The sequence below is a fragment of the Ursus maritimus genome, unplaced genomic scaffold (genome assembly GCF_017311325.1).
Source record: "Ursus maritimus isolate PB19 unplaced genomic scaffold, ASM1731132v1 scaffold_35, whole genome shotgun sequence".
Taxonomy (NCBI): domain Eukaryota; kingdom Metazoa; phylum Chordata; class Mammalia; order Carnivora; family Ursidae; genus Ursus; species Ursus maritimus.
The window spans coordinates 22,585,109-22,646,056 of record NW_024426119.1 but is presented as its reverse complement, the minus strand read 5'-3'; the positions used below and the strand labels follow the sequence as shown (position 1 = coordinate 22,646,056).

At 47.5% G+C, this 60,948-nt stretch overlaps 1 protein-coding gene across 1 annotated transcript; it reads right to left on the bottom strand.

The window, feature by feature from the left end:
• Positions 1 to 8,965: 8,965 nt before the first annotated feature.
• On the bottom strand, positions 8,966 to 43,257 carry TNFAIP8L3 (TNF alpha induced protein 8 like 3). Its single transcript, XM_040620641.1, has 2 exons — positions 43,106 to 43,257; positions 8,966 to 10,447 (listed from the first exon to the last, which is right to left on the bottom strand). The coding sequence occupies exons 1-2, from the start codon at positions 43,155 to 43,157 to the stop codon at positions 9,885 to 9,887; spliced, it is 615 nt and encodes a 204-aa protein (XP_040476575.1). The 5' UTR covers positions 43,158 to 43,257; the 3' UTR covers positions 8,966 to 9,884.
• Positions 43,258 to 60,948: the final 17,691 nt, after the last annotated feature.

The following is a 60,948-nucleotide window of genomic DNA, read 5'->3' as shown; positions in this document are numbered from 1 at the left end:
AACAATCTGAAAAGGAAATTAGGGAAATAATTCCACTTACAGTAGCATCAAAAATAGGAACTAACAAGGTGAAAGACCATACAATGAAAACTACAATAAAGTGCTAATAAAATTAACTTCAAATGGCTCAAAGATCTAAATGTAAGACCTAAAACTATAAAATTCTTGGAAGAAACATAGGGCCATAACTTCATGACATTGGATTTGGCAGTGATATCTTGCATATGACCCCAAAGGCACAGGCAGCAAAAGAAGAACTGGATCTCCTGAAAATTACAAAAAAAAAAATTTGTGCATCAGAAAACAGGGTATAAAGGCAACCCACAGAACAGGAGAAAATATTTGCAAATCATATGTCTGGGAAGAGATTAATATCCAGAATATATAGAGAATTCCTTTTTTTTTTTTTAAGAGTTTTTATTTATTTGACAGAGATGGAGACAGCTAGCGAGAGAGGGAACACAAGCAGAGGGAGTGGGAGAGGAAGAAGCAGGCTCCCAGCGGAGGAGCCTGATGTGGGGCTCGATCCCAGAACGCCGGGATCACGCCCTGAGCCAAAGGCAGACGCTTAACGACTGAGCCACCCAGGCGCCCCCCAGAATATATAGAGAATTCTTAAAACTCAGCAACAGCAACATCAACCCAATTCAAAAATGGGCAAAGGACTTGAATGGACATTTCTTTAAAGATACAAATGGCCAATAAGCACGTGAAAGATGCAGAACGTCATTAATCAGTAAGAAAATGCAAGTCAAAACCACTGTGAGATACCATCTCACACCCATTCAAATGGCTACTATCAAAAAAGCCCCAGAAAATAACACATGTTGGTAAGGATGTGGAGAAATTGGAACCCTTGTGCACTGTCAGTGGGAATGTAAAATGGTACAGCTGCTGTGGAAAACAGAAGAGTGGCTCCTCAAAACATTAAAAACAGAATTACCATATGATCCAACAATACCACTTTAGGGTGGAATGATTAAAAGCATGTCTCAAAGAGGCATTTGTACACCCATGTTCATAGCAGCATTATTGACAATAGCTGACATGTGGAAACAACCCAAGTGCACATGGATGAATGAACAGATAAGCATGCCGCGGTACAAACACAATGAACAGAATCTTCAGCCTTAAAGGGGAAGAACATTCTAATACACGCTACAACAGGGGTGAATCTTGAGGACACTATGCTAAGTGAAATAAGCCACAAATAGACAAATACTATGTGATTCCACTTAGAGGAGGTGCTCAGAGTAATCGACATCATAGAGACAGAAAGAATGGTGGTTTGCAAGGGCCAGAGGGAGGGGGAATGGGGAGCTATTGTTCAATGGTACAGAGTTTCAGTTTTACAAGATGAAAAGGGTTCCGGAGATGGTTGGTGGTGATGGTTGTACAACAGTGTGAGTAGACTGAATGCCCCTGAGCTGTACACTCAAAAATGGTAAAGACGTTAAATTTTATGCTCTGTGTATTTTACTACAGTAAAAAAAAAAATTGCGGGAAAAAAGTGAATATGGCTGCCATGGTGTGGAGAAGCAAGATGGAAACACTTGAAATTCCCTGCCCCTGACAAATAAATGATGAGCAAAGGGGCCTCCATCGACATAGAATGGAGGGAAGCAGCCCATTGATTTCAATGAAATCAATTTCATTGATTGAATTTGGGGAATCATCAGGATATGGCTTCATAATCTGAACCATCACTTGGTTGGTTTCTCCAGAAACAAGCTGCCATTGTCTGATCAGAGGCAAGAGGTGTTGGGTAAGCCCTCACTTTTGTGGGGTTTTAGCCCTGGCCAGGAGGGGCCTGGTACACCAGCACCTTAGTCCTTCCCTGTGCTAGTGGACCCAGAGTGGGGTGTACTTGGCTCTTCGGGGAGGCCTGTGAGCACTCACCCCTACAACATGGCTGGAGCTCCCTCATCCCTTTTTTGCTTCATCGGCTACAAGATCCCTTTCTGAAAGGTAGCCTCCAGCTTTCTTCCTCTGGCAGAAAGCCAGCTCCCCTTTGCTGCAAGAGAGCTTGGATAGGGACCACCGAAGGGGGTGGGTAGCCCTGATCAACTTGCAACCGTGTGGGACTAAACGTCCATGTGCCTGGGAGCCTTTCCCTGTGTCTCTGTGTGCCCTGGCTCCTTTCTTCCTTCCTGTCTGGGAGTCCTGTGGATGACTGGTCTGAGCCCACATTGGACTTTAAGATCATTTCTCCATGAGCTGAAAGAAAGGCAGGTCTTTCTGCTCCTTTTACCTCTAGGTTCCAGAAGAACTCTGCCCCTCACTGGCATTTCCAGAGGGGACCTTGGAAAGAAAAGGGCCCAAGAGGGGCCTAGCAGAGGATGCCATCTTTAACGTGCCCCTGAGGGACTCTTAGTCTTCTTGGAGCAACTGGATCAAATCACATTTCCAGATCAGCATCCTAGGTCATTTTCCTTAGAAGAAAATTTTCAGAGAGCCACCTTAGAGGGTAATTCATTAATTGAGAGACAAGAAATAGAAAAAAAAAAAAAAACCATGGCAAATGTGAAACTCACAGCATGGCCAGGACTGCATGGGTCACCTCCTGCCACCTTCCCCGTAGTTCCCATGGCTCTCGGCACTGGAGCAAACAGATGGTGTCCACTGCAGCGAAGACTGCTCTCCTTCAGGCCCTTGCAGCCGGTGAGGACAGGGCTTGTGATAGCCCCGGGGGAAGGCGTACATGAGAACAGCAAGTATCCAGGGGGCCTCGTGGACACAAAGGGAGAATGAGGGACTCAGTCTCAAAGCTGAAAGAGGCAGGAGGGAAAAACACCTCCTCTGAGAAGCATAGAGATGGAAAGGATGGCAAGTCGAGCCCCCTATACCGGGGTCAGCGAGCTCTGTGTCTAAAAACCACCAGGGAGTCTGATCATAATGCAGAGATTTGGCTCAAGTGGTTTTGGCGGTGGACCGTGCATTTTTCAAGGAACCACTCCCTGTCCCCGGAAATTCTGATGCAGGTGGTTCAGGGTCCACACTCTGAGGCCCTCTGCCTCACGATGCCCGAGCTGCTTCTGTGCCCCCCTCGGCACATGGCCATCGACTCAGCGTCCCGTGCTGGGGCAGCAAAAGGACGAGGGAGCTGCCAGCTGCAGGCGTCTCGTGAGCCTGCCGTCCTCACGCTTAGCCGGACCCACCTCCCCACGGAGGCCGCCCGTCAGGAGGCTGCTGAGGCTTGTTCTCACGGGACAACACAGATGATGCTTGAGCCTCCACCCCGTGCAGCCCGACGGGTCTCCGTCGCGCAGGCCACTGGGATGTGCTTGCTCCGAATCTATGACCCAGGGCACTGCCGATGGTGAGAAAGTATTACTGTGCTGTTGGGCAGGGCCAGGGCAAGTTCGCTACTGCTCCTGGGCCCGCGCGGGGGAGGAAGGCGACGGCTGGAGGGCCAGGTGTCCTTCTGAGGGGGTGAAAATGTTCTAAGTTGTGTACTTGTGCGGGCACACGTCTGTGAATACACACCGACCCACTGAACTGGGCACTCTAAGTGGGCGAATAGTATGTTTTACGGATTCTACCTCAATAAAGCTGTTTAAAGAAAAAGTTCATCACATCAGGTGCGGGAAATACACTCTGTACAGACACGTGTTAAAGATGTTTCAAAGGATACTATTTGTACATACGAATATAGTGTTATCTCAGTGACACGGTGTGTTTACCGCATAGAGGGAAATCGAGTTTTACTAGTTGAGGGAAAAAACAATCTGAGAACCCCATACAAATCTCGTTTGTTGAGGGAATGGCTATATTAATGTACTTTAAAATAATTCTGATAATTTCCTATGATATTTGCCTCAAATCAGTAATGACTTATTTATAACTTTGCTTATCACCCTGTTATCTCTACAGAGATACGTTACTGAGTCCGACGCATCTCAGTTTGAAATGTATGTCTCAGGAGATGGTTGGTCCTGCCGTTGAATCCCAGTGGGCCCCAGCTAAGCTGTTGACTGACTGGCTTTCTACCTTGGCTCACATTGTTCCCTTCTCTGGTCCTTATGGAATCCTTTTTTTTTTTTTTTTAATTTTATTTATTTGAGAGACAGAGTACAAGCAGCAAGAGCAGAGGGAGAGGGAGAGAGAGAATCTCAAACAGACTCCACACTGAGTGCAGAACTCAGTGCAGGCCTGATCCCAGGACCCTGAGATCATGACCTGAGCCAAAACCAAAGGTCAGACACCTAGCCCACTGTGCCACCCAGGTGCCCCTGGGGTCCTAATTTTACCTTGCGTTTTCTAGCTTAAAGGTTTTCCCCTCTAAAACCGTGAACTTATATCTCTGATCAAAAGTCCTGAAGCGGATCATTGAGGAGTCATTTCTCAGTCTGTTTGGAAGCTATTGGTTCATTTAACTAATGAATTGTTTCCCTTCTAAGAACCATACAAGGAAAAATTGCCCAGAGCTTCTCTCCTACGATCCTCAGAACACAGAACTATGGAAGAAGAAGGGTTCTTAGAGATCTTGGGGAGCTCTGTCTGTGTTCATGACCCGAGGGAGATGAAGTGCAGGAAAGTCACCAGGTAGCAGGTGAGCTGAGGCTAAACCTTCTGACTCGTCCCATGTTCTACACTTTGCACTGCCTATGAAAGCCACAAAGAAACCCCCAGATACCTGTCTCCCCCAAACCAAACCCACCATCTACTTCTAAAATCAAGTCGCTGTTTCTGAACCACAAAAGGGGCTGCCCCATCCCACCACTGAAGGAGTAAGACCTTCTCCCCAGGAAAACGCAGCTCTGGGAGGCGGAAGGAGCCCAGTCACACAGGGGGAAGCAGCCCACAGGCTCCTCCTTTCCCAGTGACAGAGCCTGGAAGAGTGCTTTTCTCCCTCCACAACATAACGAGTTGCCGCTCCCCGGCTAGCCTCCAGCATTCGCTCCGTGCCAAGCTCTGGCTTCCATCCAGCCCCTCCTTGGGAGCCAAACCCCAGACTCTCTTGTCCTAGGAACTGGTCCAGAAGGGCTTTGGCAGTCGGCAAGGAGGAGCTTTATACCACGGCCTGGGGGGCCCAGCTGCCCAAGCTCTGGCTGCCTGGCTGGGTGGCCAGGACCCCTACTCTGCAGAGCCCTGCCCCAGCACTGCAAAAGAAGGACAAGGAAGGGAAATGGCAGGTTAGTAGCAGCACTGAGGGGCTGTTTGGGGTGGGGAGGCAGAGATCGCTTATTCTGGCTGGTTCTTCCTTCTTCTGGGTGTGGAGGAATTCGATGACACCAGTACCTGAGTGCCATGTGCCTTCTTCTTAAGTTCAGCCAAGGAAATAGCTCCTGGGATCCCAGAACCACACACACTCTTCACGCCTGGGATTCTGCACTCTAGTAAAGCTGGCACTGGGATAGAATGTGAGTGGGTGCAGGCAACTTCTCTTCCCTGCAAGGTTTTTCCTCTGTTCCCTTCCTTGGAGGGAACAGGGCCTGCAGTCTCTAGTGATGGCCTCTCTTGTTATTTTGAGTTTCATTATTCGGATTGCCAGGATGGGTTGGTCAATTCTTTGGTTTATATGTGGTAGATTTTCCTGGCCAGTTTCAAAGGGCAGGCAGGACATGTGGGAGTCCGCCTCTTTCTCCAGCAGGCCTACATGTCCCTCAACCGTTGTAAGTCACCATCAAGCACAAGGTGACATTTGTTCTCTGCAAGCTTACACGTTCATATGTTAACATTTCTCAAAATTGAAAACCCATGGACCCTGAAGACCTACAGACCCACCTAGCTGCAAAAATACATTCAGTTAAATTCTTTTACTTGAGTTGATCATTCGGCAAGAATGACACTGTAAACACAAAGAGAAACTCAGACCCTGAGGCTAGGTGGAATCCTCCAGCTATAAAGTCTCACCCCCATAAGATTCAGAAGGTACTTATATTGATGTTATTTGGGAAAAAAAAAAGTTGCCAGAATGAAACAAAAGTCCCCAACTCCCTTTACAACTCATGGCCTCTTTCCTCTCCCCTGCTACCACACCTTCTTTCCCCCAAGCCCTTGCCAGAACTCTCGGGGACTCCTGGATGACATTTTGAGGAATGGGTTGTAGAAGAGTCTTCCCCCCAACACAAAAAACCTCCCCTCTAAGGAAGGAGCAGGAGGTGGGTCTGGTCTGTGGCCCCCACAGCACAGACTAATTAAGGGAAACTGGCCACACAATTCTGGGTTGGGAGGGCCTTGGGGACCTCTCAGACTTCAAGGCCATCTGATTCATGACTGTTGTCTACGTCCCTTTCCATTATTGGACAGCTCCTGCTAATGCAGTGTCCTCACAGCCAAAGTTAGCTGACTTAGAATTTTCACTGATTGGTTTTGTTCTTGACACCTGAGACCCTGTTGAATTAAAAAACAAAACCACCCCCAAAGATGATGGGGCAAAGGGTATGCAAGCCTGATTTGAGCTTTCTTTCTCTCTTTCTTTCTTTTTCTTTCTTTCTTCCTTTCTTTGTTTTTTTTTAAGATTTTATTTATTTATTTGAGAGAGAGAGAACACAAGAAAGGGGGAGGGGAGGGCAGAGGGAGAAGCAGACTCCCCACTGAGCAAGGAGCCCAACACAGGGCTCTATCCCAGGACCCTGAGATCATGACCCAAGCTGAAAGCAGACGCTCAACCGACTGAGCCACCCAGGCACCCTGAGCTCTCTTTTTTTAAAAAAATATAAATGGATGTAAGAAGTTCATTGAGTAGCCAGGGAATGTACTGATTTGCTTCTGAAGAATGTACAGATGGGGAGATGGGAGTTTGGAGGAGAAGCACAGATGGAGAAGTCTTTTCATTTTGATTTGTCACTGAGCAGAGACCTGGATTGCTGAGGGTGTCAAGACTCAACAGATGCAAAGCCAGGGAGGAAGGGCGCCACAGACACGGCAGGCCCAGCCGGCAGGAAACGGGGTCCTGCAGGGCTCGGATGCCTGAGGAAGGACACGCACCCCGGGATGGGAGGGCGGGGATTTCAGCCCAAGTCCTCTGTCCTCCCAGCGGACAGACCTGGGTGCTCACAGATGGCTGAAGACCGAGGGATGTTTCCCAACGACGGGGGCAGACTGCTCCTGCCTCCCCCACTCTGAAAGAGCAGGCGCTGTCTGCACGCTTGCCCCAGAGCCAGGCACTGCTCTGACGCGCCCGCGGGGCCTGCTCAGCGGGGTGGTTTTGTCCTGCTGCTTCTCGTGAAATCGGCGTTCTTTTGGGTGCCACCTGAACGCAGATATTCCAACTTTGCTGTTGCGGGTTCTCATTATTGAAAATTTTGTACAGTTCTGAGCACAAATGCCATCTACAGAGCACTGTTTTGGAAAGCATCAAGCATTTTTTTTTTCAGCCAAAACAGCCTTTTAGGGCCACAGAGTGATGTGGGTAGAGTCCTTAGGATAAACCAATAATGCGATTCTTTTTTTTTGGTTCACTAGATTGTTATGTAAAGTGTTTGAAATATGTAAGCTTCTTAGCTGGCTGATGAAACTTGATAATCACTGGAGTTTAGATGCCAATGGTTATGTTTAAAATGTACACATGGGGTTGGGCTGGGCTATTTTTATAGGCGTATGGGTTACTTGTGCCCGGGTAGCCCAGCCCTTCCCTCCCCCCCCCACCCCAGCTACTGTTCAGAAGCTTGAGATGCATCCAACTGGCCATTCACCAGGGAGCCCCGTGGCTGCCTCAGTGGGGAGGTTTAAGGCAGCCGAACATATTTTGGTCTACCCTCTGCTTTTGCACTTGCTGAGACATGCTGGTGGAAGTGCTGGTCCTTCTCTGCCGAGAACAAGGAGGACCCAGTTTCCTTAGGACTCACAGGCTGTCAGGCACTGATGTGTGCGACCTGCGGAGTGGGGAGAACATGGGGATCCCGCCTTCTTCCCTGCTGTGTCGCAGATGGACGGAAGATAGTTCCATCCATTCCTGGTAGGTCTGAATTCTCCAGGTAGCTATTAGTGAAAAAAGGACCTGCTGCTTCTAGAACCATCTCTCAAACTAGAAAGGAGTCCTTAATCCAACGAGTACACCGAGGCAGGCATTGAAGACTCTATGTGAAAACTCAGCTATTGCTGGGCTGCTTGCTGCCTGGTGGGCGACCTGGAAGGAAGGAGCCTGTCACCTGCAGCTTCCGTTGCCAGAACGACCTCCCCAGGCCACAAGGGCACAGGGCATCAGTGTTCAGTCCTCAGGTCTTCGAGGAGGGGCTGGAGGCTGACCTACCTGTTCCTTATTCTCTCCCGGACATCCTTCCTATGAACTAATTTTTATTTTGTTTTTAAAAATGTGTCTCTTTGAGAGAGAGAGCGAAAGTGAGCATGAGCTGGGGGAAGGAGCAGATGGAGAAGCAGACACCCCACTGAGCAGGGAGCCCGACGTGGGGCTCGATCCCAGGACCCTGAGATCATGACCTGAGCTGAAGGCAGATGCTTAACAGACTGAGCCACCCAGGCGCCCCTCCTATGAACTACTTTTGAGTGTGGTAGCTGGAGAACTTAACTGTGGTTTGCACTGATGTTGACGTGAGGCTGTGTGGCCACTGGAGGCTCACAGGATGTCGTTTCACACCCTCCCACAAACCATCTTCTGAGGGGCTGAGCCATGGGCTGAGCTAATGTGGAATTTTGACATTATCCTCAGGTATAGAAGCAGAGTGGGATGGGAGGCGATGCAGGAAGAGCAAGTCTCCTAACAAGGTGCCTGCAGACAACATGAGAAGGCGGCAAATGCCCTGTCTTGATGTTTGTTGAGTTGGTAAGAATCTGTCAGAAGCCACAGCGTGAAAGCGAGGCTGGGAGCCGGTCAGAGGAGGCAGCCGTGTGTCCGGGAGCGAGCTGCCCATGCCCCCACCTCGTGTCCCCCCCACTACCCCCCGGGGGTCTGCATGCACAGCTCCTGATATCCCTGTCTGCCTTTCAGTCCCGTTGTTCCTAACGCCGTATCGAACTCCCAGGTGTTTTATTTTGGAATCACAACTCCAAAACCTCTTGTTTGACGGGTACTTTCAATTTATTGACAAACCAAAGAAACTAGCACAATGGGACTGTGAACGGCCAGGAGGGATGGATGGGGTTCGTTCTGCCCGCTCTCCCGCGCTGCTGGGATGAGCCCTCCCGCAGCTCATGGGCGGCGCCCCTCGGAGGGGGAGGCCGGGCCTGCAGGGGGCACCGTTCTCTGCCCCCCGTGTCGGGAGTGGGAAACTCCCCACCCCACCCCGCTGGGAAGACTCCCTCTGCAGGATCATAAACCTGCACCTGGCACCTAAAAAACACAACTCTCGGAAAACAGTTTTCTAATCTGCAGCTATGCTTCTTCATACCTTTGTATTCATTCTGAAACAGCACATGTAGAGACAGACCGTAAACCCGGCCCAGCAGACACTATTACTCGTTTCTTCTCTGCTACTGCAGTAGTCTGGATCCAGGTCGATCCCTCTCACACTCCAGAGAGAAAATATAAGACCTTACGTTAGAGTTTCAAAAGCGTGAACGTACGCGGCCTCATCTGAACCTCACAGCAGCCCTGGGAGGTAGGCAGGCGGGCATCGTGGTCCCAGGATCCCGAGGATGGCCGTACTGGTGAAGCTGGGAACCATGTCCTCCAACTCCTGGTCCAGGGCTCCGTCACGCCACGAGATGAAGCGAGCTCACCGCGATGGGCCCAGCAGACTTCCGCTGAGAAGAGATGAAATGTCCTTCGGGCTGGCAGACCAAGGTGACTGGAAGTGCAGAGCTCGTCAGTGGGCTCAGGGGGAAAACACACCTGAGTGAAATCCGGCCTCAACAGCAGACAGGTAACGAGGGCAGGACACGGGCATCTGGGACAAGGGTTTCCTGGTTTCTGGGCTCTAACCTGGACCACACCGGGCGCTGTGACTGGAGTCGGCAAAGTCCAGGAGGAGAGAAGGCATTCAGAGGACTTTCTCATCTAGCAATTTGTTGATTCCTTCGCACATTCTCTTGAGGTTGGGCCGACAGTCTCCATCCAGACTGTAAAGGGTGGCGAGGAACTCCACGTCGGCAAAGTGGTTGAAGACGTGGTTGATGCGCCCGTGGGTCCGGGGCGTCAGGTGTCGCTGCACCAGTTCATGCACCAGGTCCTTGCACTCGTGCAGGAGCTTGGAGAGCACGTTCCTGTCAAAGGTGTATTCCACCTCGTAGAAGCTGACGATGGTCATGGCGGTCTGGTTCAGCTTCTTCCTGAGCTTCTCCACGGTAACCACCTCCTCCTGGCTGAACTGGTTGTGCCGGTAGAGGATTCCGATTTTGATTGCCACCTTGATCAAGTCTTTCATGATCTTGTGGGCCTCCTTCTTGTTGTGGGTGTGCTCTTTGGTGACTTTGTAGAGCTCATCGAAGATCTCGCTGCTGGTGTCATCAATCAACATGTTCGCCACGGTTTTGCTGGCTATTTTGCTCAGGATCTTCTTCTGGGCTTGAAGGGCAAGGCTCTTGGAACTAAAAACATCAGGACCTATCGTGAGGCAAGACAGAAAAGTTATAGAAATAGAACCATTTATTACGTTTCTACAAGTGAAACACACTAATTTGAGCTTACGTTCCTAGAGCAACAATTCACGCCTTTCTAGCCCACAGCTCCCTCACCAGATGCCACCAAAACCTGGGACTGCTCCAGCGTCCTCTCCACATACCAGGCTTATGTACCCTCTTGGATCTTCTAAACTGCACTCTTCCTTCTCTGGAAGTGGCCGCCTCTTCTCCGGGCCACATCTCACCTTTATAGACCTCTTCCTGCATAAGGCTTTCCTGACCCTAGTAGCTCACAGGGAGCTCCACCATTCAGTTGTGCAAATTACTGCTTAATGACAAGCACGTAGCACGAACGCCAATGCCATTCCCAGGTGGACATGGGTAGCTGATCATGGCAGTCTTTTTGACTGAGCCTCAGAATCCATATTTTGAATCTAAGGTGTATTTTTCTTACGTTTCCTACCTTGGAAATTGATACGTGTCTTACAGTCACTGTTGCCGGGGGGCACTTGTGCTGTGGTTGTCATTATCTACACGCATGGGGATTTGCACAACAGGAGCTGGAGATTTGGGAGAAAAGTCAAGAGCACCCGAAGAAATACTGCCTCACCAAAGCTCTCAGTTGGCATAGAGAACAAAAGGGCACTGTGTGCGAAACACACGCATCGACAACTCCAAGTCAAAGATGCTTCAGACGAGTAGTACTCCAAATGTGAAGAAGTTCAGAACAACCAAAGTCAATTAATTTCTCTTATTTCCCACTTTATGAATGAACAAGAGTAATAGATGTTAAAAAAAAAACCACTACGTCTAAGTAAGTCCAAAAGGATCTTTCAATAAGTATAAAATTTCTAAGTAAAAAGAAAGCAGTCACTCATAATTTAATTGGCAGCACATGTTTCTTTCTTAAGAGCACATAAAATAGCATCTTACAATCGACGATGTCTTAGATTTGATGAAATAGTCCATGAAGTCGCCAATTAGCTAGAGCTGGCATTAGAAACCTACTGGCTGTCACTCTACAGTATGTATGTGTATTATTCTTCCAGAAGAGAGGCAGGTTGCCCGAGGACGGAGACAGTGTCTCCCACAGCCCCCAGCTCAGTTCTGGGCACAGGATGAAATGGTGTCTGCTAGGTAAAATACCAGAGAAACATTGCAGAAGAACAAAAAAGTAGTGAAATACAGTGCAAATTCATATTTAAAGAAATAGTTTTCCTTTGAGAACTGAAGACCCTTCTAGGATCCATAGAGACTATATCCAGTGCTCTGTGGCCACAGGGAAGTGACAGATGGGACAGGCAGAGTGGACACGTGGCCATACACACCAGGTTCTAGAGGCCTCGCCTGGCTGCCCCACCTCATGTTCCACGCAACCTGCCCACCCTGGACTCATTCGCCCAATGGACAGTGATTAACACCCGATGCTCAGGTCTCACCGACAGGCTCCATAAACACTCCCACACAATTCAAACAGGGCTCATAGGCACTTCCTCCGCCCACCTGCCTCCTCACGACGGGCCCCGCCTCGCTCCCTCAGCCCTAGGCCCTTCCAAGACAGTGGCTTCTGCTCTCAGGCTTCCAGCTACAGGCCCCGAGGGGCGCGGCCCGGACTGGGGCTGGTGTGGCAGGATCAGCAGCGGTAAAGCAGTCGGGGCCACGGGCGTCCTACAGCCCAGGGAGCGCGCTCTCTCTCAAGTCTGAAACCACGGAATCTTCAAGCAACTTCCCAGGCAAGTGACCCAGACTTGGGTGGGACGTTCCCTTCAGTCGAGGTGCAGAGGGAATCAACAGCATCTCTTGACTCTTCTTTACCATGAGCAGGCCCAGGCCGCCCGATTTATGCCCTCCCAGAGTTTGTAGCAAAACATGTTTCTGCCCCGTCTGACCATCTAGTATGGTCACCAGACTTCTGTGTGAATGACTTTTGTTCCCAAAACAACAACTTCGTTTTCCAAAGACAAATATTTGCACGTATGGGGATGCTCAGACGGCTGTGCCGTGGGCTTAGAAGGCAACCCCACGGAAGACTTTTGAGTAGGGGCCCTGCACTAGGATAGCTGTTTGCCTACTCAGGTATTCTGCTGACGGAACAATGGAATCGAGATGGATCCTTTCTAGAATATAAACAAAGGAGTCATTTCTTTGTAGATACAGCTCCTAAAAGCTGCCTGAGAATGAAGTACATTCAGAGGCGCTCTAGGAATGCAGCAAGCACGTGCCGACACAGAGGCAGCAGATCAGATACGCACGTGCCCACGGAATGTACGTTCTGTGAGAGTGGGGACCTGTGTCTAAGCCCTGCCGTGTGCCCGGTGCCTCACGCACTGGTGGCGCAGGGCAGGTGCTGGGGGGAGGAAGGGAGTGCTGGCTGGCTCTGCGCCAGGCGCTTCATGGTTTTTCACTCTGTTGGGTGAAGCTGGCATTTTTAATCAAGGCTTCCTTGCTAGTCTTTTCCCCTCCAGCAATCCCAACATTCTTGTCTCGACCAGTAGCTGTCACACCTTTTGCTCATATATTCCCATAAGAATTTTGAAGAACTACGCACCTCCCTGCACCCTTAACTTGACAGCAAGGGTAAATAGTTATAATTTGTGAATAGATATAATTTCTAGATATTATAAAGGGAGTATTTAAAAATTAGCCTGTTAAATCATTCTTTTAAATATGTCCAATATAACATAGCACTACAGTGATATAACACACCATTATTGTCCATTTTAAAATGATAGGAGCAAGCTCTTCTTTAACAATTAGAAATGTTAGGAATGCCTGGGTGGCTCAGTTGGTTAAACCTCTGCCGTTGGCTCGGGTCATGATCCCAGGGTTCTGGGGTCGAGTCCTGCGTCAGACTCCCTGCTCAGAGGGGAGTCTGCTTCTCCCTCTCCCTCTACCCACCCCCCACTTGTGTTCCCTCTCCCTCTTTCTCTCTCTCTCAAATAAATAAATCTTCAAAAAAATAAAAATCTTCAAAAAAAATTAGAAGAAATTGTTCTTTTCCCCCCTTGAAATTGTATCATGTATGATGACATCAGAGAATTTTAACTTAATATATTTTTATGCTTGAAAATGTTTTATTTGATCAATTCATCATAATTCTCTATAGCCAAAGGATGCATACAAATTGAAATTTAAATTAAAAGACGATTCCAGTGATCATAAATCTCCAAGCCTTAAAACATTTCTTCTAGAGTGAGTTATTTTATTTTGGGGTAGAATATAAAATACTAAAATGTTGATAAATACTAAACATAAAAAGTAAATTTTTACTGGAAATGCACCTCCAAATGAGATGTGTAGGGCTGGATTATGGCACCTTGATCAAAGAGGCACCACCAACACTGGGGCCTCGTTTCCTCCCTGTGTCTCATCAGGGAGGTTCTGCCCTGCAGGGTGATATATTTGTCCCAGTACGAGTCTTCAGGGTGAGAACTCTGACTTGTAAAACAGTGGCAAGGAGAGAGGTCCACCACGCTTTGACCTCACGTTGTTTCTCAGGCAGGAAAGCATAGAAAGAGTAGGTATTGAGGTGAGAGAGAAAGAGGAATTGGATCTATAAATCAATTCCCTCAAAATTGTCCTTGTCTGCACATCACATGGGAAGCCTCTGGACTCTCGGCGGTGTGCACACTGCATGGAATTCTCCTCCAGTGAGAGCAGCATGTTCCAAGAGATGACAAGAAGAGCTCCTTGAGGGTAAAGAGTTTCTTGACCAAATAAGTTGGGAAATCCTGGGTTAAGCAATTAGATTCTTTTCCTGTGAGACTTTAAAATACCCCTTTAATACATTAAGGTGTTTTGTCGACTCTCTGAGAGGGCTGGGTGTGGTAGGCAGAATAATCCCCCACCCCACCCCATAACCAAAGATGTCCGCATCTTAGTCCCGGGAACCTGTGAGTGTGACCCGGCAAAAGAGACTTTGCAGATGTGACTGAGTTAAGGATTTGGGGATGGAGAAATTACCCTGGATCATCCGGTGAGCCTGATACAATCACAAGGGTCTTTCAAAGTGAAGGAGGGGAGGCAGGAGAGAGTGGGCCGGATGTGATGGTGGAAGTAAAGGGTCAGAGTGATGTGATCGCTGGCTGTGAAGACGGAGGAGGGAGCCACCAGCCAAGGATGTGGCTGGCTTCTAGAAGCTGCAAAAGGGAAGGAAACACAACGTCCCCTAGGGCCTCCAGGAAAAATGCAGCCCTGGGGACACACTGAGTTGTTCGCCCTGTAAAACCCACTTAGGATTTCTGATCTCTAGAGCTGTAAGAGGATACATTTATGTTGTATTTGTGTTGTTTGAAGCCCCGATTTGCTTTGTTACGGTAGCAATAACTCAGGTGGACGGAAGTGATGTAGCATTTCCCAAGTTTGTCTGGTGAAGGAATCCTTTTTGTCTGTTGAGCAGAGCGATCAACTGCCCTGGTTTGCCAGGATTGAGGGGTTTCCCATATAGCTGACTTTCAGTGCCGGAACTAGATAAGCGACAGGCACGTTGGGACAAGTCGGTCACCCTATTCTCTGAAACCACCAGTGAGGCATACATCATTGAGTTAAAAATTGAAGAACAGAGAAGTGATACAAGTTCCAGAGGGCGGCCGAAAATCATACATACCCGCCTGTCATCTCAGCAGGTAAGCTGTACACTCACGTTGCCACATTTACCGATTTACCACCCCTCTCTATTTGCTTTCTGTAGTCAGCGTGACCCTTTTTTGTTCATTTTGGGCAAAGTTTTGTCCTTTGGTTGCTCTGCAGTTACTGAGCACTTCCTGTGAGTCTGGCTCTATATGAAGTGCTACGGGGGAAATCACCCAAAGTATCCATTTGGGTCCCACTCTGAATATGGTCCTGCAGGGACAGGAGACACAGACAAATGGAACAACATGCAGAAACATGCGAAATAGCCCCAAACGGCCTGAGTGAGAACAGCTGGGGACAGCTAATGGCAGACTTGAATGTGGATAGATGGGGATGGCCACCATGTTACAAAGTGGTTTCTACAGTCAAAGATACAGGCCAGTAATTTCCCCCTGATCGCAAAGGCTTCGGGTGATTTTCCTGCTAAGTTTTCAGCCATGTCTACTGTATAAGAATGTGTTATTTACCTATAAGGGGATTTAGGGTACAGGCTTCCAGGGTGACGGCTCAGGAGGGTCACGGGTATAGCGTCTCTGAAGCCTGAAATATGAAGAGCCTACAGCAGAGGAGCCCATGTGCTATGAATCATCAAAATCACCAAGAAAGCTTTAAGAAAAATAGCAACAAACAAGTAGATTCTCCCAGTCTACCCCAGACTGCCAGGATGAAAATCTGCAGGAAAGGGCTGGTAATCCCAAACTCCCTAGGTGGCTCTGACATGCTGCCTGTAAGACCCACCGATCAGGACATGCCCCAGCATGGACCCGACCGAACACTAGTCCCGCTGGGTGCCCTGGGAGAGAAGGGTCTGTGGTCACTTACAACGAGCTTGTGGATGACCACAGATTATGGTTGGCTCTTGGGGATTTGCCAAAGCTTATTAAAGGCTTTGAGAAGTCCCACAGTAAAGATACCTGTGTAGTTTTGTTTAGTCTACCCACTTCTCAAACTTACTGAACCTTACAAAATTTGTACACACACACAATCACCTTGTGGTAAATATTACGAGAAATGCTGGGATAGGATTGGGAGAAATAAAATCAAGATACTCTGGTCAACTTTGACAACTCCCAGGGATTTGCTGGGCAGGGGTGAGGAGAACCAATGTCTCCAACATGTGTGCATGATTAAAGGGAGGGCGTGTATCATGAGGGAGAGCCAGAGGGGCGGTCCTATTCAGAAGACTTCTGCACAGAGAAATCTTGGGCCTGCTTCCTTTCATCCATTCTTCTCTCTCACCCTTCTGCAGGGGCCTATGTGGGTGATATTTCAGGGAACAACACTGCTGGCTGAAAGGAAGAACACGAGTCTTGGGAGCCAAGATCAGGAGTGGACTTAGATATTTGGGGAAACAGGCCTAACCGGTAGACACATATTTGTTTTGGGAAAACACCAAGAGATCCAGGTTGGGTCTTGGCGAAAACCGTCCCCTTATTGCTGTGGACAAGCCTTCGGAAGGTTGTTCTGGCCAGGGATAATTCTCTTAACCGTCTTTGTACAAAAGTTCCCGTTCCCCAGCCACGAAAGCTAAAGAGTTGTTTACGGCACCTCAGAATATCTGAGAATGGAGACAAAAATGTGATTATGCAGCTACCATAGAGCTCCCCTGGCCAGTACCATGAGACAAGATGGAGGACGCTGTGAAATTGATCACTGTAGCATAAACAGGGGCTTCCTTGCACCAAGATTGATGGAGAAGCTCAAGTGAGAGCCATGTGGGGTCAGTGCTCTGAGAATAAGCCCTCTTAGAATATGTACAAGGAAAAGAAAAGTACCAGAGTTACGCTGGGAGATTGGCGTGACAATGGTAGCCAACTAGTTTGGAGAAAGCAAAAAATAATTTAAGTGGGTCCCTCGTTAAATGGGAAAGGGCTGGGGCTGGCCTGAGTTGATGCTTCTATAAATGTTCAGCTGTAGCACGAGTGACGTTTCCACATCTCTAGACAACACTAAGCTCTCCCAGGCGGTGAAAGGCCAAACTGGTGGCGATACACAGCAGGAAGATCTTACGGAGCCGGGTGAGCGGGCAGAAACGAGGCAGACGCGCTCCAGTGCGGTAAGAGCAGGTCGTTCACTTGGGGCAGAATAAAGCATATGCTGGTTATGAGGGGCGAAGAGCATTGAGCATCCGCCCAGGATGTGCTGAGGTCCAGAGGGGCTGGGGGACAGACTGCACCCTTCTCTTCATACTCTCGGGACTTCTCTGCTGCCAGTTAAGGGGTGCGTGGGAAACGTGAACACGAGTGTGGATAGCTGCGTCAAAATGATATAATCGGAAATGATCTGTTTAATCACAGCCAGTGCTACACACAGGCTCGCGTCACTTCTGTAAACAGCCTAAGATGATGATGGCAAGGGAGAGAGTCAGCTGAAAGTGGGAAGTAGAAGTTAGGAGTGGAGACGGAACCCGGAGCAAAACAATGTGTGCAGCTTAAATAAGCACCATCTGTCAAAGCAGGAGACCCAGCGTCCGAGGAACGTGGGAGGGGCAAGACCCCGAGCAGAGGGCGGTTAGTGGCAGTCCAAATTTCTGGCCCTCAATCACTTACATGTAACTGTTGGGGAAAAAGTGCAAGCAAGCCTCCTTCAGATGCAGCAGCCTCAGAAACTACTGGAATTTTTATGATGAGCACCTGTCTCTCTGTTCACCTGCACATGCACCTAGAAAAGCTGAGGGACTGGTCATGTCCCTCAGGCTCCCTCCTTCACTACTGATAAGGGGCCAGGAGCCAGTGGGGAGAGCGACACCCTCTCCCCTCCCTGCCTGCTTCCTTGTCTGTTCTCTGTGTGAACGATGAGGAAGGGGTTGGCTTTGGGGGCCAGTGGTCTGCAGGATGGGATATCCATGACAATGACAAAACACCTTCTAGAGAAGACACGGCCTCTGCTTCAGTTCTTGGTTGTCCCTATGTAGCTATGGGGACAGACTATTAAGCAACCTTAAGTAGTGTTTTGAAATGCGAACCCAACAGAGTTATGGTTTCCAGGAAGACTACTAACTGAGTTGTTGCATCTCCAGTGGAGTCAAACTAGAAACACCGTCCTTCCCTTGTAGAAAGCTGTGGCTTGTATAATCCTGGAATATTAAAAACATGGCACTGGAGGAGGTACAATGAAAGGGGACCGTTGAGGGATGGTGGGGTCTTTGAGTTAGGGACAAGCAAACACCTGGATCCTCCCCTCTCTCCACAGAGAAATGATCAAAGCTTAGAAGCCCATGGAAAAAAGGCTTTGTTGGGCTAGTCCCTTTCATACTTGAATGAGATGGCATTTTTGAGGCTTAGAAAAGATATTTTTGGAAATTTTAAAAGGCATCACAGTAGAACTTGGATGGCCTGGGAGGGTTAGGAATGCACTTTTCTGACTGTAGGTCAGTCCAGCACACCCTTAAGCCTTCTTCCAGGCTGGGCCTCCCCTACCCTTTCCAAGAGAGCCACTGCCTTGAGTGCTTATCCCCTGGGCTCACCTCTGCAGCTGAGACCTGAGGTCCCCTTAATTTCCACTTCTGCAGTAAGAAGCAAGCAACTTGTGGGTCCTACAGGTGGGGTCGCCATGACGTGCTGGGCAGCAGCCTCTGCTGGGTAACACTCCACGGTGTGCAAAATGAAAATACTAGAACCTTTGTTCCTGTCTCCTTGTTTTCTTAGGAGAGAAGTTAAGCTTTCCTAACACTGAACATGCAGGCTGACCGGGGGACCCACTGGTGTGTAGCATTCTAGGGGAAGTGCGGAAAGTCCCCCACTCAGGGTTTGGGGGTATGTAGTGTATCCCTCACTTGTTTATCCCCTTTCAAAAGTTTTGATTTATTTCAGCATTTGTTTATGTGTGCTTGGTTAGACAGACTCAGTGATTACATTACTTAGTTTTAACTAAACCCTCACAAAACGCACCAATGATTTCAGAAGATTCCTGCAAGCAACAAAACTGAGGACTGAAGACAATGCACTCGTCATGCCAGCATAAGTGGACAGCAAGGACACGCAGAGCTGGCGCTCCTCCTCCTCATCCTAAGAGCTTTTCCGCAGCCAAATTATAAGGTAAAAGTAATGATCTAATCAGATCTGACAAGAAATGGGCCATAAAATTTTCAGAAATTCTAATAAGAGGATTTGAAACACTTTTACGTGCCTTGAGATATTCCCCCAAGGTAGCAGGAAGCCACGGCGATTAGTGAGACAGTAAAATGCGCTGTGATTTTGATTTCAGCTTGTCCTATGGGGAGGGGCACTCAGGAACAGCACTGATGACTTGCGGTGGGGGGGGCAGGGATGAGTCCAGGATGACGATGAGTGCTTCGGTTAAGTGGAAGGAGGAAGGACCGAGTTGCCAGACAAGCAAATGCAGAGGAGGGGGTGTCGCACTGATCAGTCGTTCCCCCTCCAGCTCGGGCTTGGTTGGAAATCTTGCCTTTGGCCCAGACCTGGAAGCAGGCACAGAGTTTGGGCGTTGCCCTTGGTGGCTTAACCGACTGAGCCAGCCAGGCGCCCCCAGCATTTGATCATCTTTAAGGAGAAGACCAAGTATTTTTTTCATTTCAAAAAATTCCTGGGCCTTAAACTAACTTATTGTTCCAAGTAAGGTGAAGAGAGACTGGCAGGGTCACCTGTAAGGAAGACCTACCAGCTCATTATCTCATTTTGTCTGAGACCCCTCCAATCAACCCACCCAACAGCACTGAGCAGCTAGGTTAATTAATAATCATGTCACAGATACTATTAACTACTGAGCACAGATTATGTTCCTGGGGTGGTGGACAGTATGTATTTGATCTTTGCAAGAGTCTTCAGAAGAGGGCTGGGGAGTCTCATTTTACAGATGAGGAATCCGAGCCACAGCAGATTTAAGTAATTCACCCAAAGCTATGGGGCTGGTAAGCAGCAGAACTGCAGTTGGGCCCAAGCTCAGATCAACTCCAGACAAAGCCTGCAATCTTTGCCTTCTGGCATCTGCTTTCAGAAAACCATCCTGGGCTCCCTAATGTCTGTGATTTCTCACTTATTTGAGACATTAAATAGGCTTCAGTTTAAATCCCCATCTAGCAAGGAGATTTACATGTCATCATTTTTTTTTAAATACAAAAAAAGCCATTCTTATTATGTGAGAGAACAATACCACATATTCATCGAAACCTGAAGATAGATGCCGCTTTCATTTTTAGAGGGAATTCTCTATGTTTCCACAGAGTTCCATGTTGATTTTGTTTCTCCTATTGATTTATCGCCAGCTCTGAAAAGTGAATGAGTGACGATTTCACTTACCAGAGCTAACTGAGGCAGAGACGTGTGAAGTCACTGGGGGCTGAATCATCTCCAACCCCACAGGTTAATTTTGGAGAGCTGAGAGATATTTTTGTCTTACTGCAGTAGAAGACCAACCATCACCACACGCAACGTCTACTTGCACGAGTTCTTGAAACCAAGCTTAGTCATCCCCTCCCCCACTCTCCCTCGCATCTAATAAGTAAGTGGTGTCACGTTCAGGCACAGTGATAGAGTCCACTTCCCTAGTGCTTTACGCACACAACTCGTCACACCCTTGTGACCACTCTGTGAGCACGCACTAATCTGCATCATCCTCACCAGCATCAACGGCAGCAGCCGTGGCATTTTACGTCTTAGGTCCGAGGAACCCAGGGCAGAGAGATTAAACAGCTCGTGGGAAGCCCCCATTCAGGAAGCAGCCGGGCTGGGTTCGCACCTGGAAGACGGCCCGAGCTTCAACCCACCGTACTAAACTGCCATTCGTGCGTGGCCAACAGCAATCAGTTCAAATGTTTTTTGAATTACTGCCGACTTGGAAAGGGACATTTTTTTTTATCTCAGAAAAATTAATTTTTAAAAACCATGACACATTTCAAGTATGTAGATAGAACAGAAGTTAATCTAACAAACTCTACTCGTTTAGCCACTGCCCAGATGCGATAAATCTCAATATTTCATCCTCGGAGACCGAGCGAGGTAAAAAGCCCTCTTCGTTTTCTGCTCCCTCTTTCCCCCTTTTATCTCCCCAGAGCTCATCGCACTCCAGAAGCTGATGCGTCCTTGTCTCCTCCACGTTTTTATAGTTTTGCCTCACAAGTAAGCATGCATCACCGGTATATTGTTTAGAGTGTTTTTAAACTTCAGATAAGGGTGCCGTACTACACATTTTTCTGCAACTCTTCATTCAATATCATGCTTTCAAGATTTATCGAATTTCATCATGTGGTTGCTTATGTGAATTACGCTGTCCCCGTGTTTCCTGATGATGGACACCAAGTTCTTTCCCCTTTCTGCAAGCAGTCAAGTCCACAGACCTGTCTCTCTGTGCGCACACACAACAGTCTCCTGGGTTCTGCGTCTAGAACGTGACTGCCGGCGCCTGTGCCGGAGGCTGCCGGTGGCTTCCCAGCAAGACAGCGCTCATTTTCACTCTCAGCAGCAGCCCATGAGCCTGCAGTTCCATTCGCTCATCAACACTTCACATAGCCCACCTTCTAATTTTCTTACAATCTGATAGGTACAAAATAGTATCTTGTTTTAATATATCTTTCTTGCTAGGGAAATTTAATGTATTTTTGTATATTTTGAGCATTCGGGTCTTTCCTCTGTGAATTATTCATAGAATTTACAAATCCCCCACCCCGCACTGGATTGTACGTCTTTTTCTGGCTAATTTCTAGGGGCTTTTTTTTTTTTTTAAGATTTATTTATTTGAGAGAGACAGAGAGAGCGAGCTAGCACAAGCAGGGGGAGAAGCAGAGGGAGAGAGACAAGCAGCAGACTCCCTGCTGAGCAGGGAGCCCAACAGGGGGCTCCATCCCAGGACCCTCAGATCATGATCTAAACTGAAGGCAGATGCTCAACTGACTGAGCCACCCAGGCGCCCCTGCAGGCGCTCTTGATACGCTATGGATTCTAGTCCTCTGCTGATCACACGAGTTGCAACTATCTCCTTCCAGTCTGTAGCATTACCTTTTCACTTTATTTGTGGTGTCTTTAGTCATAGAGAAGTAAAAATTTTTAACACAAATTTATCAATATTTTCCTTTATTAGTGGGTTTTGTATCTAAATTTTAAGAAAACCTTTCCTGCCATGAGGTGAGTCTCATATATTTTCCAGAAGTTTTAAGGTTTTGCTTCCCACATGTAGGTCATTAATCCATTTGGGATTTATTTGTGCATATTGCATGAGGTACTTTTTGTCCTCACAATTTATTCAATGTATTGACTAGTTCAACCCTGTCCCACTGACCTGTTAGGCCACCTTTTTCTTATCAAATTTCCAAATCGCACAGGTCCGCATCTTTTACTCTGTTCTACTGAACTATTTCAGTACTGGCACCACACTGTATTAACTATAGGCCATAGGGAAGGTCCCCCCCCACCACCATTTTATTCTTTCTAGAAATTGTCTTGACTGGGGCACCTGCATAGCTCAGTCGGTTAAGCGTCTGCCTTCGGCTCAGGTCATGATATCAGGGTCCTGGGATCAAGCCCCGCATGGGCTCCCTGCTCAGCGGACAGCCTGCTTCTCCCTTTCCCATTCCCCCGGCTTGTGCTCTATCTCTGTTGCTATCTCTGTCTCCCTCTCTCTCAAATAAATAAATAAATAAATAAATAAATAAATAAATAAAATCTTTAAAAAAAAATATCTTGGGGCACCTGGGCGGCACAGTCGTTAAGCCTCTGCCTTCGGCTCAGGGTGTGATCCCGGCATTCTGGGATCGAGCCCCACATCAGGCTTCTCCACTAGGAGCCTGCTTCTTCCTCTCTCACTCCCCCTGCTTGTGTTCCCTCTCTTGCTGGCTGTCTCTGTCAAAAATAAATAAAATCTTAAAAAAAAAATATCCTGACAGTTCTTGCCTTTACCCTTCCATATGAATTTTAGGATCTTTTGACCAAATGCCACGAACACCCTGTATGAATCTATAGAGCAAACAGATATCTTTATGATATCAAGCCTCTCATCCACTAACATGATGTATGTCTCCACTTAGTCAGATCTTCTGTGTCCTTCGGTGATGCTTTAAGAGTTATTTGCATGAAACTCTTCCATATCTTTCATTAGATTTACTTCTAGGTACCATATAGTTTCGGTTGCTACTGCAAGTATAATTTTTTTCTATTACAGTTTCTAAATGGTTATTAGTGATATATAGGAACCCAACTGATTCCTGTATATTTATCTCCAATTGAGAAATTTTGCTGAGTTCTGTAATTAGTTCTAATTGATTTTATGTAGCATCTCTCAGATTTTTTTATATGGACAACTACATTGCCTGCACAAAATGATTTTCTTCTACCTCCCATTTCTTTTTCTTGCCTTGCTGCACTGGTGGGAGCCTCCAGGGCAATGCTGAATCATAAGGGGTGCTATTTGGCATCCCTGTCTTGTTCCCAACTAACAGAATTGCCTCTAAAATCCTCCCTGCCACTCCCCCCACCCCCTGCCTTGGCCACATATGATCTCTGCTGTGGGTTTTTGCTGGATACCACTTATCAAGTTAAACAATATTCCGTCTGTTCTTGTTTTGCTAATAAGGCTTTGTTTGAAGGTAGAAATATGTATCTAATTTTATCAGACACCTTCTTTGTACCTGTTGAGATCACCATATGGTTTATCCCTTTTAATATGTGAATTTAACCAATTATCAAATGACTTTCTGATTTAGATCATCATTGCTTTCCCACAATAAGCCCCACTTCATCATCATGTATATTACATATGTAGATTGTATATATTATAGTGTATAAGTATGTATGCAATATACATGCCTATAATATACTGAGGGATTCCATAGTATCGTATTTAGCATTTTGCAACTATGCTCAAAGGTGAGATTGGCCTTTAACGTTTTCCTAGTACATTCCCTGTCTGATTTTCATGTTCGAGTAACCTAGCCTCATGAAATGGATTGTGTAGCCTTCTTGTTTTTTAAAGGTTTAGTAAAACTCACCCATAAAGCCACTTGTGACAAGTGTTGTGTTTTGAGACTGGGGATGAGCGGAGAATCAATTTCTTTAATGTTTATTCATGTGTAGAAGAGCAATAATCCCCTAAAATCAACACATACTTATGATTTTTTTGACAACTGTTTTAAGCTCTCTAGATTTTTCTTTTTTTTCCCTAGAGCACCCACAAAGTAGGTAGCCACTGTGAATGATAGATCACTCTCGAATAAAGAGGTAAGCACCATCCACTGGTGTAATTTTCAATGCTATTCTCCGTGTTTTATCTTAAGAGGGGAAACCAAGTATCTATTTCTCAAAATATTTTCTTTAACAATTTCATTACAAAAAAATGATTAAGGAGTACTGAGAAAAGTCAGAAAAGATGCATAAAGGAAGAAAATGAGTCCCCCACAAGCCCACCAAGCATCACAGTTACCATGTATGTATTCTACCAAACACTCTCCCAGGCATATGCACTTCCACATTCACAGACACATGAGCGAAGAACACCATATTCTAATCTACGGAAAGTAACAAATAAGCCAGCAGCAGGCTGCGTGATGGGGGAAAGGGTGTCCAAAGTTGTCTACTGGCACATAGCAGGATTCCCTTCTACTGCCCCTTCCTAAGCCAGGAGGTGGCAGGAGACACTGAGGAGGAGCCCCATACGCAGACCCCCTGGCTCTGTCCACCACATCCCAGCCCACCCATCAGACACCTGCTCGTTGGATGTTAGAGGACATGCTGAAATCAGATGCCAAAGGGCAGCTCATCCCTTCACATGGATGGCTGAGACAGGCAGGTGACAAGCAAGCAGTACCAGAAATTCAGTCTGCTCTCCCTGGGGCAGGTGCCCTGAGCCTGGCTGCCCCGGCCCTCTGTGCCCACAGCGGAATCTCGTGGACCCCTGCCTAGGTGGCAGAGGAACAGCGATGCTTTCCTCTGTCCTTGAGCCCCGGGCCACACGTCCTTCCCGGAAGGAAGGACCTGCCTCCAAGTCTAGCATAGCCCTTTCCCGTGCTGTACTGGGATCGGCACTTAGTTATTCCAGGACTGATGCTCGGAGGACTTGTGTACCCTCACGACGAGGACAGCGTCTGCCATGTACAAGTTGTTCGATAAACGTCTGTAAATGAGTAACTGGACGAATGATGTAGAGTGCTCCTTCTCATGCTTTGAGGCCCAGATTCTGTTCGGGATACATGCTGGCACGACGTGCTTACGCATGAAGCACCTGCTGAGCTCAGCACGAGGTCCGTGCCCTGCCTCTCCCCAGGGGGCACCTGCGTGGCCCAGCGGGGTTCCGCCTGTCTGCACCCCTATAGGCAGCAGCATCCCCGGGGATGCCAGCTGTGCCACCCACCACGCCCTCCGTGCTCAATTCCAGCAGGAGCCCTCTCTCCATGGCAGCAGCACCCACCCTCCTGCCGCCCCCGGAGCCGCCCCATTCACGTCCCTTCACACTCACCAGCTATTTTAACACTCAGGAGCTGCTGGGGATCAGAATAGCACAGGCCGCGTCTGTCTCTCTGGGCGATCCCCTCTCTCTGCTGGCGGCTCCCAAACCGTTCGCTGCGGCAGGTGCTGGAAACCCAGGCTCAGGCCAGCAGACTGCTAGCAAGGACACCGGTAGATGCCACCTCAGAGCCATGGGAGCATGCCAACTTGGTAATATGGGAAATTAGTAAACAGACTGATGTAATAAAAATGTCAGTCTTTGGAATGCTTCAGTTTTTGGAGTGTAGATATAAAACCTAAACGTTAAAAAAAAATCAGGCAATAAAATGGAACACATTCCAGTCTATACTGGAAAAAAAAATAAACAAAATATGGCCTGAGATAGTGGGCATGTAAGCCTAAAGGAATGAAGCTCTTGGAAGGTGCTGTGATTAGATTAATACAGCTTAGTGAGTTTAAAATAAATAAATAAATAAACAAACAGAAGCTGTACTAGAGAGGTCGGAACACATGAGGGAGAAGAAACCAGAAGGTACTTCTGGATGGGAGATGACTTGGCAGACAGCACCGTGCCTTGCTCAATGTTCTACTTAATTTTTTTTTTTTAGTGAAATATAAATTTTGTACAATGACATTTTTGGATTTCAGTCAATTTGGAAGTAGAACAACAGGAAAGGGGCACATGTAATATATCACTTATAATACCCCTTACATATATTCGTGTAGTAATTGGTTATTTTTGTCCACGGGTTTGACATCTACGGCATGAATCAGGCCACGTTTTGGAAATTCACTGGTGCCATGGTCATTTCTGGCCCAGGGGAATGACGGTGTTGGGGAATGGAGTTTGCAGGTGGAAGGTGCGATGGCAGATCTCTCATTCACCTGCGAGGTCTCTGAGGGTGGACTCCTGAGCTCGGCTGGGACCCCTCCTCAGACAGAACCCCTGTGAGCCAAGAGGGTCCCACTCACATCCCTCAGGAACCAAACACGCCGTGGAGGCTCGTGTTCCTGGAAGTTACACATTAATGTGTCTTTCTCTGAGACTTCCTTTCTAAATTAAACTTTCTTCATACTTGTCCCAAGGCAGGAAATGTCTCTAAATTATTTATACATCATGGTAATAGAAGGAAGCACCACCAGAAGGTTTCACCATTTCAAACCAAGTCATCTGGTGTGGTCACCCCAAGATGTGATACTGGCTGTCCTGTGGAGTCAGGATGCCAGAACTGTGGCCATGCAGTCACCCCCCACATACAGGGGATGCGGTTCCTGTGCCCAGCAGGGGGTGGAGGACAGAGCTCCGCCCAGGCTGCCCCTGCTCCCTGCCCCGAGTGGGCTCACTGCATATCATGGGCCCAAGTCTTTACCTTCCTGGGTTCTTGGTCTGTTCAATAGGGGAGCTGGAGTAGATGATTCTGCTAATGTTATATTAACTTTAGAATCAGAAATTGAGTTTTTAAGTCCATATAAGAACAGCACCAGGCATACATGAGATACAAACTGGTATCCATAGGATGGTATCAGGCTTCCTTCTCTCACACTGGTTCCCCTCCATCCACCAAGCTCTCTCCCAGCTCTGCAACTGCCCATTTCAGCAATGGAAGGCCTCCTCTCTTCCCTCCTTGAAAAACCTGGGGCACTGACCTTAGAGCCTCCAGCTTTCCTTTTCTGTGGCTTCCCTCCAAAATGCCCCCTCCATCAATTTCCTGGGGCCCTTGCCTCCTCCATCAGACCACAACCTGGGCTCACCATAGAGCAGGCGGTCAGCAGACTCTCCCCAAGGCCTCCCCCAGTGCTGGCCTCAGCGCCCACAGACCAAGCCGCAGACTGCCAGCCTCAGCAGGCTGCCCTGTGCTGACACGGCTGCCGAGGGGAGCTGTGCCCAGACCCCCAGGACCAGTTCTTCCTGCGAGGCCTCACATCCCTGTCATCCCACCTTTCTGCCCAAACAGAAAGTGGCTCATCCTTGCCCAGTCCCACATGCTCTACTCTATGCATCTTCTACTGGGGTGCAAACATGCCCTGCTGCTCTCCCTTCCACCCCTCCCGTGAACACTCCTTCTATCCAGAACACCCCCCACCCCCCAGGGCCTACTTAAGGACCTCCCATCTGGCTGCACTGGTTTGTCCATTGCAAATTCCAAGAGCGGGGGGACCTGCACTGCTGGGTCTACAGTGGTGTCTCTGGCACATAGTAGGAGCTCAAATAAATTTAAACCTCAAAAAACCAGTAGTGACTGGTCAGTCCAGGAAGCCACGTTGCCGGAGGAGAGACAAGGACAGACTCTATCACGGAATGCCAGCTTGCTGAGCCGAGATCTATCTTCTGTTCCCCTCTCCAGCTTCATCCTCTACAGACTCTGAGCTCCTGACTGCCGGCCACACCCAGGTCCCCCCTGTCCCAGGCTCCAGCATTCTCGGGTCCTCTCAGTGCCTCTGCACATCCTGTTCCCTGGCGCTTGGACATCTGCGCCTCCCTCACCCCCCTCTCTCCCGATTCCTATGCGACCTGCCAGGCTCCACGAAGGACTTCTGACCTTTGAGCACCTGTCCCTGCAATCACACTTCCCTCTAGTATACTCATCACAGTGCAGAGCCGTCACACGCCAGCTGGAGGAGTGACTTCACGTACCACCCGTCTGTGAACCGCCGGGGGGTGGGGACCATGACGTATTCATTTCAACGGCTCCAGCCAGGGATCGAAACGCAGAGACTGTTCATTGTGTGAACGAATGGCTATCAGTCTTGACATTTTACTGAAATGTCTTTACACTCCCGTCGGGAGCAATAACGATAATCAGAACAAGCGTGGCCCTGGGGACTGAAGCCTGCATCCTCCGGCCGGTCACCCTCACTGCGCCTCGTTCCCACCTGGGCATGGTTGCCAGGACATCACTCCTTGGGCCCACCAGTCGCATTTCCTTTTTATTATTTTAGAAATCTATTTTCTAAGTGATACGGGTACATCATTTTAGAAGTCAAGTCATTCTAGGGCTTATCCAAAACGCAGCATCCTCTGGCCCACTTGATGCTGGCTTTTCATGGCAAATGCTCCAAACCCTTATAGCTGTTCCAAATAATAATTACCTCCTTATATTTAAATTACATGCTTATACTATTAGTCCTCAACTTTATTTGCTTTTAACTTCCGATTATGGAGGGTGAAAAATTAGCTCTCTTCCCGTTCATTTCTCCTGCCACCTTCCCATTTAGTTCTGGTTTATAACATTTGGTTAAATCAAACTTCAGTGATTTACATTACCATGACTTGGACGCCACTCGTAGCTGACTCATGCATGTTCTATCACTTTCGTGACTGCATTTCCTTTCTTATTCATCGTGTTTCCTCAGGAGTTAAACACTGCCTTGTTTTTCTTTTGGTTAGTTTTCTATCTACCTAGCTCTAATTCACTCCCAAAGTTCCTAGCACAATACAGAGTTCTCAATGGGCTCAGACACATCAACTCATCTTTTACTTTCATTTTCTTTCTTGGAGACTCCCCCAGGGAGCTCTCTGTGCTCTGGCTCAAATCTGGGCATCTCTCCCTCTAAGCCCGCCCTAGGCCGCCACCCTGGTTCTCCCTCCATCCTTTATCCCTGCTCTCCTGTGTCCATCTCATAGCTTCCTCTTTCTTACCTTACACCCCGTTTCAGTGGGACACTTAGTGTAACACGGGCAACAGCAAACTACCTGGAAGGGCCTGAGAATAAAGGGCCAAAATGCAAAATATAAACCATTTAAATGCAACCATTAAAAAAAAAGTAAAAGTGCTCGTGGGCCGTCCAAAAACAGGTGGCACGCCGAACTTGGCCTGGGGGCCTCAGCTGGCTGACTCCTGATCTTGCAGCTCCCTAAGGAAGGGAACATGGTAATTTTCTGGAGACCTAATGTATCTTATAATGACTTTATTCCACCCACACAACTGATGGTTTGACAGGGTTCAGTACTCTACATGGGAAATCCTTCGCCTTGAGAATTCCAAGGCATTGTACCACTGTTGTTTAGCTCTTGGTGCTGCTATTTGGAAAACTAGTCCATTGGTAAAAGGGCCTGGTGATTCTCTCTGGAAGCTTTAAGATCTTTGCCTCATGACCAGTCATGGCCACAGGTCCCAGAGTTTCCCCTGCCTTTATCCCTCTAATGCCCAGGAGGGCTTCTGAGGTGAGTGGGGAGCTCAGGGAGAGGAAATGGAGAGAAGCACCTGGGTGGGAGAGGCTGCAGGGAAGGGAAGCATCAAGGATGAGGCAGAGATCTGCGGCCAGGGAGACAGGGCAGAAGGGGAGAGGTCAGGAGGAGGACTTGCTTCTGGGCAGGAGGTATGAGGTCAGGAGGCCCCTGCTGGGGAGACAGCTTTTCTCAAAGTGTTGGACTCTTTAAGAGGGACTATCCTGCAGGTGAAGAGGCCCAAGAAGGCTGGGCAGCCATGACTGGCAGGCCCACTGGAGGCCGAGTGACTCAAGAGAATGGCTCTTCTTGCGACCCCTGCCCCTCTGGCCTCCCTGCCACATGACCCGACTTCCTGATGTCCTGACCAGCTGCTCTTTGTCCTCGCCGGCCTCCAGCCTTCCTTAAGACGGACTTGGCCCCTAATTATCAACAATCTTCAGACTTTGCTCAGACTCCAGTTACTCTCATTGGGTTATGACAATTTGGCAGAGCTATTTTTGTGTGGAGATTTTTTTTTTAAACAAAAATGAAAAAAACAAAACCCAAGGATGGTTGGAACCAGACATCTTCATCCCACCCATGAGCCTTAGTCCATCACTGACCTTCCTCCTAGGGTGAGTGGAAAGCCCAGGGTAGAGGTATTTGGTGACAGCTTTCTGGAGATAACACCTGGGTGCTTACTACAAATGCTAGTCTTAGGATGTACCTATCATTCATCATTCTTGGCAATGAATGCCTACTTTCTCTAAGAATTCACTCCTATCTTGATTACTCTGCCTTTCCTATTCCCTGATCTCTCTTTTAACAATCACAGTGGCCATATTCACTCACTTGCAATGATAAGAAGGAGATATGGCTGCTTAATAAAGAACTGATACTGCTTTCCACTTGAAAATTAAGTAAGTGATTTTTTTTTTAATGGGAGGATGAACTTTTCTGGAAAGATGAAAATACATAGTCAATATATATTTTTATATCTGAAAAGACATAAAAATAATCATTTATATAATATAAACCAAGAAAGTAGACAGAATCATGGCTGATGGGGAATACCATTAGCCCCAGCTCATTTAAAACAAGGTTAAAAATTCTGATAAACGTGAACCTAAATGGTTAGCACTTCTGTTTCCTATAAGCTTCCTGACTGGGCTACCCCTACTTGGTTGGCTAGAGTAGAACAAGGTGGAGATAGGGAGGCAGTAAAGAATATCGGGGCCACGATGTCTCTTATTTTCAGCTCCAAGATGCACAAGAAATCCTCAATTTCTAATTCATTTAGAAATAGATATACGTTATATTTAATACCATACAGCTCCTCAGTAATGATTTTTTTTGGAATCTAATTCACTCCCAAAGTGGTAGACCAATGGTGGTAGCAGACCAATGGTGGTAGCAGACCAATACCTTCTAAAAACTAATAATCCTGCTATAACAGAATTTTAAACGCTTACCCCTCTTTTTTTCTAATTGTAAAAGTAATAAAGACAAAAAATCAATGTGTAAATGAAAGAACAGAAAGTGAAAGTCACTCATACTTGAGCTATAGGTCAGGGGCAGAGAAAGGGTCATGGAGGGAATGAGGGTCAGGGACGCCAGCTGCATACGCCAGTCAGCTAGCGACAGGGAGGCTGCGTTCAAGGGCCAGGACGGCTGAGTCAGCAAGCTCACCCAGCACTGCAATCGGCTTGAGAGGCTCTGGTGCCCTGTGTCAGACTCTGAGCCCCCAAATCTATGGGTTTATTACCCATTCTGACGGTCCACACTTCCTCTTCATGGCACGAGGGCCCAAAGGCCCAGGTTGGATGGGCCTAGATGGGACAGAGTAATGCGGGGGAGGCATGAGGGAGAGGGGAGCCCAAAGCCCAGGCAATGGGTGAGCAGGAAGAGGCCTGAGGAGAGAAGCCTGGAACATGCCCCCCACCAGGAGGAGCCCTGAGACGGACCCAGGGAGGACTGGTCTGAGAGGAAAGAATATCACAGGAAAGTGAGGGAAGAACCAGTTTCAAGGAAGAAGATGGAGGGACCTGGGACAAAACTACAAGGAAGCCCACAGGGTGAGCAGTGGACTATTGGATCTCACTTGACTGTTGCTTTTACGATGACATTTACTGCTGAAAGTTATACACACGCATTGCAGAAATATCTGGAAGAAAAGTACAAAGAAGGAAATTATAATTACCTATAAACTCATCATATAGTGGTTAATTCTGTTCCAGCGTTAAAAAGTTAAAAAAAAAAAGATTTATGTGTATGAATGAATGTAAGGGAGTCTCTTCCCCTTTTCTCTAGAAAAAGGAGTGTATGTGTATGTATGTATGGAGACGTGTGTGCATTTAAATAAATATACGTACATATAATATGTGTGTATGTGCATGTATGTAGCACAATTGGGACCACAGCTATCAACCTTTCTTTATCCATTATAATGCAATCTCTTCCCTATATTATTATATGTTCTTCACAATAATTTTTCTTAACAGCTGAATAATATTCTGCTGTGTGGAAATGTCGTTATGTATTTAGTCGTTCAGTAGCTATTTGACAGAATATTGGTTTTTAGGTTGGATACATAGGTTTGTTGCTGCCCCATTCTGGGGGGTGTAGTTTTCAATAGTGAAAATTCACCACTTGTTTTGTGATCTGGGGTAATCTCTGATCCTGTGTCTTCATCTGTAAACTGAGAATAATAATACCTGCTTTATCCATGTCCTGGTTTTGCCACGGATCAAGTGCATGGGATATTTCATAGTTCTTAGGACTTTACTGTTGTTTTACTCTGAACGACTTGGTGGCTGAGGAGGCCACAGAAGAGCTGGGAAAAGCTGAGGGAGGGGTAATGGTCTGGGTGTGGAGGTGCTGAGCTGAGGGGCCTCCTGGCCAGATGCCCTGAAAGGCAGGATTCTTGCTTGGGAGAGAGGACTGGGCGACACTGCAGCTTTGGGAATTTTTGGCTTTGCGCCGTGAGAACGGATGGTCTCTCCCAAATGAAAGTGTATTGTCAGAAAAGACTAGGCTGAGGGCTCAGCCTGAGGAGACACCGAGAGGAAAAAAGCATTACTGATGGACGCAGGAGGAGCAATGGAGGAAGGGTGCAAGAAAACTAGGATTATATATAGTTGGAGAAGTCGAAAGGAAAAAAAAGTCAAGAAATTATTGTTGAATTCCCATCGGATACTGCTCTGGGCTTTCTAGAAGTTGACTCTGTATTAACTGAACTCTGCCTGCCTTGTTTCACTGAGATTGAGTCACTGGATTATGAAGTTAAATCCTAAGGGTAGAGAGGTTAACACAGATGAATAGATTTCCCTGTTTCATTACAAAAACAGTCGATCCAAACAAAGATAAAAAACATAACCGGAGAACCAGAGGTCAATAAATCTGTCCCTGAAGCTGGTAGCTACTAAACTCAAAAGTAAATTAACCTTTGCAATTGTCACTGGGCATCTGTAAAACCTAGTAAATACCTTTTGGCTCTTAAAAAATATACACATCTTCTGAGGGCTCTGTGCAAGGCTCTCCTGACTGCAGGGGGAGGAGTGGGCCGGGCAGAGGGGTAAGGCCTGGTGTGGGCCTGTGGTGGCCTCACTTCTGGACAGACGTGCCTGGTGGGGAGGGGGTGGCAAGAACCCAGGACAAGGTGTTGGAAGGAAACAGAGCAGGGGTCCCTTTGATATGCAAACATCCAGAATAACTCTGATCCTTTTTTAAAAATTACGTATGTTTTTGGGAAGGACAGAGAAGCTAGAGGATCTGGCCTCCAGTTCTGGTTGTGACACTGCCTGGCAGCGTAACCAGATGTTTTTAGTGTCCCTAAGAAAACCCTGCAGAAGGGGGGGCTTTTGTTCTCTTAAAAAGCCCACTCCCTCCCCAAATAAAGCTCCCTTGCATCTTTTCAGGATTGCTCTTTGGCTTTGGAAAAGCACATCTATTCTTAGGGCTCAATCTAATTTTCTTCTTTGTACTGTTTTCCCATATTCTACCATGAGCTTGCATTCCTTTGGTCAGAACCTAATGTTACTAAAAAGTAGCAAGTAAGAGACAGCGCTGGACACCCAAACCCCAGTCATCTAGCTCTGAATCTCAACTTCTCTTCACTGTGAGGCATGCTCATCCTCGGGTTTTCGCTCATCCTTGAATCCAACGGGTCACCATGCCCTGGGAATTCTGTATCTGAGATGATTCTTAATAAAATGCCTGAGGACCCAGCTTCAGTACACTCTGATAAAAGGAATGTCTGTCCGTCTTCAGCACCTCTCCTGACTCTGCTTTTCAATCCTTCTCCCATCTCAGTGTTTGCTACGTTCACCACCCACCAGGTCCATGGCTCTGGAGATGTGCATGGCTGCAGGGTCCTCCCATGACCTTCTCTCCCTGGCAGGAGCTTTGTGCCCCTCTCCCCATCTTCCCTCCCAAACCACCCTTCACCAGCTCTAGAACCAGAAACTGTGCCAGCCAATCCCGGCCCATGTGCTACTGGGCTAATGCAGGTAATGTCTGCTGCTTAACACAGGATCTTCTGGAAATGGAATGTCCTAACAGAAGGAGCCTCATGAAGGAACCTAATGGTCAGGGTTCCGGGTGCCATGGGCGCTGGTGGGGAATACAAAGGAGCCTGGTGGCATCCATCAACTTAAGTACCTAATCTACCTCGTACAAGAGCACTATGTTAAGAGTTAGACTGACTTCAAATCCACTGACAAGCTGTACATCCCTGAGCAAGTTACTTAACCTCTCTGTGCCTCAGTTTCCTGGTTTATAAAATGAGGTTATTTCTAACACCCATCCCAGAAGGCTGCTATAAGGGTTAAATATCACTTAAACAATCAATCCAGTCTTGAATACATTGTATGTGCTTAGTTAACACGAAATAAGTAAGTAAAATTCAAAACTTCACTATTATTTCATATTCAGGACTAGCCCTCTGGGACTGGACTCGGGCTGCCAAAGACCATCCTCACAGTGTCTCATCTTGTGTGATTTTTTTTTTTAAAGATTTTATTTATTTATGTGACAGAAAGACAGCCAGTGAGAGAGGGAACAGAAGCAGGGGGAGTGGGAGAGGAAGAAGCAGGCTCCCAGCGGAAGAGCCCGATGTGGGGCTCGATCCCGGAACGCCGGGATCACGCCCTGAGCCGAAGGCAGACGCTTAATGACTGCGCTACCCAGGCGCCCCTCATCTTGTGTGATGTTTGCCACAATTTCTTAAACCCCACGTCCTCTACTCTGTAACTCCAACCCCAGCCTTCTCTCCCTGGCTGTCTCAGTGTTCTCCTAGGGAAACTGAGGAAGCGGACTGGAACGTGGTCGACGGCTGCTGCAGAGGCCTGGCCTGCAGACCTGCCCATCATCTCCTTCCCGTGGTCTGCGCCGAGATCTCTGTTTACCTTCCCAACATAACCCACAGGCCCCAAATCAGGCCTGCGGGACGTGCGTGCTCACCAGAACAGCCCTTGACAGAATTTCCTCCTGCACACGAAACTGGATGCCTCTACTATAAAAATATCAACTGGGAATCTCCATAAAACTACGTATCACCGAAATGTTTCCTTTCCGGGTTAGAACAGTCTCACAGAAAGCATATTTTACTTTTGAGAAGAGAACTTACAAGCTGGTGGCTGCTTGTGTGGTTTTTCAACAGTTTAAACCAGTATTTGGACACCACCAAAGTGTCTTTTTTTTTTTTTTTCTGGAGAACCGAGTTACAAAATACTGGTTTCTATTAGGGTGTGTCTAGCACTTTCTGTGCCGCCAAGCCTTCCACTTTTATAGCCTGCACACTAGATTTTCCATGAACAGGCTCAAATTTATTCCCAGGCAATGATGTTTAGAAAACCCAATATGAAAGTGAAGACTGTTCGAAAGCAGCATCAGAATTTGGACCATGCAACTGCCTAAAAAAACCCATCTCTGATGTATAAAAAAAGTAATAGATTTTTTGGCATGCCTTCATATATGTGGGGGACAAGGGTATTCACCCTTCTTATACATTTTCTTAGATGAATTTGCTAGAGGAAACTTGTTTTTTAAATTCTTTGCTATCCTTTATTTCTATACTTGCACAGCATACAGCCCAAACACCCACCTACACAGGCATTTTACATAGAGTTGGAAGCTGAGTGACTGAAAAAAAACAAAATCAAATTATGTATATAGTGTCTTTATAGAGATCTCCATGTGAATTCAAGTGGGAGCCAATGGTAACTCCGGAGGAAAAGGAACCAGTCAGAGGAGAGAGCTAATGCAAAGTGTGACTATAATTTGGTTTTGCTGACAAATAAAAAAACAGGTGCCATATTTTTTAAGAGAAAAATAGCACAGGAAATAGGGCTTTATATTTACACATTCACACATATTCTCGTTCCATCTCTACAAGCATCACCACGACACCCAATTTTACTTTTTGAGTATGACAGCTCCCTTCTCCCACTAGTCCTCTAAGGAGATCCCCACTGGGTCAGGCCAAGTGCCTCACAGGCTCCTGGCCTTGCCACCCTCTCTTTTTTCTCCCCCCAATCGAAATCTTTCACTCCTTCAAGGCTACCCTCAAGGCCCATCTCCTCCATGAAGTCTCCCCACCAGAACTCCAAACCACAGTGCCCCACGCTCCAAATCCTACAGCATTTATAGCTGATGCCACCCAGTCTTGCAGATTCAGTTCTGGGTGGGTGTTTTCTCTCCCCAACACAGCTGCAAATTTCTAGAGGGCAGGGTCCCATCGAATTCCATTTCTCTATGTGACCAGAGCACACTGTACCACTCTGAACACAACACAGATGACCGGCCAATATCTCTTGGATTGAGGGGATTGAACAACTGGGTGCAGAGCTATGAGGTCTGGAATGGCTAATTTCATCTGGCAATCTAAATTGTCCTAGTGAGGTCTAGATAAAATTTACAGCTCAACGACTATCCCCTGACCTTTGCCGCTAGACAGGGCTGTCATCCCTAATGAAACATTCCTGAAGGATTCTGGGGCCCACCTGCAGGGGGTGTTGCAGGGTACTGGCCCAGTTCCTCCTGGAGAACGAACAGCCAAGCACGCCACAAGCTGCTGGGGGTCTGCAGATAGCCCTTGGCTGGTGGGGACAGCTTCACCCCAGCTCACACCCTGCTCCCTGGGATGGCCTGCATCTAATGACTGACCGCGGTGTAAGGGGACGCGAAGGCCTGGCCCCTCACCCCGACTCAGAACAGTTCTGAAGAGCTATCCTAGCCCCAGAGCTGGACGCTCTTGTTGGGGGTGCACTGCAGCTCAGCTTCTCACTGCCTAGTGCGGTGGCCCTCCGCTCCCCTTTCCTTCCCCAAAGAAACCGCTGCATGCCAACCTCTATCACTGAGTCCGCTTCCAGGGGAACCAGCTGACAACAGCATCCATCCATCCATCTGTCCACACACAGGCACACCTCATTTTGTTGCACTTCGCTTAATGTGCCTTGCAGATTTTTTTTTTTTGCCCCGAACTGAAGGTTTGTGGCAACCCTGGTGGAGTTAAGTCTAGCAGTGCCATTTTCCCAACAGCATTTGCTCACTTCATGCCCTGTGTCACATTGTGGTAATTTTTGCAATATTCCAAACTTTTAAATTATTATTAACATTTGTTACGGCGATCTGTGATCAGTGATTATGGCGCACTGAAAGCTCAGATGACGGTTAGCATTTTTTAGCAATAAAGTATTTTTATTTTTATTTATTTATTTTTAGAGAGGGAGAGAGAGATGGGGGTGGATGGGGCAAAGAGAGAATCTTAAGAAAGCTCCACGCCCAGTACAGCGCCCCACGTGGGGCTCTACCTAACCACCCTCAGCTCATGACCTGAGCTGCAATCAGGAGTCGGACGCTTAACTGAGCCACCCAGATGCCCCAGCAGTAAAGCATTTTAAAATTAAGGTATGCGAATTGTTTTTTAAAAGATATCATGCAATTGCACACATAAGAGACTACGATACAGTGTAAACATGACTTTCATATGCATTGGGGAACCTAAAAATTCATCGGACTACCTTTTATGGCAATATTTGCTTTACTGCAGTGGTCTGGAACTGAACCTGCAGTATCTCTGAGCTGTGCCTGTATTCACTTATCCGTGCAGCCAGCCAGCCAGCCAGCCAGAAACCTCCCAGCGTGTTCAATATCCAAGGTGCTGGTGGGAGGGGATACAGGTAAAAACGACCCAATCCTTGCCCTTCGGGAGCTAACAACCCAGTACAAGAGATGAGATATGTACCAGAATAACCATAAAGCACATAATGGAAAGTGCCTGTTATTAAGACAACAGGGATTTGGCCGGGGTATAGTCCCAGGGCAAGGGGGTCAGGAGTCTTCATGCACTGGTGTAGGCTGTGGCCATCGGTGTATGTGTCCTGTCTCCCCATCTGCTCTTAAGCCCTGGAATTCAGATTGGATGGTGTCCTTAGCTCTCTGCCTTCCCCATACTTTCCCAACACAGGGTCCCGGACAATACAAGAACTCTTAGAACACTAAAGCAAAACAAAACACTGAAGGAAAGCTTTGGCAGTTCCACCGCATAGGAAAGGTTTCTGGCTGTCTAGCCTTTCAGTGCAGAGCTCCCAGGAGGCTCCTGAAGATGCACATTCATTTGTTATGCCCATAGAATCTCAGGAACATGAAAGCACAAGACAAGGTCCTGACCCTTAAAGTGGTTACGGGACACTGTGTGGACAAGGCAGAGGCCCCTGAAAACATTCACAAATAGGAACAAGACATGGAACAATGACTAACGGGCAAGTGGTACCTGATCCCCAGATGGTCTCTGTCCCAGGTTGGCCAGCCCATCCACTGTCAATCTGTCAGTCAACAAGGATTACTCAACAGTCTCCATGAGGAAACTAACAATGAGAATCAACAGACTCCAGAACCTCACAATCCCCTGAAGCCAGTGCCCTAGCATGGTTTACTGTTTAGTCTTTAAGGGGGGGAAAGGGTCTTTAAGCAAAATATCACCGCTAAATGTCTGATGGAAAGAAGTGGGGGGGCTGGGAAGCCTGAGTGGGGGAGTCCATCTCCTGCATTTCCCTACCCTCACCCCAACTCAACATGCCAGTCTCCTGTCACTCTCCCTCTCCTTTCACTGCTTTTATACAGTCTGTCAGCAACTTCTGTTCTTTGCTTCTCTGAAATGCACTTGCATCCTTCGTCTTTTGCCTCTACCACTTGCTCCGATGCCACGGCCACCCCTGGTCGCCGAGGCTCCGAGCCCAGGCAGTCCCGCACTGTGTGTCTGTCAGATGTGGCTCCTGCAAACCCAGCTCTCAGTCAGTCCTGTCTGCACAACAATCAGCTCAACAGGGGCTCCTCTGGCACCCTCAGGACCAGTCACTAAGACCTTCTTCTATGTGGCCCTCCCTACACTCCTATAACTTTATTTCCTAGTACTCCCTAGTATATGCCCTCCACCCCAGTCACTTCTCTGCTTATTTGTGCCTTTGCTCAAGTGGTGGCTGACTTCTGGAACACCTTTCCTCTTCTTGGCTACCTATTGAATCCTACTTCCCTAATCCACCTTGCCACTTTGTTCACAAGGACCAAGCTTAGGACCTAGGTGATGGGTAAGATGGCAAAAGCAAGATTAGGGGCCTGCTGTTTTCCCATTTCTTTTACTGTCTTGAGCTCCCCTACCATATCTCAAGTCCATTGCATGGAAATGCTTTCCTGTAGCACCTGCCCAGCTGTGAAGAAGCCCCACCAGCTTGACTGCCCTGCACCATCTAGCTGTGGGTGGAAGGAGATTGTGTGCCCTCAGCTGGGTAGACTACCTTGGTCTTACAAGCCAAAAAAGGAAAAAGCTGACACTGCTAATGTTTACTCGCTTGTTGTTTCTTAGGAAAGTCTCTTAATCACTGTCAAGTTAATATACCAAGTGCTAGGATTTCTGAGTGATGGATGGTGGGTTTGCCAAACGATAGACTGCCAAGTTGGGTCTCTGGAACGAATCCAGTGTTCCATAAACCCTGCCTCCTTCCTAATCATAGAAAGAACCCAAAATGACAGAAAGGCAGAGTAGTTTCAGGCAGCAGAATGACATAGAAGCATCATCGTGCGCTTCCTGAAAAACAGAAAATGCAGCTCGAGACAAATCTCATCTCCCCTCTTCACCCTCTTACGCAGAGTGTTGGGTTCCTTGATGAGTGCACCGCAGGCACTGGGGAGATCTTTGGAAAAGTCTCTTGAAAGGGGTACAGTAAAGAGTGGGTGGTCCTTGGAGACTTTCTCACTCTTCTGGTAATTTGTAACTGGGAAGGTGACTGAGATGGGTAAAAAGGGAAGGGGAATGACGAGGACTTCCTAGGCCTCCTGCTACCTTCAAGGAAAATGGTTCACCGGTTGGGAAGGGTTACCACCTCTCCTTTTATTTGAAATGGCATGAAAGTGGCTATCTCCAAGTTAGCCGGTGGGTTGGAAAGGGGTTCTCTGCTTTGTACAACTTTACCTAGAGCTAGAGGAAAAGGGGGGGTAAAAGTAGTAGCTTTGAATGTCCCCATCGTCACGCTTTGAGCTGGAAGATGAGGATGATAAGAAGAGGTAAATTAAAGATAACCTCCCCCAAACCAACGAGCAAACACACATACAAACACACCCCCACACACACCCGAGAGAGAATGAGAGAATAAAAGAGAGAAAATTCAAAACAAACTTGCTCAGGCAATTACATTAATATGATAATAATGACAATAATACTAATTGTGTTACATACGCCTACTGATTTACATTTTATAAAACACTGGGGCACATTATTTCACAGTATTCTTACAACAAATACTCCAGTCAGGTGATAATCAACATAGCAGCTACCATGTACTGAACCATTACAGGGAACGCTTTTCATGTGGTATTTTATTTAACCCTCACAACCTCCTTGTGGTACTACTGTTATCCCCATTTTACAGAGGGAGAAACAGGTTTGGAGAGGTTAAGTAACTTGCCCAGCAGGTAGAGAATGAAACCTAGGTCTTTCCGATCCCAGAGTCCAGGCTCTTCACCTTAACAGGGTACATCTTCATGGCAAGGCTTTTTTTTTTTTTTTTTCTTTTTAACAAGTTCTAGAAGGGAAGGCCACTCAGGAGGGAGCAACCCTTACATTTCAACTCCCTAAGAGGTAGGTACACACAGACACACACACGGTGAATACTCCAAGAAGTCCTACTTCTCTGTTGTCCCCGGTTACAAACACATCCAGCCTGCATAGATACAGGTCGCCTCATTACTTATAGAGACAAAGGTCAACCCCTAAGGATAACATATCTGTCATTTAAACTGTATCTGAAGCTGCCACAAGGGTTTCCATTTGACAGGATGCAGCTACAGCAAGACAATGAATTAGCATCTAGTTCTGAAGCTTTGTCACGAAAAATCGTTTAAGACTGAGAATAATGAGATGGAATGCCATTTAGCAGAACGGCTTGTGATATTCAATTAAATGTTCAGCTTGGGAGATTCATGCACACACAGAAAAGAAGAAATGACTATAGAAAACAGCAAGGTGCAAACACATGGCGACAGCTCACAGAGTTGGCTGCTCTATTCTTCATGGGATCCATCTGACCTCAGGGGTAAGGTCCGCTGTGAGCAGTGCAGAGGCCTGACACAAACGGACATGCACACATCTGGGATACTCTGGGCTCGGCAGGCTTAGGGGAAAAGAAACAGGACCCTTGAGAACTCCTTCCCTCTCCTTTTACCCAAGCACCAAATCTTCTGGAGTGTCTCCTCCCCCTTCTTCTCCTCCCTCTTCTTTCTCTAAGTTTCCTTCTCCTCTCCTTCAAACATCAACCTGCATAAGAGATCTGAGGGTGGGATGGGGACAGCATGTTAGTTCCTGGGATTTTGAGACAGTAAAGTGTCAAGGTCAGCAGCCCTCCTCCCAATCCAGCCCCAGCTCTCCAGATAGGTACACACACAAGCACCCACTGGAACTTAAAAAGATGTGAGGAGATCCACAAGCCCCCTGTGAAACAAAATCTTGGTGCTCCGTAGCCACAGAAACATACAAGTAGGCAAGGGGCTCAGGTTAATTAGTTATATCCACACATACCTGCACAAAGGAGGTGGCCCTTGCACATACACGGGAATCCTCAACACAGGCAACTTGGTAATGCCATCTTTCTTCTTGGCCAGCCTCAGCTCTTCCCACCCACCCAAAGGTGTTGACCACAGCCGCCCTGTGATAGGCTGAGGGGTACCATGTAATAGACAGGGAAACACTCTGCCCTTGGCTACTCCCTGCTGTGAGACGTGGGCAAGCCACTTAGCCTCTCTGGGCTTCTGCAAAATGGAGCTAATAAACCACCCAGCTAGATGCTGTGAAGACGAAGGGGAATCATCTATGTAGGGCCTTTGGCACAGCACCTGGCGCTGTCCTGTCTGGTTCTGAGCCTGCCTTTCCTACACCCACGCCTGGGCTGATAGTGCCTCCTGGCACTTGGTCCCCACTCTCAGAATGCTGGTCTGACATAGGGAAGAGTGGGGACTAGTCTAGGACCTCGGGTCTGTAACAGGAGGGTCTCAGGTCACAGGTCTGCGGGCTGGCGGGGGCTAGCCTTCAGGGCCTCGAGGATGCCGGGAGCCGGGGATAGGTGGGGAGGGCGGTCAGGTCTCCGGTGCGTGGACCCGTGGGCGGCGGGTGGAGCCGGCCGGTGAAGGTGGGCAGAGCCCAGCGGTAAGTCGACCCAAGGCTGTGGGAGGCTTCCTCCTGTTGCTCAGTATCAGGGAGAGGCGGGGGAGGACATTCATTTTTTCCAAAGTAAGCATCCACCCATTGCTTCGATAACTATCGATTGTGAAAAGCCGGCGGCGCCTCTTAAAGGCGAAGCCCGGCTCCCAAGTTCCCCCCGCCCCCACCCCGCGGCTGTGTTCCCGGACCCCTCCGCCGGGACCTCCTTGCCTGTGCGGGGTAGTGATGGGCGAACCCCTCTGCACCGCTCGTGTAGCAGTCTCGAGAACCGCTGCCACTAGCTGTGGTTTGACCCCTGCCCGTCCACCCGCGGGTCCTTTTCTTTCCGGAGTCCCCTGTCACGCCTTCGGACCGGGTCACCTGTTCCGCAGCGTCCCTGGCGCCCGGGTTCGAAGACGGGGTCGGCACTCGGAAAGTTATTTCAAAGGGCAGATGTGTTGCAACCCTCGCTGCAGCAAACTACGGGACGCGGATTTCCCGAACCCCTCCCCACCCCCACCCAGCCCGGGCGACCCGAGCCCGCTGCAGGACGCAGCTGCGCGGAGAGCCACCCGCAGTTGCACCTCTTCTCCCTCCCGCGCGCCCAAGTGCAGTGGAAAGCCTCACAGCAAACTCACAGCGCGGAGCAATCTGAGTCCTGGCCTGGAAGGGATCGGCCTCCCGCCCGGCAGCTCCGAGAAATACTCGAGATTTCCTGCCCCGGCCTCCCCTCCTCCCGCCCCCGGTCCTCCCGGCTGGGCTGCCGCGGCCCCTCGGTACCTGCGGCTGTCACGGGCTCGCCCTCGCTCTGCTCGCCGGAATCCGAATCCATGCTGCGGGCTGCTGGCCGGACTTCCACAGCCGCCCGCCCGTCCGCGGGGCGCTCGGGGCCGGCGTCCGGGCTCCGGCTGCCGCGGCTCACTCGGTGCGTGTAGCCGGGCGGCGGCAGCCCTGGCGGCGCGGGTTGGGCAATGCGCGGCGGCGGCGGCCGGGGGGCGGCTCCGCAGAGGCGAGCACCGCCCGCGCCCCGCTCCCCGCCGGCCGGTGCCTGCGCGCCAGGCGAGAGCGGGGCGGAGGGTGGGGGCGCGCGGGGAGAGAGCTGCGAGGAGGAGGGGAGGCGCGAGCTGGGAGGAGCGGGAGCGTCCGGCCCCGCGGGCTCCAGACCCGGCTTAAATACCCCGGGGGCGGTGCCGCTCCTCCTACCCGCGCCCCGCTCCCTGCGCCCGCGCCCGGCGCCCTGGACTTGAGGCGCGCGGCGAGGTCCTGCTGGTCGGCGAGGCCGAGCGCGGTCTCTTGCGGATGGCCAAGTTGGGAGGATTTTGAGGCGAAAAGCGCCTCTACCCAGTTAGAAAAAAGAGAGGTTCCATGTGGGAGTCCTGGGGCTGCCCGGGTTGGAGTCCGAGGCCACCGCTCGCAGACCTTGGGCGAGAGACTGAAGCTCCCTGTGGTGTTTCCTCACCGGGAAGATGGGGAAATGACAGTTGCCCTTCACCGGGAATGTTGTGGGGGAGTAAATAAGCTAATGCACGTGAGGAGCCGAGAGCAGGGCCTGGCACCTGGCGAGGAAGCGAACAGCACTCGGCAGGTACGCTCGCTCTGGCGGCGCTTCTTGCCCGCGTGGGCGGGCCGGGCGGGGCGGCGGCGGCGGCGGCGGAGCGGGGCCGAGCTGGGAGCCGTCGCGCGGCCCACACGCCCTGCCAGCCCCCCGCCCGCCGCTGCGCGCGCCCGACTCGGGCCAAGACCGGAATTTTCTACCTCGTCTTACCAAGGAGTGCTCAACACGCTCCAAAGCCCCGACCCTTTCACTTTCGAAAAAGAGGTATTTGTGAATTTCCTTAGTAATTAGGAGACAAAACGACGGGGGAGAACGCCCTGAGCAGGAGCAGGACTCAGGAGATCGTTGGTGGTTAATTCTCGACGGTCCTTGCAGTCTCACCGTCTCCCTGAATTATCAACGCCCAGCACTTACGTAACTTCAGGCCAGTTTCTCCGTATATAAAGTGCCACAGAAAATGCAAACTAACTTTATTGACGTGAGCAAAATGAAGTCAGGAGGAGAAAGTCTACTCGAAAGCTCCATTTCATTGTTTCCTATGGGCACTTGTTTAATCTGTACAGTGACCCAGTGAAGAGTTTGGCTTGAACCACGCGCAGATGCTTTTTGGGAATTCAAAAATAGCTGGAAGTTGGCAGTTTCATAGAATTCTACCTATATCGCTGTCTCCATTTTATACACGTGGAAACAGTCTCAGAGCAAATAATTTCCTTGTGGTCGCACGTCCAGGAAGTGGGTGAGCTGGGACTTGAAATGAGGCTTATCTGATGTCCAGACCTGCTCCTAACTGGTAGGGTGTAGTGGCACAGGTCAGTCTGGCGTCTTGTCTACCTCTGAGGGCTGTCTCCTTTAGCGAACGTATGGGCTTCACAGAGTACAAATACAGTTGTACTTTGCGTCCCCAGAATAACATTTTCTAGATGGCCAAACTCATAGGCTTTAGTTGACAAAAGTTGAACGGGTTTCTGTGCAACAGTCAAAAGAGTCCCATGCTAGATGTGTGATCCTGGGCAAATGGCTTAACCTCTCTCATTTTCCTCAGGTGTTGGCATCTCCTTCACAGGGTGGTTGTAAGGGAGTAAATGAAATAATGAGTGTGGAAGCTATCACTCAATACCTGACACACAGTTAATGTTTGATAAGTGGGAGGAACATTACCTTTTAGATCTAATGGATCCCATTTAGAAAATATATTTTAAGATCATATATTTAAATGAAAAGAAAAAAGTAACAGCAACATCTGTATAAAAGTTGATACTCAAAAAATAAATAGCTGGGATCCTTTAAAAAGTTTGCCATCATAGCTTTGCATTCTTTCTTTTTTAAGATTTTTAATTAATTAGTTAATTAATTAATTAACAATGCATGCCAGTGGCAGGAGGGGCAGAAGGAGAGGGAGAGCAAATCCCAAGCAGACCCCGCTTTGAGTGCAGAGCTCCAGGTGGGGGGAGCTCAGGACCCTGAGATCATGACCTGAGCTGAAATCAAGAGTCGGATGCTTAACCGACTGAGCCATCCAGGTGCCCCATAGCTTTGCATTCTTAAGAAAAACAAGGATGGTAGCATCAGAGAACAGAGTATATTAGATTGAAAAGACATCCAGCTTCCTTTGAAAGCCAAGCCTAGATTCAACAACAGGAAATGTGAAACTTTCTCTGTTCCCTTAAACCTCCTTTCCTGGCACTTGGAAGAAGCTTTTTTTTTTTTTTTTTAATAATTTTTATTTTGTTATATTAGTCACCATACAGTACATCCCCAGTTTTTGATGCAATGTTCCATGATTCATTATGGTAGAAGCTTTTTTATGATTGTTTATTTATTTGTTTGTTTTAATGGACAGGTGGTCTAGGTTGAAGGGTGAGAGATACAGAATCCCATGGAGGTATCTGTACGTCACAGCGATAAAGGAAATAGGGAAGCTCACAACTGGAACTTGATTAACAGTAAACAAGGTATGGAGAGCACACATTTATGATACATGTAGGCCCATCAGTCATTGGATCTTTACTGAATAACTAGTACATTTGGCCCAGAGACAAAATACTGGGGGTGGAGGATGCTGGTCAAAGGGCTTCTGAAAAGCATATGATGTGAGTCTTCAGAAAAACTACACCTTTCATTTATCTGTTCCTATATTCGGTCATAGTATATTTCTGCAAAAAAAAAAAAAAAAAGGGAGACTAGAATGAAAAACTGGATGTGAAATTAAACAATGGAGAAGAGAGATCCAAACCAAATAAGGTCTCCATTCCAATTTCCTATGATATGCAATCTGTTGTCATGGGATAGCAAGACAAAGGGAAATGACTGCTGGCACGCATGTGTGTTTAATGAGGAACATTAGTGGAACATACCTTATCTGTCCTCCCAGTGTGGAAAAATCTGTATAAGAGAAGGAAGTCCTGAAAATAGTATCTCATGACCATCACCCCCACGAAAACAGTGAAATCTGAGGTGGTGAATCTCCTTTACAAGCCAATCCTCGTATATTTCTTTAAAAAGAAAAAGAAGGAAAGAAAAAGCTCTTAGGAAAGAGGGAAGGATTTCCGTAGTTCCTCTGTGTATTTTTAGAAGAATGGCATCACTTTGCAGACTTGAATCTAGAGTCTGAGGGTTATAAACCACTTTCCTCAGTGTTTCCACTACATCTTTTCAGCCTGGCTGCTTTTCAGACACATGAGTTTCTAACTCTTATTGGTCATTCCTTAGCTTTAGCTAACGAAGTCCTTGGCCTTTTAAGGAACTTGCCTGTCTGGTGGGAAAAGCCTATCTTTTTGTAAGGTGTCAAGAAACGGATAATAAAATAGATCCATTTCTGCGAACACAATAATACTCCTTTAATCTAAGCCAGTGCTATGACTCATCTGCCTGTCTCCTCTTGTGGGATGGAAAGGGAGCTGTCTGTAAACCTTCGGGCAAGCAGCCTGGAGAGCGGAGGGAGGCTCCTCTCACAGGCTAGGGCTGCTGCTCGGCTTCAGAACCCCACAGGGCTCTGGTACTGCCATTTTTTCTAAGCTGAAGTGGCCCTTGGTGTTTTGGGATGAGAGGTTGGCCAGGACAGCCCCATTTTTAATAATTGTCTCCAGGTAGATCCTGGCACCAAAGAAGCTCTGCCCAGAGCAAGGTGGCCTTCATGGGAATCTAGACAGGCTGGGCAGTGGGGTCTGAACTGGCTTCATATTCATCCGGCAGAACAAGGTTCCTGAAGACAACCTTGAAAGAGGGGGCTTTCCCTCTTTCTTTCTGGCTGGCAAAAATAAGTTTTTATTGTCCTCCATCCCTTATTTCAAAAGTATCACTGCAGAAAAATTAAAAATCCGTTCATAATTCCACTAGTTACAATAACTGTTAATGCGTTTTTTGAAAAACTTCCCTCTTTGTGTGTGTAGCATTCTGCTTTTTTAACTTGCTTTTTCCTTTTAATATATGTTATGAACATATTTTATGTTATGAACATCATTTCATCTGCTTCTGGACATGTTTAGTAGCTGCGCAATGTTCTGCCGTATGGATGTACCATAATGTAGTTAAACAATCCTCTATTATTGGGCATATAGGTTGCTTGCAATTTTCTGATGTAACTGACAGCATTAGTAAACATCTTCATGTCTAAATCTTTGCATATATCTTTAATCAATGTCTGTGAACCTTCAGCAGCTTCATTTGTTTTTTGGCGGGGAGAGAGACAGAAGATTGTGGCTAACAAAATAATTGCTGTATATATCTCAAGACTTTAAGATTATTAAGAATTTTCATGGGCATGATCCCCATTCAGCAGGGGGTGAGTTATTTGCGTTCGCTCTTGCGTTTATTAAACATTGATTGAGCCCAGAGGGGATTCCTCTAGGTTGAGGAGAGGAGTGAAAAATTTCCTTTCACATTTTCTTTGTGGGCAGTGTGTCCTTTGCACAGCCCTAAGTCCAGACACCTCGTGGGAGGCAGGGTGTGGGCAACTGGGCAATTTGGGCATCAAGCTGTTCTATGTTCTTAGCTTTTGCTCTCATGAGCTGGCTATAGGATAGCGTCTGGAGCAGCTAATGCAGTTATAGTGACTCTAAAGTACTGATTCATGGGTGCCTGGGTGGCTCAGTTGGTTAAGCCTCCGAGTCTGGATTTCAGATCAAGCCATGATCTCAGGTTGTGGCTCTGGGTTCTATGTGTGGAACTTGCTTAGGATTCTCTCTCTCCCTCCTCCACCTCCCACTATAAGGAGAGAAAGAAAGCAAGCAAGCAAGCACTGATTCAGGGGGAGAAGTAAATTGAGAAAGAGGGAAGAGGAAGAGGGAGAAAGAAGAAAGCTCTATGGGCCCGATCTCTGTTGTGCTCTGGCCCAGCTTCCTCTGGTCTCATTTGTGAGCATTTTAAACAGCAGGACCAGGATCATAGGCTTCCGCCTCGCTGGGAGTCTTCCTGATCGCATATGGTGTCTAGTTCTGCTTCTGGCATTCACCCTGGGGGCTGTGGGGTGTGACTGTGCCGTACTGGGGCTGTTCTTACTCGGATCCACAGGGCTCCGATGTGGGCACCCTACGTGACTATTTCGGCTGTGCTCAGTGCCTTCCCGTCATCCTGGACCCTTATGCAACTCTGGTATGGAAAGGGTCAAAAATTATTCCCACTGAAGGGAAGACAGTTAAGACCCATAAGACATTAGCAGCAGCAGAGTCCTTAGAGTTTCCAGGAAGATAGGAGAGTACTCAAAGACTGGGTAGGGCAATATTGCCCCAGTTTTCAAAAGGAAGAAAGGAATAAATGCCGGGAATAACAGATTGGTGACATTTTTGGTACCCTCTAGCAAAAGTCTGGAACAAACTTAAAGAAGAAAATGGTGGTCACCAGCAGCCAACATGGGTACATTCTCATGTCTTATTAAAATGACCATGCTAACTTCCTTTAAACAGGGTCAGTAGGTGTCTAGGTGTATAAATCAAGATAACTTTATTCACCTTCAAAGTAGTGAATATTAGTTGAGTACCCTCTGTGTTTCAGGTGCAAAGTGAAGGGAACTGATTGCCACAGATACTGTAAGTTGTTATTTAAGTAAAGACTTTGATGAAGTCTTGCCCAGTTCTCTTCTTGTTAGGGTGGATCTGGAGCTGGTTGAACAACCCTACCTGGTGAGCCTTGATTCATTGTTCTGAGTTAATTTGGACAGAAGTCTCAAGTAGAGTGACACAGTGCTCTGTCCTTGGTCTATTCCACTTTTTTTTTTAAATCAGTGATTTAAAGGGTGAATTTAGTTGTGTTTATCAAATATGTAGATTACCCTGCTAGGACAAGTCAGAGAAGACTTGGAATCACATGGAAGAGATGTGTTGTCTTGATTGTCCATAGACTCAACATGAGTCAACAGTGGGATAACAGCTGTGTTGCCGTGAGAAGGGCTGGAATAGTCCTCTGTATGAGCTGGTGTTATGGACACCTGGGGTCTTGTGAACATCTGGAGCCACATTTTAGGGAGACGGACCAGGTTGCTCCCAGAGGAAGGGGACCAGGATGATGAGAGAGGTTTGGAAACCATTCTGTGTGAGGAAGTTTGAATATCATGCTAGGAAAGAAAAAAAACAAGGGATGACTGGAGGGATGTTGTCCTCAAATGTGTGGAAGACCCAGACTCTAGGCCGATGCAGGATCAATAGGTGGACACTGTAAGAAAGTGGACTTTGGATTTTGGGCCAGTCCTGGCCTGCTTGTCCTCAGATCCGTTCCTTGCTGTTTCCCTGCTCTGTGTGGAAGAAACGCTGACCCCTGCAGTTGATCTTGGCACGTCCGACAGTGGCCGCATCTCCTCCGTGGCTCCTCCAGCTTCCACTAGATGGACCCGCTGTGGTTTGAGCCTCTTTCAGGTGACCACAGCCTCTGGGCTCCAGCAATAACACCGCCTTCCTTCTGTCCCTCCAGCCCAGGGTGGCAGTGACTCCCTGCTGTTGCTAATGTCTCTTGCTTCGCTGTCCTCTGTCTGGCTTCTCAGCTCTTCAGTCACCTCTGTGGCCAGGTCCCTGTGCTACTGAAAATACATAAACTAGCTTCTGCCTTCCTCGTTGCACCTTCTTAGTATAGACGCACAGAGAGCAGAAGGACTATTTTAATGAGTACAGATAGATGAACATGTCATGGGAAGCTGCCGTCCATGATCTTTAGGTTTCTTTGGAAGTTGGGGCACAGAGGGGAAAGAACCTGTCCAGATCCTGGAAGAGTCAGAGTTAGGACTGGAACTCAAGGCTCCTGACCCCTAGACTAGCACTCTTTTCATCTGATCTTAGCTTTCTCCTCCTGTTTATAGCTTCATTAACCATCCACCCAAGGTTTGTGTGAATCACTCTTCTGATCTATGGGAGGGAAAATTGAGTCTCCTAAATTCTTTTTTTCCTTCCTCTTGTAATTACGGGACAACCAGTTCACTAATGCTTACTTGCTAATTATTTTACAGAACAAATACTGCTCGCCAAGTGTTGAGTGGAACCTTTTTTTCCCTCCATTCAAAGAATTTTTTACTTAGGAAAGCTAAATACATGTTCCAGTCTGGAAGGTTCCATTTATGTAAGTCTCTCATTTCACTGAGTTTATGGGCTGTAGAAGAGGGAGGGTGTGTTCAAGGTCACCTAGTCTAAGCCCATCACTTTACATATAAAAAGGCAAGCCCAGGAAGAGGGAGTGACTTGCCCAAAGTTGGAGGCAGAAGTGAGACTAGAACCCAGGTCTCCAACCCTAGTTCAAGACACCATCATAGTACCATGCTCCTTTACGTGCTGTTTACTCTTCACTACATCTGGTTTTCAATCTGCTTCTGACTTCTGCTTCCAAATCTCTCTCCTTAATACTGATATTTCCCCCTTTTATCACCTCCTGCATACCAGTGTTGTAGTAGCCCATCTCCACCTGGAATGGAATTATCAAAAGCAGGACTTGACCGACCCCTCTTTAATTTCTTCATCTCATCAAAGACTTCCTTCTGTCCCCTCCCCTTCTTCCCTTCCCCTTCCCTCCCCTTCCTCTCTTCTTCTGCCCTTCCCTTCTTTCCCTCCCATCTCCTCCCCTCTTTCCATTCCCTCCCCTCTCCTTCCCCCCTCCCTTTCTCTCGCCTTCCCTCCCCTACTTCTTCCTCTCCCCTCTCGCCTCCTTCTTCCCTTCCTTCCCCTTTCCTCCCCAACTCTTCCCCTCCCCTCCCCTTCTTCCCTTCCCCTTTCTCTTCCCTTCCCTATCCTTCTCTAGTGGATTTTCAAAATTTCCATTTCTCTTTCCTTACTAGCCAACATTTTCTTTCCCACCAAGTCTTCCCTTAGCATTGTTCTTTAATTGATTCCTCCCTTCTGTGTTCAAAGCCAATCTGCCTGGTTGAAGCCATCAACACTTCTAAGGGAGAAATCTTTCAAACACTGTATCTGATTCCTGGTTGCCATAAACCTTTGATCATTTTCTGAGGAAAGCCATAAATTAATGTCATCCCTTAGAAGGACCGCTGGGCCTATCTCTATTACTCCGCTGGCCTCTTGACTGTGGATGTGAGCATGTTAACATCTCAGACGGTATGGCATAGATGGGAAATCCTCTCTAGCCCCAAATATGAAATTTATTTTAGTTCAAACTATTAACACATATCATCCCATGGTAGTTTTCAGTATTTCAACAACTTTCTTCTTTGGCTGTCAGTATCAGTTTTAGCTGGTTTTTAGATCTTTCCAAATTTGTGTTATCTGGACATTCACAAGAGGTTAGATTTATTGACGCTCTTTCAGGATAACATCATTACAGTACAATATTTGAGTCACAGTGACCTTGTTCAGATGCACTAATCCTCCCCCTGAACAGACACATCAACACCATATTTCCAGTTGGCTTAATTAAATTCCTCTATCCTTCCAAACTCTGTGTTACTTTTTTCCAATGTGGATTTTGTCAAGTCACATAATTGTCAAGAATCCAGGAACTCAGTTCACCCTTCACATTCCTATAACTCATACTTAAATTTCTTTCGGTGAAGTTGATGAGTCCAAGGATCCAGTATTGGGTTTCTGTCCCAGAAAACAAGTGTAGGGGACACCTGTCTCCTTCCTTAGTGCGGTGACATTGCTGTAAGAGTTAGCAAGAATGGGGAGTGGCACAGAGGAGAGAGGTCAGCCCTGGACACTGGATCCCAGCCCCATCATACTCTCCTCGCCCAGATACAGAGTGCAGGCTGGGGTCAGCGCCACGTGGACTCTCCATTCCAAATAATCACATCTTTCCAGAGTCTCCATCAGCACCCAAGGTGCCAACAACCCCCATTTCCCCAGGCTCATAGTCTTCAGATTAGTTCCCAGACTTTTGTTTTTCTTTCCCTTTGGCATCTCCAGTCCTATCAAATTCTTATGCCATTTCTCTACAGTTCTCTTGATTTTACCTTTTCCATTCCAAATCTGCAGTCTCCCTCCTCTCTGCACTTCACCTGTGTCAGCAACGCTTTGTTGCTGCTACACCCAAGCCAGAGCTCAAGTTCTGTCTTTCTCATCTGAGAGCTTATGTCTTTCCTATCCTACACTGCTCCCCATGCACGGAAGAACCCTGAATACATATCAAAACAGAGAACTAGCCAGAGTCTAAGCAGTGATGGGTCTGTTCCACGTCTGCCCCATTTCAGTCTCTTCCTGCTTCCTTCTTGGTGCACACTTAAGTTCTCTGGCTCTGTTTGCTGCAGCCCCCTCCCTGGTGTGTAGGCTCCTTGCTCCTTCTCTCCCCAGCATGAAGCCTGTCTCCTTCCTGTCAGCCAGGGTGCTTCACTTTGGTGGCTGGAGTTCTTCTTTTTTCTTTTTTAAATTTTTTATTATGTTAGTCACCATACAGTACATCATTAGTTTTTGATGTAGTGTTCCATGATTCATTGTTTGCATATAACACCCAGTGCTCCATGTAATATGTGCCCTCCTTAATACCCATCACTGGCCTAGCCCAATCCCCCACCCCCCTCCCCTCTGAAACCCTCAGTTTGTTTGACTCTCTGGCCTGGCCTGGGGCCCTTCTCCCTGAAATTATCCTTGCAGGAACTTTAGGCCAGCATGCCCTGGTGTTCTTGGAACCCACATCTTCTTCTTGGCTTTGCCTTGGGACCACTAGCTGTTGGGTAATTTCTGCCGTGGTGGAGTGAAGACACCTGGGTTTTTGCCCTAGCTGTTCATGAACTTGATACGTGACTTTAAATAGGTCAGGAATGTTTGTCACGGCCCTTCTCAGATGCGAGTTCTGAGGACCTTCAGCTTGCCATCTCTCACGTCTTGAACAGGCTCCTCTCTTCCCTGCTAATGCCTGCGCCTGTCCTGACCAAGTCCCCTCCCCCACTAAGATGAGGGAGGGGATGAGTCTTGTTCGTAACCTGGCATCCAGCATACCCTGAACCCTGCATATCCACTGACCCACAGTTTCTCCTTTGGCTCTGCCCGACAGAAGGTGTATGCTTGAAGCAGTATGCTTGGTTTTGCCTCAGTTTCCCCACTTGCACTCATGCATCCTTCTTGAGACTGTAACCCCACCCTGGACACTGGCTCTTTCTGAGGTCTGGCCATATCATATTATTTGAGGTAATACAAACAAGGCAGTTTTCATCTCTAGAGAGTTTGCCTAATACAGCCTGCAATTTGTGGACTCTTATTTTGTTTCAGAAATTAGTGTGATTGGATATTTTTGAGTGGCTAAAAAATATTTTTTTTAAAAAACTGCCAGTTGTCGTACAGCACCTTTTAAGAATATAACCAAGAACCGGAAGAAGTTAGACTTTCCTGGACTATCATAGAAGATATATTTTACCCAAAGGAGGGTCCCTTAGGCTCTCAGTCATAGTCTAGTCTTCCTTCTTTACCCTGAGATTCTGGTGTGAGAATAAGAGGGAGGGGTGGCAGCTGCAGAGCTGTGGCAGAGCTTCTGTCCCTCACACTCACCTTCCCCCATATCCTGCTGGCTTCCTCCTGCAAACACCTGCAGGCTTCTGGAAGTGCCAGGTTGCTAAGGGGGAGCAGCCCTTAAAGAAGGACAGACAGGATTTGGGGATAAAATCTAGGTCCCTGCCCCTCATGTGGAACAGCTCTGCACAGTCTTGTGGAAGTCTCAGTTCCCTGAGCCCCCGCTGCTCCCAGAGGTAAGTAACTTGCACCTGTTAAGTAATGCACCTGTATGGCCTGCTTCCCCATTCCTGTCTCACTTCCAGCCCCCTGCTGGTGCTTCCTGGGATCACCTCCCAAACAAATACTTGCACTCTAATCCTATCTCAGGGCCTGTGTCTAGGGGGACCTGTCTTAATCATGCCACAAGAACAAAAAGCTGAGAAATGATGGAAAGAGAAAGTGAAAGAATTCTGAAAAAGCAGGGACTAGAACTAAACTATTTTGGGGCTCGGGGGTCATTTAGCAGAAACCATTGGTACTTGAGGTTATGTGACATAATTACTGTACACACTGAGGGCTTTAGTGGTGATCTAGGGATAGTGTATTCTCTATAGGAAGCTGGGGAAGAAGTACGTTTTAGAAAGGTTTCTGCCTGAAAGAGTGGAAATAGGTTGTGATGTGTAAGGGAATAATTCCTTGATTATCTAGAAGCTTGAGTTTCTTGGATGCTACTTTCCCTGATAGCCAAGATATATTGGGTTTTCAGTTAAATTAAAATCATTGCCTTCAAGCTTCAAAGCTCCTGGTTCCAGCACTTTGGTTCTTTAAGATTTGTATTCTCCATGTTTTTCATAGTCCTTGATTTCATCCCTTCCTATCCCCTGTTTGCATAATGGAGTTCTTTTTTTTTTTTTTTTAAGTCTGTCTTCTCATGGAAGCCCCTTTTGCCCCTTGGCCGTTTCAGTGGCTCTTCTTGTGCACCATTATCTCATTCTTGGGGTATGGGGATCAGTTCTGCATTCAGTATTCCAAGGGCCCATGCACTGAGATTTGTACTTCTGTTTTGTTTCCAATCCAAATTGATTATTTTTTTTTTCAGTTTTCATCCAGATGTTTGGTATCATGTAAACACAGCTTGAAAGTGTGCCTGAACTGCTTACAGATGTACACCAGTGAAATCCTTTCCAAATTATATATAATGATGCTCTGGGTCTATTTATATCTATGTCATAGTCTCTGGCTTGAGTTTTAGCTATAAGACTAAGTTGGAAAGAAAGTGAAAAATTCGTGTGTGTGGGTGATTTGTCTACTTGATAAAAGACTCCAGATATTTGGAAATATTAAGAAATCGATGTCATTTTCTACCGAATGGCGGCATGTCTATAACCATGGTGTTATGGACTGAATGTGTTCAATTTATATGTTGAAATCCTAACCCCAGCATATTTGGAGGTGGAACCTTTGGGAGGTAATTAGGGTTATATGAGGTCATGAGGGTGGGGCCCTTATGATAGGATTAGTGCCCTTAGAAGAAGAAAGATAAGAGAAGTCCTCCCCACACGCCAACCCCCCCCCCATTCATGCTCACACAAAGAAAAGGTCATGTGAGCATATAGTGAGAAGGTAGCCATCTGCAACCCAAGGGGAAAACTTTCACCAGAATCTGACTGTGCTGGTACCTTGATCTCAGAATTCCAGCCTTCCGAACTATGAGAAGCACCTGGTCATTGGTACTTTGTTATGGTAGCCTGAGTAGAATGATGCACCTGGGGACCCAGACGTGTTGATCCATTTAGCATATAGTTACTGTGACTCTCAAACCTGCTATATATCCATCAGACTAAGCCAAGACCTCCTCACGTGGTGTTTGGCACCAGAAAGTTACTTTTAAGCCCTTTACATCTATTCCAATCCTACCAAAAGTTTGGTTGCAGGATATAGTGTTTATGGGTGATGATGGAGCCGATTGTATTTTCCAAAAATGGCAGCAACAAATATCTCCCATCCACATGCTTTTCTCCAATGTAACCTTAATAGGCTTTCTAACAAGAAGTGGGGTCTATGTCCTCTCCCATAATCAGGGTGGGCTGTGACTTCCTTGGAACCAGCCAAATGCAGTGAAAGGTATGTTGCATAGCATCTGAAGGTAGGCCGGGAAAGACTACACATCTTCTGTCTAGTTCTCAGGAACTAGAACCTTTGGAGCCGTGAGCTACCACATGAGAATTCTGACTACCCTGAGGGCTTTATGCAGGGAAACAGCCCTGGCCACATCGAAAGACCATGTGTGAGCACCAGATCAACCACGTGTAAGTGAGGATGCCTCCATATTCCAGCTTTGGAGTTGCCCCTAGGTGAGCCCCCACCACCATGGAACAGAAATAAACTATCCCCGTTGTACCCTGTCCAAATTCCTGGACCATGAGTTTTTAAGCAAGAGCAAATGATAGCTGTGAGCTTCTAAGTTTTGGGGCAATTTGTGATGCATCTATAGTAACTGGGACAGATGTATTTTATTGATTCCTTGAATCAAATCCTACCCCTGGATCAAGCCAGACCAGCAGAAACCTACCATGCTTAGATCTCTCCTGAGCAGCCCTCAGGTATGGCGCCCTGCTGCATATCAACAGGCAGGATCAGAGGCAGCTCCTCTGTGGAGATGGTGTTGAAGATGGGACAGAGCTCACTTAGAGCTTAGTGCAGGAATAATTGTGTTTTCCGGAAGCAACTGATATCTAACAAACACTGTAAGTCTTATCATTGCTCAGCTTTCCCTGTTTGCTTTGGCTTCTAGGAAGCTCAGATTAACTTTGTGACTAATTTAGAACAACTATTCTTATCTCTTTGTGTCCCACTATATTTATTTTTGTAAGCCTCCTCAAAATACTTTTGGAGCAAGTTGGGGTATAAATGAAAATTCATGGGAAAACTAATATCCCTCAGATAACTCTAGTATTCGAGAGTGTTATTGGACTGAGTTGGTTCTGACATACAGCTTCATTAGAGCTAAAAACCAAACATATTCTATGTTCTCTAAAATAAAATACAAGAAACTAAAAGGGACAGTCTAGACCAGAATTTAAAAGGAGTAATTATTCACTGCAAAGTAATACAATATTATTTAGTAAGCAAAACAATGAGGGACTTGGACAGGGAAAATAATGTCTATTGCACACTCCCAGGCATTTTCTAGATCCTTTAGGTACACAATTTTACTTAATCATATTTAATCCTGATAAAACAACCACATGGGCATAAAGTTGTCTTATTTTGCAAATGAAGGAGCCAAGGCTCAGAGAGGTTAGTAAGTTTGTCCAGGGTCACTCAGCTAACTGGGAGACCTGAGATTCAAACTCCATTCACTTTGCAGTATGGCGGATGCTGATGACAACTTTGAGGCCCACGTAAGTTAGAATACTTCCCCAGGCAGAGATCAGACCCCATCCCAGTGAACTCTGGGCAGGTACATCTCTTTCTGGAAATGGGGTGTTGTAACTGGCTAAGGAGGGATTCAGTGCCCTGGGGTGCAGCCTGCAAGGAAGCCGAGCTGCAGGAGATGGAGCAGGGACACGCCTACAAGGGACAGCCTCTTACACAACCATCACCTTCCTAATGGGGTGTTTTGTTTTCTTTTCCCACTTCCATATTATCACCACTGTGCCCCACCCTTCTCTGGAAAATATCATTGCTTCTTCAGGAAGGCTCTTGGGAAAACCTCTCAGATGTCAGCCGTGGCTGCGCGTGCGGTTTCTGTCACTCGCCAGTGTGAGAGTCTGCTGGGTGCTGCCATTTCTTCTCACATATGGACAGGAACTAGAGAAATGTGTTCTTGGTACTGAAATAATTCCGCTCAATAGGTTCAGCCATGAGCAGACTGGGTGGGCAAGCATCGTGACCATGGGCTTCTGAGCAGGGCTTGGGGACATTCTTGCACTTTGGGTCCTGAATTGTTCAGGGTAGTGATACGCTGCTTGCTGCGTCCTTTGCTAGACAGTGATTTGAAGCATCAGACGTAAGGAACACTGACCTGTGGGTGAGAATGCCATCCAAGCTCTAGCCACAAGCTGTCATTCATCTGGGTAATGCCACTGAAACTAAGGCTTTAAGTTCTCAATTTTCTCCAGTTACTTGTCTGCATGAATGGCCTTTTGGTTGCTATTGGAGTTAGCCTTACAAATAGGCCTGAAGTGACTCAAGGGGTGTGATCTGGGTGAGGCCAGCAGCTCAATACCTCTCCCCTGCTGGCCCCAGTGCCTGAGGTTCCACCATCAGTGGTTTAGGCCACTGAATCAAAAGCAAGTTTTCAGAGTGTAAGAGTCCCCTGATAACAATATCCTTGGATAGATAGTTGGAGTAGGTGTATGGGAGCCCTAAGATGAGCTGCTGCATTCTTTACACGCAGCCCTTCCTCCCCATTCCCAACCCCTGGCCACTAGTACACGTGAGCTTCGTGAGGTCCTGGCTCAGTCCTGGCCTGCCCTGGAGCCAATTCAGAATGTTGGTATCCTTCAGCTCCCGGCAGGTGGGTTTTGGCACTCATGCACTCCCTCATCACTCATTCATCAAATATTTATTGAGCAAAATGCTCAGGTGCCAGGTGTTTGGCTAGACTCTGGGGATACTGGCGTAAACACGGGTCCTACCCTCATGCAGCCTACGTTATGTAGGAGATCAACAATAAATTCACCAATGGATATATCATGGGTCAGTTATAATAAGTGCTGTGAAGAAAATAAGGGGGCTGGAGAGTGATAGGAGTGGGGGAAGGTGTGTGTGATACTCATCTGGGCAGACAGGGAAGTTCTCTTGGATGAGGTGACAGCCAGGCAGAAGCCGTATGCGGTGAGGGGGTCAGTGAGCAACATAGGGAAGGCACCCCAGGCAGAAGGAGCAGATGGGGCAAAGGCCTGAGCGGGAGAATAAGTGATGTGCTGGAGGACCAACGAGGGGGTCTGGGAGCTCAAGGGAGACATGGGGAGGGGGTCCATGAGGAAGTCAGAGATGGGCGTGGGTAGGAGCTGTTACTCCCGATTGCTAGTCCAAATGCCTGGGAGGCTTGGAGTAAACAATGGCGGATGATTGCCCCCCTTCCAGAAAGTCCAGGAGCTCTATTCAAAGCCCTAGATTGTCTGGATGAGGCCCTGGAAACTGCCTGCCAATTCCCCCAGGGCTGTAAACCCCATCCCTCCCCACTGCATCCCTCTGCAAGGTTCTGTAGGGGCCTCCCTGGGATGACCCCAACAGTCTTTACTTGACCACCCCATCCCCCACCCCTGACACCAAGGTGGGAGCAGGCCAGCCCTTCCTGGTCCTGCTGCAATGCCACCACTTATGCTCCCAGCCAGTCCTCCCACCCCATTCCTGGGTTTTGGCCTGTTTGCACGCAGTCACTGGTGGGGAAAGGAACTATGAGAGGACTTATTGGACACACATGTCCCCTTTCGCAGTTTTGGCGGGGTCCCACCCTGGGTAAGTCTCTCCTGCTCTTGAGGAAATTCACAGTGTACTTGTATGTGCTAAGCACTGTGCTTTACGCTTGTTGAGATTTCCTGATGAGATGGGCATTACTAAATTTTATCTCTATTTTATAGATGGGGAAAATGGAGACTCTGAAAGGCTAAGTCATTTAGTCCAGGGTCACAGAGCTGCTAATTGATGAAGTTTTGGCTGAAACCCAAATCTGTCTTTCCCCAGAGCTCCTCCTAGAAAAGGTGGTAACAGTTGAATGTATTCAGAAAGAAGTTCTGAACTGAGGATTATGAGGCCCTATGCTCTGCAGTTCCAGGCATTGAGGAGCTGATCCATGCCCCTTGCCCACACTGTGTACCCAGCAGGAATGCAGATTCTGGAAATTCTTCTGCCATTCCTCACCAGTGACAGCTCTTTATGCCCGCATCCAAAGCGAGGCTGCTCCTCTGGCCTGAAGTTCCCTGATGGCAAGGGAAAAAAGGCCTGGATTTGTAGTACTTCCCTCGATGTATAAATGTTCTTTTTCCTGGCCCTGATGCCTGGCCTCTTACATCGAACATTTGCTAAGTACTTCCTGGGTATCAAGGGCTGGGGATACAAACCGAATTATGGCTGGTCCCTACTGTCATGGAGCACTCAGAACAGAAGCCCGGGCGCCCTTTGAGACGGCCGCCCCATGACCCCTTTTTTTTCCTGAGGAAAAGGCCATGCTGCTGCCTTCCCCCCCAGTTTCCTTCAGATTTTCAGGTTCTTCTTGAGCACCTGTTACCTGTGAGGTATGGTCTTGGGCCTGCTGAGTAGACAGGGAGAAATGGGACCCTTTTAGTCTTAAAGAGTCGGTTAACTTGATTGGGGGCTGGAGAAGCAGGTGCGTGCAAGACAGGCAGAACATGGGCCTCTTCTGGCTTAGCCGTGTGCTGAACAACAAAACAAAACAAAAATTGAACAAAGACAATGCTATTTCAACAAGATGAGCCTGAAATGAAAATGAACATGATATAAAAAGTGTTTTCATATAACATTCAAACTGCATATTATTCTTTCAGCAAATTTTTAAAAAAATTTCCACATCTTCCTCATAGCTTTCCAAGAGATTTCCAGGAGATTATGAAATTTCTGTGCACTTGTTTAAGCCTATTTTCATTCAGCCCCCAGACAGAAAACTCATAGGGAAAGTTGGCCCCTCAGATCATTCTTTCAGGGGGCAGTTAGTTAACATACAGTGTTGTATTAGTTTCAGGTGACAATATAGTGATTCCAAACTTTCCTGTGACACTCTGTGCTCATCACGACAAGTGCACTCCTTAATCCCCATCACCTATTTACCCATCCTCCTCCCCTCCTCCCTTCTGGTAATCATCAGTTTGTTCTCTAGAGTTAAGAGGCTGTTTCTTGGTTTCCCACCCCCCTTCCCTTTGCTCATTTGTTTTGTTCCTTAAATTCCGCATTTGAGTGAAATCATATGGTATTTGTCTTTCTCTGACTTATTTTGCCATGTTGTTGCAAATGGCAAGATTTCATTCTTTTTATGGCTAAGTAATATTCCCATTTGATGCTGTTGTTTTCAAACTTCTTTTTGAGGGGATGATGGTAATGCAATTGAGCTCCTTCTGCAAATGAACTCTTGTACCAAAAGCCCAGATGAACATAATTCAGATGTGGGTTAGGGATCTCCCTTCCCTTGCATTTTAGGTAAAATTCCCTAGACACCCCTCCTCCTTGCTATCCTACACATTTCCACAGCCTGA

What these genes read in the sequence shown, in the direction of transcription:
- TNFAIP8L3 (XM_040620641.1), bottom strand. Translation starts at nt 43,157, where the DNA reads ATGGATTCGGATTCCGGCGAGCAGAGCGAGGGCGAGCCCGTGACAGCC. An exon ending in CGAGCCCGTGACAGCCGCAG is followed by an intron (nt 10,448 to 43,105) that starts GTACCGAGGGGC and finishes GCCTCACGATAG; the next exon opens with GTCCTGATGTTTTTAGTTCC.